General features: G+C 41.8%; 1 protein-coding gene and 1 non-coding gene across 2 annotated transcripts; both read right to left on the bottom strand.

Moving 5' to 3' along the window:
- Nucleotides 1–21,929: 21,929 nt before the first annotated feature.
- On the bottom strand, nucleotides 21,930–54,484 carry LRRC63 (leucine rich repeat containing 63). Its single transcript, XM_070380281.1, has 11 exons — nucleotides 54,220–54,484; nucleotides 53,348–53,585; nucleotides 48,570–48,785; nucleotides 41,514–42,185; nucleotides 40,511–40,579; nucleotides 36,505–36,665; nucleotides 31,745–31,843; nucleotides 29,126–29,262; nucleotides 24,464–24,547; nucleotides 23,271–23,510; nucleotides 21,930–22,722 (listed from the first exon to the last, which is right to left on the bottom strand). Exons 2-11 carry the CDS (start codon nucleotides 53,430–53,432, stop codon nucleotides 22,665–22,667), a joined length of 1,821 nt encoding a protein of 606 aa, XP_070236382.1. The 5' UTR covers nucleotides 53,433–53,585; nucleotides 54,220–54,484; the 3' UTR covers nucleotides 21,930–22,664.
- Nucleotides 32,186–32,330, bottom strand: LOC138990313 (small nucleolar RNA SNORA48). The gene has a single exon (XR_011466424.1). It is a non-coding gene; the product is annotated as a small nucleolar RNA SNORA48 (small nucleolar RNA).
- Nucleotides 54,485–67,413: the final 12,929 nt, after the last annotated feature.

Genomic DNA, 67,413 nt, shown 5'->3' with positions numbered 1-67,413 from the left:
TTTCCTCCTCCAGGGGATCTTTCCAACCCAGGGATTGAACCTGAGTCTCTTGGGTCTCATGCATTGGCAGGCAGATTCTTTACCACTGAGCCACCTGAGAGGCCCTTGTTGTCACATAGATTGCTCTTCAATAGGATTTACTCCTTGCCTGGTTTGCCCATGTGATTCTTCCTCGATTGCCGGAAGGAAGATGAAGACCTGGCATTTCTCATCAGACCATGGTCCACTGTGGGGCACCGAGATGCAGAACCCGGATCCCAGTGATTAACTTTGTGCCTTTGTATTCTTCACTTGGAAAATCCCAGTAACATATGCTTTACAGTCCGATGCTCTGCAGGTAGGGAGTTATACCAAGGCACATGGGGTGAGGAGGGCGAGCCATCCCAAAGATGTTCTGCTGTGTTGACTTGGGTGAGAATCATTGGCTGAAACTACGGACCAAATCCCACATCTGTGCTTCCTACCCAAGTGACTCTGACCACACTACATCCATGACCTGAGTTGTTTGGAAATAAGGGGATGGTAACAGTGTGTAGTTGATATGAGGATCTGACATGAAAACAAATCACCCAGCAGAGGGCTGACTGACCCCAGGCGGGAGCGTGGAGGCAGGAACCCAGCTGGATGAGGGTCGTGGTGGACCTGGGGTTTGAGGCCCCTGGAGGGCCTGGCAGAGGCCTAACATGATGCAGAGAAGAGCTCAGGACTGGCTTCAGCTCTGTGATTAATCTCTGGGATCCCTCTGCATTGGAGAACTGCCCCTTCGTGTGTGAGGAAGCGGGGAAGTGTGTTTCTCAGTTTAGGCTGAGGTTTTCCAGCTGTGTTTGCACTCTGCCTCCCACGGCACCACTCATGAATACACTGCTTGAGTTTCTGGTGAAGTGAAAAAGAGAACTCTGCTTCTCCTTCCCAAACCAGTTGGGGAATTATTTCAATAGAGAGGTCCTTAAATGTTTGTTTTGAGGAAACATCTCACAAGGATGTTGACAATGAGGCGTTGCAGTGCTCCCCCACATTCCGCTTTGGAGAAGACCTTGAGAAGTCTCGTGATGGAGGCTTCCTGATGTGGCATCTGGCTGGCCTGAAACCCACTGCACCATGGTGACTGGGACTGAAGTTCCCAACTCTCTCCTGACACGCTCACAACGTGCCCCTCGGTGAGAAGAGGAAGCCGGTTGCAAGGAGTCTGGGATGCGTGGAGTCACCAGCCCCGCCGTCTGGGGCCCTGGGCCTGTAAAGCCTTCCTGCCACACCCAGGCAGGGACAGAAAAGCTTCTAACTGCTCACTGGGAAGCGGTCCCTTCTCCACCTGCCTGAAGTGAAGTGAAGGGTCCAACTCTTTGTGACCCTATGGACTGTAGCCTGCCAGGCTCCTCTGTCCATGGGATTCTCCAGCAAGAATACTGGAGTGGTAACCCTTCCCTCCCTCAGTGGATCTTCCCAACCCAGGGATCGAACCCAGGTCTCCCACACTGCAGGTGGATTCTTTACCAGCTGAGCCACCAGAGAAGCCCAAGAATACTGGAATGGGTGCCCTTCTCCAGGGGATCTTCCAGACCCAGGAATTGAACTGGGGTCTGCTGCATTGCAGGAGAAGTCTTTACCAGCTGAGCCACCTCCCTTCCCCCACTCTGTTGTTCTCGCCTGCAGTCTCATTCACTTACATAAGTTTCAATATTAAAGGGAACTGCTGTATAGCACCGGGAGCTCAGTTCCATGCTCTGCGGTGACCTAGAGGAGTAGGGGCACGTAGGAGGGAGGGGGTTCTCAGAGGGAGGGGATATGTGTATACATCCAGCTGATTCACTTCATTGTGCAACAGAAACTAACACCACATTGTAAAGTAACTATACCCCAATTAAAAAAAAAAAAAATGAAGCCATTCCATTGGCCACTTGTTGAGTGGGTGCTGTTGCCAGGCAGATAAAGGTGACTTTGGGAAAGGGCTGGACTCCAGACTCCAGTTACCCGGATCTGAACTCCTTCCCCTGAACTCTGTTCATTACGGGCCCAAGGAAGGATCAAACAAGAGTACCTTGTCTTCCCACTAAAAGGGGGAGACCCTGGGGATAGCTTTTCAATCAAAAGTCAACAGAAGATGGCTTATTAGTGGCTGGTGGACAATCTTCATTATATCAAGGGAATGGACAATGGCTCCCATTAACCATGGGCCTATAAAACACAAAAGGAAAGATGTGTTTACAGCTTGCAGCATGTCCACCAATATCTGCTCTTCTCCTAGGTACACCGTCCTAGCCTCGTGCGTCTGGTTGAGCCAATGCAGCCAAAGAGGGACCAGTGAAGTTCAAGTAGAGGTAATGCCACTACTTCCGGTCTGGCCTTGAAACATCCTGCCTTTCCTTCCACTCCTCTGTGCCCTGAGACCCATCTCTGACATTTAGCCTGAGAGGAGAGGGCTAATCTGGATCTGGAGTGTTTGTTTTCATACATGTGGATTGGTGATAGCTGTGAGGGACCCAGGCCGTGGGCAACTGGATAAGGATGTAAGAGGAACAGGTCAGACTGTGGGGGAAGGGTGGCTGTGGCCCCCAGCCTTCCCTGAGTTTAGTCCAGTTCCTTTAACAAGGTTCTCTGGTGTTCCAGCTAGACCCCCTGTCCCAAGGATCTCAGCCTCACATGGACACAAGCTGAACTCACCTACTTATGACTATGCCCTTAATCTTCCCAACTTTACTAAATTATGCTAACAGGTGAACGTGTCCTCCCAGTTCTGTACCACCTTCAGAACTGGGGGCAGGTGAGGACTTCAAATGATAATTCTTTCTACCCATGGCTTTGTCTGTGTTAACAGCACTAGAGCCTTGGATGTCTGGAGAAAGGAAGAAAAGGAATACTTATTGTGCATCTGTTATGTAGTAGAAGTAGGGGCTTCCCAGGTGGCTCAGCGGTACAGAATCCACCTGCCAATGCAGGAGACACAGGAGACATGGGTTCGATTCCTGGTTTGGAAGATCACGGAGTAGGAAATGGCAACCCACTCCAGTATTCATGCCTGGAGAATCCCTTGGACAAAGGAGCCTGGTGAGCTACAGTCCATGGGGTTGCGAAGAGTCAGACATGCTGCACAACTGAGCACACACTGCAGTAGAGACTGAGATTTTCTATTTTAAAATGAATGGCCAGAAATTCTCTCTGGCGAAATGACTTTGATTCTGGGCCATAAATAACAAAAAGTAGACAGGCGTGCAAATGTCTGTGGCCTGAGCTTTCCAGGAAGAATGGCAAATGCCAAGGTCCAAATATGCCTGCTCTGTCCCCAAACCAGATCATGACTGGAGCAGCCTAGGCAGTGGTTAGAGAGCAGTCAGGAGCTAAATCTCCTAAGGCTGCAGAGGCCATGGGAACAAGTCCAGATTTAAATCTGTATGAACCTGGAGCCCATTGGAGGATATATGAAGGGGAATAGCATGCTCTTTGTTGTTCAGTTGCTAAATCATGTCCGACTCTTTGTGACCCCGTGGACTATAGCACACCAGGCCTCCCTGTCCCTCACCATCTCCCAGAGTTTGCCCAAGTTCATACCTATTGAGTCGGTGATGCCCTCCAACCATCTCATCCTCTGTTGTCCCCTTCTCCTCCTGCCTTCAGTCTTTCCCAGCATCAGGATCTTTTCCAGTGAGTCGACTCTTCACATCAGGTGGCCAGAGTATTGGAACTTCAGCTTCAGCATGCTCTGGTCTACATTTAAAAGTGATCACTTCGGAGAAGGGTGTGTTTAGGGGAAGACACAGTGGCTGGGTGATCATTTGGAGACCATCCAGGTTCAGGGAAGGGCTAAACCTGCAGTGGCAGCAGTGGGGTTGAAAGAAGCTGATGGGTCTGTTGTCCAGACATCACTTTAAGACTTCAGAGTATACCTGTGCTCACTCGTGAGAAGAAATGCAGTAACACAATTGTGTCTTTGGCCATGACCACAGCTAGGCAGCGACTCAACACTTAAGGAGAGTGATTGAAATTGATCATCTCCTCTCTCCCTTCTTTGTTTTTATGACTGTTAACATTGTTTTAGGAAACAGAAAAAAGTATCAGCCCATCTCTACAGCAGATGGCAGTCTTGCTTGGAGTTTGAGCCTTAATGATGCATGTGCGTATCAAAGCTACCAAAATCCACAGTACTTCAAGCCTGATTTGGTGTCTCCATGGGAAGAGAAGCAGCTAATCAATAATTATCATTATCTAGAAAATCACCCTTTAGGAAGGTGGTCGATGGGAGTATAAACATGTCATTTTCACTAAGGATAACATGTCACCTTTTTATAAGGAAGAGTTGGTTTTTCCTGCCTTTCCAGTCATTACAAAGCAACACACCGCACCAGGAGTGTTTCCTGGTAAATCTTCACTGTCATTATCTCTTTAAAGGTGGGGCTCCCAGGGCTGTTTTAGAGCTGGGGTGTAGGGTATGGGTGCCAGACAGCACAGAGGTTCAGAGCCTCAGAGCTCTTGGGTTTCAAAGCTGGCTCTTACTAGTCTGTGACCTTGTGCAAGTTATGTAAGGCTTATGTCTCAGTTTCCTCATCTGTAAAATGAACATAACAGCAGCATCTGCCATGTGGGGTTGTTGTAAAGATTAAATGAGTAGTAAGTGTGAAATATGGGCTTCCCTGGTGGTAAAGAATCTGCCTCCCAGTGCAGGAAATGTGGGGTTCAATGTTCAATCCCTGATCCAGGAAGATCCCCTGGAGAAGGAAATGGCAACCCACTCCAGTATTCTTGCCTGGAGAATCCCATGGACAGAGGAGCCTGGCAGGCTACAGTCTATGGGGTCTCGAGAGAGTCAGACACAGCTTAGCAACTGAACAACAGCAAGTGTAAAGCATGTAAAACAGTACTGGCCGCGTGGAGGTGACAGCATGAAGCGAGTGACGGTGAATGTTGTCAATACAGCGTATATGCATTTCAGGGGTGGGAACAGCTTTGCAGTGCACCGAACTGCTCATCACCCCAAGCCAGGGACAGCTGACCACAGAAACTTCCTCTCCTCAAGGAGAATCTAGGTGGTAGAAACCTCAAGTTGGAGTGGACGGAGAGGCATGAGGTGTGTCTCTGCTTTTAGAATGGACTACACACCGAACTCGTGGAGAGGCAGTGCTCAGTTGCTCAGTTGTGTCTGAACTCTTTGCAGCCCCATGGACGGTAGTCCACCTGGCTCCTCTGTCCATGGAATTTTGTCCATGGAATTCAGGCAAGAATTCTGGAGTGGGTTGCCACTTCTACTCCAGGGAATCTTCCCGACCCAGGGATCAAACCCTCCTCTCCTGCATTAGCAGGTGGATACTTTACCACTAGCGCCACCTGTGGAGAGGCAGAGTAAAACCTAAATTTGTACCTGGTCCAACCTCCCGCTCCTGTGAAGTTCTGGTCTCAGAAAGCACAGTGGCGCCCCCTCTGCCAAAGTCCCCTGACTCCCCTGCCATCTATACCCCAGTCCTAACTGCACATTCAAATCAGCCTCAATAAATGGAAATCTGCCCCCATTCCAAAGGTTCTGCAGGGAAAGAAAGCGTGAGATGCAAACTTTGCCCCAACACTACCACTGCCACAAAATCCATGAGGAGAAGGGACTATGGAGAATTCAGTAAGGAAAAGGACTCTTTCTGAACTTAGCCTTTTTCTTTTGTTTGAAAAACGGAAATTCATTACGGTAGGACTTTGACCATAGGGTCAACCATGAGCTGGTCTGTCCTTCAGTGAGTGTCCAAATGCTCTGGGTCCATAAGCTGCTTCAATAGGAGAGGGAAAGACGTGTCCAGTATTGTGTAGCTGTGAAGCAGCACCAGTGAAAAGATAGCGCTTCACAGAGCTGAGTTAGGGCTGTCCCCTGATCCCATCCCCAGCCCATACTGCCAGCATCACCTAAGAGAAGCTAGGCTAGTCTTGAAGCCCAAAGAACCAGGGTTTACTTGGAGCCTTAGTTTTCACACACATCACTCAAGTTACATGATGGACATAAGCGAGTCACCTCACTTCCCCAGGCCTTCATTTCCTCTCCCATAAACTGAGCATAAACGAACCAAGTCAGTGTTTCCAGAAGTGAATTCCCTGGAACATTAGTCCTTTGAGTTGCTCCATGAAGAAAAGAGTTCTATGGTCTAAAGCAGTAGTTTCAGTCTTGTCCCCTGGAAACAGCTGGCCATGTCTGGAGATAATATTTTTTAATTAAAATTTTTTTTTAATTTATTTTATTTTTTGGCCACACCACACGGCATGTGAAATCTTTGTTCCTCAAACAGGAATCGAACGCACACCCCCTTGCAGTGGAAGAATGTTTTCCTATCCACTGGACTGCCTGGAAAGTCCCTGGAGATAACTTTGGTTATCAGGACTTGGGAATGGGGGCTGTCCTGGCATAGAAGCCAGGGATGAAGCCAGGAATGCTGCTAACTATCTCTCAATGCATAGAACAGTCCCCACAACAAAGAATTATCTGGCCCAGAGTGTTATAAGGTTGAGGAACGAAGATATAATGAGCGTGCTCCCTCGCCCTGTGGTGACCCCACGGAGTGGGTTGCCATTTCCTCCTCCAAAGATATAATGAGAAGCCCTGATCTGATGAGTTTGAGATTTATGGAGCACATCCCATCACTTTCTTTATCCACACATATTAGTGCAATGAAGACAGAAAGTGTTAGTCGCTCAGTCACGTTCAACTCTTTTGCAACCCCATGGACTGTAGCCCGCCAGGGTCCTCCATCCTTTGAATTCTCCAGGCAAGAATACTGGGGAGTGGGTTACCATTTCCTTCTCCAGGGGATCTTCCCGACCCAGGGATCGAACCCAGGTCTCCTGCATTGGCAGGCGGATTCCTTACCATCTGAGCCACCAGGGAAGCCCTTGAAGACACAAGTGTCACCATAATTTTTTTTTCACCCCGTGTTTCATTTGATCACGGAATATTCTGCTTTCCCACCCCCACCATCACATACCCACAACCTTATTATCCTCATGCAGAATGCCCTCCAGATAATGGGCCACTGGGGGAAAGGCTGGCAAGACTATCTCCAACGTGGTTTTCCATTTTCAAAAACATCTGAAGGAATTTTCCTCTGATGAGGCCTCCGAGGCCTCACGCTGAGTCGTGAGGACAGCTCTTGAAATCCCCCTCCGTGAGTTGGGTCCCTCTGTGCCCTGTGTGCTGCGTGACTGGACTGCTGGCTTCAGCCCTGGGTTCCTCGGTTTCCTCTGCTCCAAGAGGAAGTAACATCACCACCACCGGGCAAGGGTGCCTTGTGGTTACCGCAGGGAACAGGTGTTGACATCCGTAGACCAGCACCCTCGCTCAGTGAGCTCTCAGGTCAGCTTCACCCATTATCTTTAAATTTTGTTGATTTCCTCAAGGCGCTGAGATGTCAGATCTGCCCACAAGAGGGCGCGAGGCACACGGTTTTTGCCTCAAAGCGTTTTCAAATCCATTTGGAAGGCCCTGCAGGCAGTTTTGCCAGAATGCACCTCCTCGGTCAGATTTCTCCTGAACGACTGAACCACGGACTTCAGAGCTGGAAGTGTGTGTGTCAGTCACTCACTCATTGTCCGACTCTTTGCGACCCCACGGACTCTCCAGGTTCCTCTGTCCATGGGATTCTCATGGCGAGAATTACTGGAGTGGGTAGCCATTTCCTTTTTCAGGGGATCTTCTCAACCCAGGGATCAAACCCACGTCTCTTGCATGGCAGGCAGATTCTTTACTGCCTGAGCCAGAAGAGACCCTGCAAAGGATGGGATGCGACCATCAGATTTTGCAGTTAACAGCCACAGAAGGCTAACTGAAGCTGGTGAGAGTGAGTGACTTGCAAAACCAACAGAGTGGCAGGGAACCGACTCCAGGAACATTCTCTGTGGAGTTGGATGGCCTGGCAGAAACAGTGTTTCTGGAAGGAAAAAAATAATGCATCAAGTGAGTTAACAGCAATGTGAAGCTGAAATGAAAGGATGCTGCTGGTGCGTGACTGTGTGTGTATGTGAGACAGACGTCGAAAAAAAGAGAGAGGAAAGAAAACACCAGATTCTGTACTGTTCCTTTCCTCTGGACCAGCTTGGTGGTGGTTTAGTCACTCGGTCACGTTTGACTTTTGCGACCTCATGGATTGTAGCCCACCAGGCTCCTCTGTCCATGGGATTCTCCAGGCAGGAATACTGGAGTGGGTTGTTACTTCCTTCTCCAGGGGATCTTCCCAACCCAGGGATCAAACCTGAGTCTCCTGTATCGCATGCAGATTCTTTACCACTGAGCCTTTTGGAGGACTGAAGTATTCAAGACTATATTTGACAGACTGAGCCCACACCCACAGCCCCTTTAAGGGACATCGTTCCACCCACCCCCCTGGGGTTCAGACACCCATATTTTGTCCTTCTCTCTCCTCTCCAGCCACACCTGACCCTAGGTGTCCAACCCTTCAACTGGCTGGACCTGTGGTTCATTGCCTGGTGGGGTGGTTGAACTGGGTCCCTTGTTCCCTGAGATGTAAGTTATCAAAAGATAGAGGTGATGAGGGGTGGGAGTTCCAGGTGACAAGTCACAAGGTGGAAAGGGGCAAGGGTGGCCTGAGTGACCACACCAGGCCAGAGGGTGAGGGGAGAGGATGGAGGTGTCCCAGAGCAGTACACACACCCCGAGAAGCCAAAGTGCTGTGAGAGGGGATGAAACCGCACGCCAGGGGAGGGCTAAAGGAGAGGGAGGGTTACTGCAACATTCTGTCCTCTGTGTTTTTTCAAAGCAAATTGTTTGGGTCTTTAGGCTGCCCTGATAGGTTAGTGGTAAAGAATCCGCCTGCAATGCAGGAGACACAGGAGACGGGGGTTCGATCCCTGGGTTGGGAAGATCCCCTGGAGGAGGAAATGGCAACCCACTCCAGGATTCTTGCCTGGAGAATCCCATGGACAGAGGAACCTCGTAGGCTACAGTCCACGGGGCTGCAAAGAGTCGGACACAACTGAGGGACTGAGCACACACAAACTAGTTTCCTACAATTAAGTTGCTTAGTGAAGATGAAGTTTTGAAGGCACTGTCAGATTGGAAATCTTATGACAAAAGCGACTCTGACGGTGTGTTTATAGAGTGAAATCATATTGCAGGGGAGCCTGTGGGTGTGTGCGGGCTCAGGGGGCACAGCCTTCCTCCCCTCCCCCTCCTCCCCCTCCCTCCCCTCCCCCACCCCTTCCTCTTTCCTCTTTCTCTTCCTCTTTCTCCTTTACTTTCTCTTTCTCTCCCTACTTCTCCTTCTCCTCCTTGGCTCTAATACCTTAATTTTTAAAATCTTTCATATTTTGAAATAGTTTCCACATTACAGAAAGTTGCATTCTGCTGCCCACCTGCCCTGACAGCTTCAGGGCTGACTCCCTTTTGTCTTTCAAATTTGAGCTCAAACATCCCCACTTTCTGGCTCCCCAGGTGGCGCTAACGATAAGGAACCCCCTTGCCAGTGCAGGTGACAGGCGTGTAAGAGACTCGGGGTTGATCCCGGGCTTGGGAAGATCCCTGGAGGACGGCAAGGCAACCCATTCCAGTATTCTTGTCCGGAGAATCCCATGGACAGGGGAGCCTGGTGGGCTCCGAGTTGCAGAGTCACTGGACACGCAAAGGACATGACTGAAGCGACTGAGCACAGCACAGCACATCACCACTTTGAGACAGCTCGTCACTCTTAACTTCTTGTTAAGGGAATTTATATAAGGATACACAGGGCAATCGGGGAGGGTGAAGGGATCCAGTGTTGCCTAACTGAGTCAAGGAGTTGGCAGGTTTTGCACAAGGACACTCCTGCTAAAAGTGGGGGTTGGAGGGCTGTGACGAAAGACCTGGAGCAGCGAGCTCTGGCAATAAATACAATATTAGGAAAATGTGGGCCACTTGCTTGAAGAAGTTGTGAGACTATTAATTGTATCTGTGGGCACATGGGGGGAAAAGTCACCATGAAGGATAAAAACTCTGTTTGTGGTGGACATGCACCACGAACAGGCATCATGTCTCAATGTATCCTGCTTGCATGGGTTGTGAAACTGGAGTCAAGAAGCGACCCTGCAAACCAGCCCAGAGCCACCGAAAGCTCTAGCATGCACGCACGTGTGCGTCCTCAGTTGTGTCTGACTCTTTGTGACCCCATGGACTGTAGCTCGCCAGGCTCCTCTGTCCTCGGAATTCTCCAGGCAGGAATACTGGAGTGGGTTACCAATTCCTTCTCCAGGGAAAGTGCTAGAGCTGTGGCCAAAACAAATGTAAGATTTTCTTAACCCAGGGCTCACTGGGACTCCCACTGAAAAGAAACCCTTAGTAAAGGTGAGTGCAGTTAAAAAATAGTCTACTCAAAAGAGGAAATTAGGGACTTCCCTTGTGGTCCAGCGGCTAAGACTCCACACTCTCAGAGCAGGGGCCCAGGTCTGATTGCTGGACAGGGAACTAGACCCCACATGCCACAACTGAGGGTTCTCACGATGCAACTAAAAACAAAATATCCTGTGTACCACGGCTAAGACCTGGTACAGCCAAATAAATAAACAGTTATTTTATTTTATTTTTTGATGTTTATTTATTTATTTTTAATTTTATTTTATTTTTAAACTTTACAATATTGTATTAGTTTTGCCAAATATCGAAATGAATCCGCCACAGGTATACCTGTGTTCCCCATCCTGAACCCTCCTCCCTCCTCCCTCCCCATACCCTCCCTCTGGGTCGTCCCAGTGCACCAGCCCCAAGCATCCAGTATCGTGCATCGAACCTGGACTGGCATCTCGTTTCATACATGATATTATACATGTTTCACTGCTATTCTCCCAAATCTCCCCACCCTCTCCCTCTCCCACAGAGTCCATAAGACTGGTCTATACATCAGTGTCTCTTTTGCTGTCTCATACACAGGGTTATTGTTACCATCTTTCTAAATTCCATATATATGCGTTAGTATACTGTATTGGTGTTTTTCTTTCTGGCTTACTTCACTCTGTACAATAGGTTCCAGTTTCATCCATCTCATTAGAACTGATTCAAATGTATTCTTTTTAATGGCTGAGTAATACTCCATTGTGTATATGTACCACTGCTTTCTTATCCATTCATCTGCTGATGGGCATCTAGGTTGCTTCCATGTCCTAGCTATTATAAACAGTGCTGCGATGAACATTGGGGTACACGTGTCTCTTTCCCTTCTGGTTTCCTCAGTGTGTATGCCCAGAAGTGGGATTGCTGGATCATAAGGCAGTTCTATTTCCAGTTTTTTAAGGAATCTCCACACTGTTCTCCATAGTGGCTGTACTAGTTTGCATTCCCACCAACAGTGTAAGAGGGTTCCCTTTTTTCCACACCCTCTCCAGCATTTATTGCTCGTAGACTTTTGGATCGCAGCCATTCTGACTGGCGTGAAATGGTACCTCATAGTGGTTTTGATTTGCATTTCTCTGATAATGAGTGATGTTGAGCATCTTTTCATGTGTTTGTTAGCCATCTGTATGTCTTCTTTGGAGAAATGTCTATTTAGTTCTTTGGCCCATTTTTTGATTGGGTCATTTATTTTTCTGGAGTTGAGCTGTAGGAGTTGCTTGTATATTTTTGAGATTAATTGTTTGTCCGTTGCTTCATTTGCTATTATTTTCTCCCATTCTGAAGGCTGCCTTTTCACCTTGCTAATAGTTTCCTTTGTTGTGCGAAGCTTTTAAGTTTAATTAGGTCCCATTTGTTTATTTTTGCTTTTATTTCCAATATTCTGGGAGGTGGGTCATAGAGGATGCTGCTGTGATGTATGTCGGAGAGTGTTTTGCCTGTGTTCTCCTCTAGGAGTTTTATAGTTTCTGGTCTTACGTTGAGATCTTTAATCCATTTTGAGTTTATTTTTGTGTATGGTGTTAGAAAGTGTTCTAGTTTCATTCTTTTACAAGTGGTTGACCAGTTTTCCCAGCACCACTTGTTAAAGAGATTGTCTTTAATCCATTGCATATTCTTGCCTCCTTTGTCAAAGATAAGGTGTCCATATGTGCGTGGATTTATCTCTGGGCTTTCTATTTTGTTCCATTGATCAATATTTCTGTCTTTGTGTTTTGGCTGTGCTGGGTCTTCCTTGCTGCAGGGGCTACTCTCTAGTTGCGGTGCTGGCTTCTCACCGTGGTGGCTTCTCTCCTGGTGGAGCACAGGCTCCAGGGCACAGGGCTTCAGAAGTTGTGGCTTGTGGGCTCAGCAGTTGCGGCTCCCAGGGTCCAGAGCACAGGCTCAACGGTGGTGGCGCATGGGCTTAGTTGCTCTGTGGTATGTGGGGTATTTCCAGACCAGAGATCGAACCCGTGTCTCCTGCATTGGCAGGTGGATTCTCTACTGCTGAGTCACCAGGGGAGCCCTATTCCTGCTTTCTTAAAGCAGTCTTTACATTATCTTTTGGAAGACAGAGCTTTTTGCAGGACACACCTCATAGTATTATCTGGGGGTAGAATATGCTCTAACAAAACCAGCCAAAGCAGAAAGCCAGCTTCTTTTTGGAGTGTAGCTTCTCTCCTGCTGCTTCTCAATTGCTTTGAGCTACTTTGGTTAGAAAACAATGGCTTCATTTGGGAGTCATCCCACTTGGGAATTCAAATGTCCTCTAAAATGGCTGATAAGCTGATTTTTTTTTTTTCTTTTGCCTGATTGTACTTTTTAGTTAGAGTGGCCCTCTCGTGCTGCATCAGACACTGTTTGCCAGGAAAGGGTTGAGAGGGTGTCAACTCTGAGGTTCCGCGGTGCCTGGCAGGGGTGGCAGACGGTTTGTGATCTCTGCCCCTTGCAACACCCAACATCCTGTTTGATGCAACCCTTTGATGCAGAGTGAAAGGCAGCAAGCGCCTCTATTTGACCCACTTCCTTATTCTCGAGGACAGGTATTGGGATTGCATGTGTGATAACTGGGTATTCATTATGTCGCATTAAATTCTTAGCACGTGGAGATACCACAACATGACCATTGGCAGTGATGGGTTTTTATTAAAAAAGGAGAAAAGGCAGAGTGAGGCTCCACCTAGTTTTGACACAGAACTTGCCCACTTGCTTCCATTCACATGGATCTGTCGCCCTCAGCTTCTCCGGTGACACCGATGCTGGTGGGGATCCACTGGCTGTTGAGAAGAGGAACAAACTTTTTTCTGGTTCTTCAGTGTACAGGAGCTGCTTCTGTTTCTGGAACAGCTCTGGAAATGTGGGATACTTTAAGCTTCCCCCTTTTCTAATTTTTTTTAAAGAATAAAACAACTAAATCTGGCTCCAGGTAAAATAGTGAAGCATTTAATTCCTTTCCTTAGGATTTGTACCGTGTTTGCTCCCCCAAATAGAAAGACTACAAAAGTAAACTAGTAGAAAACGGGAGATTTCTAAGAGAGAGTTAAAATAATCACGACAAAGCACCCATTTACCCTGCCAAGTGATTCTATATTTTAAAGTACAATCCTCAGTGTTTTGATGAGTATGTGGTAGAAAAGATGATGTTGACTGCTGGTGTGTTCATGAGTAGGGGCATGAATTTTCCAGAAAGCAGAGTGACTTTCTGTATTAAGAGCCTTCAGCAAGTTTATACATATACATACATACATATATATATATATATATGAAATGATACTATTCAGAATATATCCTTTTTAAACTCATCCTTTCAGTTTCCTTGTGTCTAAAATAGAGATATTAACAGGGACTATTTCACAGAGTGATTTGAGAATTAACTTCTGGAAAACTAGCACACAAATGTGTGCTTGACAATTGCTAGGCATAATTACTGATGAAAAACTAAGCATCTTTTCAGATAAAAATTATTACAATATGGTGGCCTGAAAATTTGGAGTATTGTTACTCTATGTTCTAGAGCAAACCTAAATACCACTTTAGGATGAGATCTCTGGTCTACTCCCTGCCCATTCACTTCTGGAAATAGATCTCTTTAAATGTCTCAAAGTTATGTAAACTGGAACTTTCAATTTAATTCAGACATATTGCCATAAAAAGGGGTGAGGATTTCTTCGACATGAAACTATACACGTAAGCTTTATGGGTTGCTTTTAGGGTAATCTTCGTGTTCTGAGGGAGCATTCGAGCGAACACTGAGTGCCTGAAACTGTGTGTTTCATGTGAGCTGATGAAGCTTTCTAAGCGGCAGGTTTGTAGGATCAGGCTCTGGATCTCTTTGAAGGTTTTCAAAGGTCTTTGAAGACCAGCCTTCTTGGCCCCCAAGGAAAGGCGGTTCAGATTAGCCTTGGCTGGTAATGATGGGGCTGTGGTTAGGATGAGCAAGTCAAGGCCTGTTGTGAAAGAAAAGAGAATTCGGCTGTTTTGGAAGGTAGTAAAGTGAGTGTTCAACAGGAACTCACAGAAAATAGGGAAGAGAGCACTGCAAGCAGTGTTTCCGGGATGGAGAGCTAGTCACCTGGCACTTGAGAAAGAGGGAATGGTCAGAATGGGGAAGGGCTGCCTGAAAGCGAGAGGAGGGTAGACTAATCGACCTGTCCCGGGTCCTTCTTAGGGCACTTCTTATGCATCTAGAAGCCTCCTTGAATGGTGTCTTCAATCACGGATCCTCAAGCCTTCTTCACACGCTTGGAGACTTCTGTCCCCTCCACCTCAGAGCTGGGTATAGAGTAAACCTGGGCTTCACCTGCCCTCTGCTTTGTCAACTGAAAGATTAGATCCTCAGGCTGGGATGGTGCTTAATGGTATCCCCATTACCATTATAAGGTGCATTGTCGTTCAGTTGCTAAGTCGTGTCTGATTCTTTGTGACCGCATGGACTGTAGCACGCCAGGCTCCTCTGTCCTCCTAGAGGAGGACTCTCTCCCAGAGTTTGCTCAAGTTCAAGTCCATATATAAGGTAATATGGTTTTCCTATTTTTTTAAAAACCTATTTGTCTTTTACACAGGATGTGCTCTCTGCTTGCGTCCACTGGGAACTACAAATAGCTGTAATTCCATTTGCACTGTAAAAAGCGGGTCGAAGAGACAGATCCAGTGGTTACGATAACAAACAGCCTCTGTTATTATAATGGAATGAAAGCAGCTGCAATCTAAATTCAGGGTTGTTTGAGGGGTCTTTGAGAAGTTGCCAAAAGGACTACTAGAGATCATTTGGGGTCTCTTTCTCAGTGGTCTTGCCAAGTGGAAAGGGAAAATGAAATTGAAAAGTTCCGGTTAAGGCAATTCTGCCTATGATACATGATGTTACAAAAAAGTGCCCTTGTCTGCATGCTGTTTCAAGGACTGTCTATTATTGTGCTTTTGGGGCCAAGAGAATCTTCAGTTAAGGTCAACTGAAAATCTGGTGTCTGAGCATTTATCTCCCAATTAGATAATGGCTTTTTGTAACTGTCTCTGCATCTGCCCTAGGCCTTATGGAGACTATTGATCTGTGTGCTGGGCCAAGTTTTGCATTGCTATAAATTACTCGGGTAATTCTTACTTTTTAGTGCCTCACTCCTTAAATTAAAAGTTTATGACCGAAGCAAGAGTAACTCAGGGATCAAAAAATGCAATTAGTGTACATCTTTTTTTAGTACAAAAAAAAACCTTTTACTAAAACCTATATGGATTGAACTAAAAAAAGGAAGAAAATCAAGCTGATGATTATCTGTACAGTTTTAAATTAGCCCATGGTTCTTACTGAACTTTTTAAAATTATGTTAAGTGGCCTGAGTTCCTGAAAAATATGCCAGTTGTCCCCATAAAGTTCCAACTGTGGCTTCTGCAGAATTTCCTAATGTCAACTTTCTGTCTTTGAAACAGTAAAAATTTAATTGGTTCAGCTTTTCCAAGTGATCAACATATTCAGGCTTCCCAGGTGGCTCTAGTGGTAAAGAGACAGGCTGCCAATGTGGAAGCGTTAAGAGACGCAGGTTCAATCCCCGGGTTGGGAAGATCCCCTGGAGGAGAGCATGGCAACCCACTCCAGTGTTCTTGCCTGGAGAATCCCAGGGACGGGGGAGCCTGGTGGGCTGCCATCTGTGGGGTCGCACAGAGTCGGACACGACTGAAGTGACTTAGCAGCAGCAGCAGCAGCAGCAGCAGGAGTGAGTTAGCATGCATACAAACATATTCAGCAATTGTTAAGGAGGGTCAAACAACATTTCAAAACTAATGAGACATTTTGAGGAGACTTATCCTTATTCTTTTGATGAAAGTGAAAGAAGAGAGTGAAAAAGTTGGCTTAAAGCTCAACATTCAGAAAACGAAGATCATGGCATCTGGTCCCATCACTTCATGGGAAATAGATGGGGAAACAGTGGAAACAGTGTCAGACTTTATTTTTTTGGGCTCCAAAATCACTGCAGATGGTGACTGCAGCCATGAAATTAAAAGATGCTTACTCCTTGGAAGAAAAGTTACTACCAACCTAGATAGCATATGGAAAAGCAGAGACATGACTTTGCCAACAAAGGTCCGTCTAGTCAAGGCTGTGGTTTTTCCAGTAGTCATGTATGGATGTGAGAGTTGGACTGTGAAGAAAGCTGAGCACCGAAGAATTGATGCTTTTGAACTGTGGTGTTGGAGAAGACTCTTGAGAGTCCCTTGGACTGCAAGGAGATCCAACCAGTCCATTCTGAAGGAGATCAGCCCTGGGATTTCTTTGGAAGGAATGATGCTAAAGCTGAAACTCCAGTACTTTGGCCACCTCATGCGAAGAGTTGACTCCTTGGAAAAGACCCTGATGCTGGGAGGGATTGGGGGCAGGAGGAGAAGGGGATGACAGAGGATGAGATGGCTGGATGGCATCACTGACTCCATGGATGTGAGTTTGAGTGAACTCCGGGAGTTGGTGATGGACAGGGAGGCCTGGTGTGCTGCGATTCATGGGGTCGCAAAGAGTCGGACACAACTGAGCGACTGAACTGAACTGAACTAAACTGATCCTTATTCTTCTCACACTCTGGGTGCCAGGAAATATCCTTTCCAATTGTAGAAGCAGCTGGGGTGGAAATCCTCTCAGAAGGGACCCTGCACCCATGCAGTGTCCGTGGGCCATGAGGGCCCAATGGTGAGGGCGCTGCAGCTGCTTTTTTGAGCAAGTGGGAACCAGCGAAGGTGGAAGTAGTGGCCACGGATTAACTTGACCCTTTTTCTGCACATACAACCCTTTATATCCACATCTAAGGACTGGTTTTTTTTAACTTTTTACTATTCACTCATTTATTCATCTGTGCCAGTTGCAGTGTGCAGGATTTTTAGTTGCGGCATGTGAACTCTTAGTTGCAGCATGTGAGATCTAGTTCCCTGACCAGGGGTCGAACCTACCTAGGTCCCCTGCATTGGGAGTGAGGAATCTTAGCCACTTCCACCACCAGAAAAGTCTCTAGAGCTTTGCAGATGAAGCACATGGTGCTCATTATCTAGTAGGTGCTCAATAAATCACTGATGACTTGAACCAGCTGAAAAAAATTAGTTTGAAAGTCTTATTTAAATAATAGTGAATGTGACTATTATTTGTTTTCTTCCTCCCTTACCAAAAAAAAAAAACACTAATCTTCAGGTCTCACTGGAAGTATGAGCAAGACCTGTTGAATCCTTTGACCACCTACATATATATGTTCCCCAGCCACCATTTTCTGGTCAAATATATAGCAATTCTTATTGGTGGGAAAATAGAGATTTCCAAAACATGTTAGAAAAAGTGGTTAGGTAGTAAAAATGGGCTGGCACTCTTGATTTGTGGAGGTATGGATTTCTGAGCGGAGAAGGCAATGGCACCCCACTCCAGTACTCTTGCCTGGAAAATCCCATGGACAGAGGAGCCTGGAAGGCAGCAGTCCATGGGGTTGCCAAGAGTCGGACATGACTGAGCGACTTCACTTTGACTTTTCACTTTCATGCATTGGAGAGGGAAATGGCAACCCACTCCAGTGTTTTTGCCTGGAGAATCCCAGGGACAGGGGAGCCTGGTGGGCTGCTGTCTATGGGGTCGCGCAGAGTCTGACACGACTGAAGTGACTCAGCAGCAGCAGCAGCAGGATTTCTGAGATTAATTGCACTGGGAACATTTGCACTGCTGGCCTAGCCAAAGGAATCCTATTTAAAGATTAGAAGTGCTTAACTAAGCACATCTTGGAGAAAATAGAAAGAAGAATCAATTTTCTGTCATTAATCTTTATATCATCTCCCCCTACTCAATGTAATGAAAACAACAAATAAAAATAATCAGAGATCCTCAACTGACATTCAGTCAACTGGAAGCATCACTGTGTCAAGAATTTTAAAAAAGAAGTTGGAAAATATGTTTAAAATCTGTTTAAAAAAACAAACCATAGGACTCCCCTGGTGGTCCGGTGGCTGACTTTTCCTCCCAGGTGGCACTAATGGTAAAGAATCCCCCTGCCAGCGAAGGAGGTGCGAGAGACTCGGATTCCATCTCTGGGTCAGGAAGATCCCCTGAAGTAAGGAGTAGCAGCCCGCTCCAGTATTCTGGTCTGGAAAATTCCATGGACAAGGAGGCTGGTGGGCTACCTTCCATGGGGTTGCAGAGTCAGACACAACGGAGCATGCATGCGTGAAGTGCGAGCAGTCCATTGCAGGCAGCAGGAGCTCCATCCCTGGTTGGGGAGCAAAGATCCCGCATAACTTGTGACCAGAAAACCAAACATAAATAGCAGAAGCAATAGTCTGACAAATTCAACAAAGACTTTAAAAGTGACTTAAATGAAAAAAAAAAATCTTGAAAAAACAAAAACCCAAAACATAACTCTCTTGAAGGCAGATATGGAACAGAAGTGAGGACTGGGCTGGGGCTGAGGAGCCACATACTGATGTTAAAAGTAAGAGCTACCCTTTTCTGAGCCCCAACTCTTGCCAGGTCCCATATTAGGGATCTTAGCAGTCCTATATCGAGTGGAGGAGCTTTGGGCCTCTCACCTTTTCCTGGCCTTTTTTGAAGGATGGACTCTGAATCTCGGCTTTGGGACAGGAGAGAATTGACTCCTTTCCCCGCACCAGCCCTGCTGCATAGCAGCTGCCCAAGTGGTGGTGTCTGCTGGCTAGAACAACTCTGCACACATATGTGGCTTTCCAACCAAGCATCAGCCCTCGCTGCCAGAAAGTGGGAGGAGAGAGAGGTTGGGGAGGGATGGATCATTACCAGAGGAGGGTGGTTGGGCTGTGGAGCGCCTGCTCACCACAGGACACTTGTCTGCCCTTTGTGAGCAAGCCAGAAGGGATCTGGCCCCCGAGCCTGCAGGCAGCAGAGCCCTGGGGGTGGGGGACCACCTGGAATGCTCATTGAAACTGCCCCAGCCAGGGCTGGAGAAAGCCCCGGAAGGTGAAGCTTCCCCACCCCAACCTCTGCTATCTCAGTGACAGTGAGTGACCCAATGGAGAACCTTCAGATGTCATTCATGGAGTGTTGTAAGAAGGGCAGTATATGTAAGTCAGATTATCAAGAGTCCAGGCTCAGGGTGTAGGATGACAGGTGTATGAAAAAACCCAAAGCACTGCCTCTATGGGCAGGTTATGGTTAAACTGGTTAAACAGTGACATCAGTGAGTGACCTCTGACCAGGAGATGTCACACACTCCTTAAATTCTAAGCAGCAGACTTCCCTGGTGGTTCAGTGGTGAAGAGTCCGCCTGCCAATGCAGGAGCCATGGGTTCGATCTCTGATCTGGGAAGATCCCCATGCTGTGGAGCAACTAAGCCCGTGTGCCATATAGTTGTATATATTAAAATAATTTCATCTCATCAGGTTTCATTAGAAATAACATTTTAGTTTTAATTGCACTTTAAAGTTATGCCATACATGAAACAATTCTATGCCTTTCTAAAATTGTTTGTTATATCAAAATGCCCTTTTACCTTCCTCTTCAGTTCAGTTCAGTCGCTCAGTCGTGTCCGACTCTTTGAGACCCCATGAATTGCAGCACGCCAGGCCTCCCTGTCCATCACCAACTCCCGGAATCCTCAAGTTCTACTGTATGCATATGTTGCTTTGCAATGTAATTTTGTACTTTATTTTCTTGCCGGACCATTACTGAAAGCCTAATGAATGCTGACACGGGCCTATGGATTCAGGCTTTACGAGATGGTGGTCAAGATAATTGAAAGATGGTACCAATTTTCTAAGAGCCTGGGTAATGAATTCAAACAACTAAATATAGTATTGGAATTAATCCTTTATTCCCCAAAGCAATCCGCAATTAAGACAGTTGGCACTGGACAAATTTCCATAGAAATGCACAAATATTGAGAACCTGGCTGCATGACTTTGAATCCATATAGGCTCAAGCCCCACCAATGACTAAGACCAATTGTAAGATGAATCCTTTTTGCAAAGGATTTTAACATTTTTCTTTTTAGACTAAACATGCTCTGAAAGAAATTTTCTAGATCTTTTTCGAAATCCTCAAATACTTTTTTACTAATCCTTCTCAAAAAAATATTCTGAGAAGATTCCCTAACAATCACAAACGTTCATAAGGAGCTAGGATTACAAAGAGGATTCATGTGAGAAGACATCTCCACACAGAAACTGTGCTCTTAAAGACATGAATGATTGTATATGTCAACTTTAATGGTTTTTAAAGTGGGATTCATACATCACTGTAGGATTCATCAATTCAGGATTTAGAGATATTCTTTTTTCAGGAACATGATCGAAAACAATGTTGCTTTCCTTTACTTTCCTATAGCAGGAAGAGGAACAGACATAAAATATAACAGGAAGCTGTGTTACTCCAAAAACATCGTAGGATCGGATGATGCGAAAGCCTTCACCGAACATTGGACCATGACACCACTCGCATTGTGATGTGCTGCAATGAAGGAAACATGACTGTCTACTAGAGGAAAGACATTTTGCTTGAGGCTATGTCAGACTCAAAGCAGTATGAAACATGGCCTTTCCCATTATTGATCTTGCCCTCTCTCTGAGGATTTGACATACACAAGTGAAAAATTAAATGCTAAAAAAAATCTGTACAAAATAATCCTAATTTTCTAGAATAGGAAAGTATAGCTTTAGAGTAAGAAAACACCCTAAGGACAATTCCCACAAAATGTGTATAAAATAATCCTAATTTTCTAAAACAGGAAAGTATAGCTGCTCCTATATGTGACCACAGGGAATTTTTCTGTATTTTCCAAATTTTTTGTAATACATACATATCTTATTTATCACTCAAAATAAATATATATGTTGTTTTAAAGACAAAGGGACTATTATAACCTAGTGTAGGATTAGTAGCCACACGTATATATTCCGTGTCTGTGAGGTGCATATATATTCCACAGTCCATGGAGTCACAGAGTCAGACATGACTGAGCACACACGCACGCAGGCATATTTCTAAAGGCTCACAGTTCAGTTCAGTTGCTCAGTCGTGTCCAACTCTTTGCGACCCCATGAATCACAGCACACCAGGCCTCCCTGTCCATCACAAACTCCTGGAGTGCACTCAGACTCATATCCATCGAGTCAGTGATGCCATCCAGCCATCTCATCCTCTGTCATCCCCTTCTCCTCCTGCCCCCAATCCCTCCCAGCATCAGAGTCTTTTCCAAGGAGTCAACTCTTCGCATGAGGTGGCCAAAGTACTGGAGTTACAGCTTTAGCATCATTCCTTCCAAAGAAATCCCAGGGCTGATCTCCTTCAGAATGGACTGGTTGGATCTCCCTGCAGTCCAAGGGACTCCCAAGAGTCTTCTCCAACACCACAGTTCAAAAGCATCAATTCTTCGGTGCTCAGCCTTCTTCACAGTCCAACTCTCATATCCATACATGACCACAGGAAAAACCACAGTCTTGACTAGATGGACCTTTGTTAGCAAAGTAATGTCTCTGCTTTTGAATATGCTGTCCAGGTTGGTCATAACTTTCCTTCCAAGGAGTAAGCGTCTTTTAATTTCATGGCTGCAGTCACCATCTGCAGTGATTTTGGAGCCCCAAAAAATAAAGTCTGACACTGTTTCCCCATCTATTTCCCATGAAGTGATGGGACCAGATGCCATGATCTTCGTTTTCTGAATGTTGAGCTTTAAGCCAACTTTTTCACTCTCCACTTTGACTTTCATCAAGAGGCTTTTGAGTTCCTCTTCACTTTCTGCCATAAGGGTGGTTTCTTCTGCATATCTGAGGTTATTGATATTTCTCCCGTCAATCTTGATTCCAGCTTGTGCTTCTTCCAGTCCAGTGTTTCTCATGATGTACTCTGCATATAAGTTAAATAAGCAGGGTGACAATATACAGCCTTGATGTACTCCTTTTCCTATTTGGAACCAGTCTGTTGTTCCATGTCCAGTTCTAACTATTGCTTCCTGACCTGCATACAGATTTCTCAAGAAGCAGGTCAGGTGGTCTGGGATTCCCATCTCTTTCAGAATTTTCCACAGTTTATTGTGATCCACACAGTCAAAGGCTTTGACATAGTCAATGAAGCAGAAATAGATGTTTTTCTGGAACTCTCTTGCTTTTTCCATGATCCAGCAGATGTTGGCAATTTGATCTCTGGTTCCTCTGCCTTTTCTAAAACAAGCTTGAACATCAGGAAGTTCACAGTTCACGTATTGCTGAAGCCTGGCTTGGAGAATTTTGAGCATTACTTTACTAGCGTATGAGATGAGTGCAATTGTGCGGTAGTTTAAGCATTCTTTGGCATTGCCTTTCTTTGGGATTGGAATGAAAACTGACCTTTTCCTGATAGGTCAGTTAAAAAAAGACACCGGCTCATTAGTACTTTTAACAGTAGCACATGAACGGACTATTCACAGAAGTAGAAATTTGAACGTCCAAGAACCTCCAAAAAAATAAAATTTCATTAGTAATTGGGGAATACAAAACAAAATAACAAAGGAATGTGTTCAGTCGTGTCTGAGTCTTGTGACCCCACGGACTGTAGCCCACCAGGCTCCTCTGTCCATGGAATTTTCCAGACAAGGATATGGAGCAGGTTGCCATTTCCTCCTCCAGGGGATCTTCCCAACCCAGGGATTTGAACCCAAGTCTCCTGCATTGGCAGGTGGATTCTTTACTATTGAGTCACCAGGAAAGCCTCGTGGTTCACAGAAAAGACTTAACTAAAACTGTATAGAAGTTGCCAGCTCCATCTCCGCAATCCGTCCTTCACCTTAGATTTAAGTAATAGCTTGAGAGTATTAGAAGATCGGCTGAATATATTATTATGCCAGAAAAGCCAGAGGAACAATCTAAAGAATTGCATGTGTGGTGTGGTGTGGTGTGAGGTGTGTGTGTTGTAACTATAAAACTATCATCTGGCCCTATAATAAACTGTATTTTAAAAGCTTAAAAGTGTGTCTTGTAAAAAGGACTTCAGAATTTGCTCACCATTTTAGTAACTTCTGGATTTCCTCTGGGATCACATTATAATATTTATGTAGATTATTCTTTAGAAAGAACAAAGCTGCAATTTGAGTAAGATGTTGTGGATCATTCATAGAGTTCTCTTTCCAAAAAATAGGATTAGTGAAATTATTCTCAAATAGGATTTTTTTCAGGTTAAGCTTTAAAATTCCATGTGGAAAGCTAGTCAGTTCGTTTCCATCAACCATCAATTTTTCAAGTGATCTGCAAACAAAGGAAACCATATTTTAAAAGGAAAAAGTGGACATCTGTCCCCGTGTGCCCCAAAATTGGTATAAAACTTAGTAGTAATAAAATATGAGTGTCAAGTATTTCCTTAAAATCCAGAGATTTAACTTAAAAAGCAACCAACTGATATATTACGCAAATTAGCGCATTTGTGTAAAGGGTAGCGTTAAAGCACATGTTTTGTGCAACAAGTCATCACTGTGGAAAAAGAAAGAATCACAAACATAGCAGAGTGAATGTTATACTACATAACGTATAATATAATAGGGATACAAAGAAAATTTATTTTCATAGACAAATTAAACATCAACACATGCATTTTGTTTCATTCAGGGGAGAAGTCTCAACTATTAGTTGAGGCAGCAATGGGGGGGGGAGACAGACCATTGTGTTAGGTGAAGCTTTTTATAAAATATTAAGGAAAAAATGTGTTTATGAATTTTAGGGAAGGAAAGATAGCCAGTAATAGACTTGGAAAATTCAGTGGAGTTCCAAAATTAACAAGGGAGAAAAAAAAAAGAGAGAACAAATAGCATCTTGAAAAAAAAAATCTCCAAAAAAAAAGAAAGAGATATGAAAAGGAGAAAGTGAAGAGACAGTAAATACAATGTTAAACAGAAGGCAAAAAATTAAATATATCAGCCATAACAAATATGAACAGGCTGAATTCTTCTATGAAAATATGAAAATTGTTACACAGGAAATTAAATAATTGGTCAAAATATTAGAAAAGCAGAAATAAAATGATCAAATTTTACTAAAGATAATAATGCTCCTTAGAAATCAACTAAAATCTAGTAAAAGGCATTCAGAGATAAGATAATATTTACATAGTTTGATTTTAAATGAATGTAAAGAAGTAAATAACTGTATTTTGCTCTATCCTTAAGGGGCATATGTCTTGTGGGTACTTACTACTTGCAAAGTACCTGAGTTTCTGGATATCATTTGGAATAAAAGCAATACTATTGTAGGAAATATCAAGTTCCTCAAGATAACGCAAGCAAAATAGCCTTTAATAGAAAGAGAAAATGAATTGTAAAAATGTTTATATGCTTATCATTACTGGATATAAATCATTTCATTCCTCAGTAGGTGGAAGTACAGAGATAAATCATATATTTTTAAGATCTTGAAACTTATACAAATAGGCTTTTGTTTGCATTATAGATGGTATAATTACAATAATTTTCCTAAAATAATTCATCTATCCCTTAAGACTGATTAGAAATGTTTGGAGTGGATAAAGCCCCACCTAGAAAAAAAACCACCTGAGAAATTCCTTGTGCTCAGCGGTGTCTGACTCTCTGAGACCCCATGGACTGTAGCCCGCCGGGCTCCTCTGTCCATAGGGTTCTTCAGGCAAGAATACTGGAGTGGGTTGCCATTTCCAAGGGATCTTCCTGACCAGGGATCAGATGTCCTGTCCCCGGCATCTCCTGCATTGGCAAGCAGATTCTTTACCACTGTGCCACCTGAGAATATGCTGAGAAATTCTTAACAATATTTTAAAATATATATTTTATTGGTTGCTGTATTAGTTTCTAGGACTGACGGAACAAATTCTCACAGTCTGGGTGGGCTTAAAACAACAGAAATTTATTCTCTCACAGTACAGGAGGCCAGAAGTCCAAAATCACGGTATCAGCAGAGTGGGTTCCTCTGGAGGCTCTGAGGAAGAAGCTGTCCCTTGCCCCTCTCCTAGCTTCTGGGGGCTGCCAGCAGTCCTTGGTGTTCCTTGGTTTGTGAGGCATAACTCCAGTCTCCATCTCTGTCTTCATGTGGCCTTCTTATGAGGACACCATTTATTGGATTTAGAGCCCCCTCAAATCCCACCCTAATCAAGTATGACTTCTTGTTAACCAGTTCCATCTGCAAAGATCCTATTTCCATATAAGGTCTCATTCTAAGGTTCTGCACGGAGATGAACTTTTGAGGGACACCTTCCAACCCAGTGCAGTCTCATTAAGACTTTCCTAGGGAAATATCCTTGATTTTTCCTTCCATTAAGCGAAGTATGGTGCTCAGTTGCTTCAATCGTTTTCGACTCTTGAAACCCCACAGACTGTAACCCACCAGGCTCCTCTGTCCGTGGGATTTCCCAGGCAAGAATATGGGAGTGGGTTGCCATTTTCTTCTCCAATTAAGTGAAGTACTTAAAAGTAAGAACCAAAGAATACGAAGACTAAGGCAGAGAGCCCTGTCTGGAGGAGGGAAGTGGGAGTTGCTTCTTGAAGACTGGAATGGAAAGGCTGAGTATGACATTCACCAAAATCCCTAGTAATTATCCCCTCTTTGTGAATGCTCTTATCAAATACCTTCCTGTTTTCCATAAAGATGAAAAGTTACTTGCATGATTATTAACTAAAGCACCATGAACAGAATATTTCATAACTTCCTACTATTTTTGTGTGGATTGTAATGGTCCTCATGATCTGTCCCCAGGCTACTTGTCCAGTTCACCCTATATTCACATATAGGCCAGGATTTGTTTGCTAAAATTCCCTGAATTAGCCCAGTTCTCACATATCTCCAGTTCCCCAAAATTTGACCCTTTGATAAATAGCTTCCTTTTTTTAAGTCTTGACTTGGAAGTCAACTCTTCCAAGGAACTCTTCCTGAATTTTTCAGAATAGGTGAGCAGCCTCTTCTGTGCTTCTCTGTTTACCTCTATCAGAGAATTTGTCACGCTATATGACAAATGTCTGTCTCCTAAACAGTGACATTCTGGAGGCCAAGGATTCAATTTTACATTTCAATGTATCTAACGCTTTGCATGCTGCCAAGCACATCAAAAGTATTTAGGAAATCACAACTGAACGAAAGGCATGGTGGTTATTGTTCAGTTGTGACCCCACAGACTGCAGACACCAATCACTGTCTCCCAGAGTTTGCTCAAGCTCATGTCCATTGAGTCAGTGATGCCATCCAACCGTCTCATCCTCTGTCACCTCCTTCTCCTCCTGCCGTCAATCTTTCACAGCATCAGGGTCTTTTCCAATGAGTCGACTCTTCACATCAGGTGGCCAATGTATCAGAGCTTCCGCATCAGTCCATTCAATGAATATTCTGGATTGACTTCCTTTAGGATTGACTGGTTGGATCTCCTTGCAGTCCAAGGGACTCTCAAGAGTCTTCTCCAGCATCATAGTTCGAAAGGTGTGGTGATCCTGGTTAATTTTAAATCATTTGCTCTGAGAAATGAATGAGATCAAATAGAAAAGCAAAAAAAAAAAAAAAAAAAAGGATAAACAAACCTTTTCAGTTTAATGTTCATCTTAGACTTTTTCACCTCTGGAAAGAAAATATTAACACTGTCTGTTCCAATTTTTTATTTATTTAAAATTATGTTATTTCACTTTTTTACCTCAGGAAGTTTCTAGAATCATTTTGTCTTCCTTTATTTCTTTAGTACAGGCAAACTAGTCTGATTCCAGGCTTTCATCTTTGATAATATATTCTTGTTGATTGTGATGTTTAATTGGGCTTGTAGGCAGCACTGAGAAAGCTAAGAAACTTTATAGGCTCTAGAGATGAAATTTATCTCATTTATATAGGATTTTAGAGAGCGATCTGTTTTAGAGAGCAATCTGTTTTAGAGAGCAATCTGTTTAAAAATCCTCAGTTTGGTCTGACAATCTATACCCTACTAGTAAAAAATCTATCACAATTTTTAGGATGTATAGAATGTTTTACATTTATTTCATTGTTTTATTTATCAGCACATCACTGAGCAATGAGCTATTTAAACCAGACCCCTGGTGATGGCTCTGAAGATCGTGCCAGCATTAATAATTGCATGTAATAACATCACACTACCATGAAATACAACTTATTTATTGAGAGCCTATCATATGTTCATGGCAATTTAGGATGATCTTAGTGCTCACTGGACCACTGCATTACTATTAATATTATTTACAGATTTTTAAAAATGGAAGCTATAAGAATATTAATAGTTTATCCAAGTTAGTATGAAATCAAACATACCACTCAGTTCTTCAGATATATTGGCATAAAGTAATTCAATCCCTATCTTTAGTCAATGGCAATATGGGAAAATAAATTTGTTCATTTTCAGAATCAGCTCTTACTTCAGGTATGAAGTAAGTATGTTCACAAGCATGTTCTTAGGTTCTTTATTTCAAACAGCTTCTCTCTCCCAAAGAACATGCTGGCTAATCAAATCAAACTGTATCAGAAAAGCAAGGCAAAAATTTCAGTCTGTCAGTTAAAAGTGGTAATTTTCTATGTCATTTTTCTCCTGTTATTCACTGAGAAAAAAATTAAGATTTTTTTTTTAACCTTTGTTACAGTCACGCCTGCATAACTTCAGAGGGTGAGTTGTGTGTACATATGTGTGTATGTACACACAGAAACAATTATAGACATGTGTGTACACACAGATTAATATACTTCAGTTACTTATCTCTGTCCACTGAGAGTGTCTACAAGCAATATCATTCCAGTAGCAACTGGACTATCCAGCACCCAGCTCTTGCTTTTGAAATACCATCCTCCAATTAAAAAGGAAATAGGATTTCCTAAGAGAAATGGCTGATTCTCATATCAAGGCAGGGCAAGGCACTACAATTTATGTTATTGTGGAGATATAGAGGAGTTGAACAAAAATAAAACCCATAATGCAATATCTTTACTCCCTTAGAATTGATTCTTTCTTTTTTAATACATTTTATGTGTGTTTAATACATTTTATATGTATACAAGTATTTTTACACAGTAATGATATAATTTTTACATACTTTTTAATTTTTTAAATGACCGAATAGTTTTACAATGTATGAATATAGATCTTGTTGGATTGTTAATTGCAAACAATGCCAGATGAACAATTTTATAAACAAATTTTGATGTACATTCTTAATTACTATAAGAACCCTCTTTTGCAAAACATTATTCAACTCTTTAGGAGTCCCTGTGCTCTTAACTTGTTGCCCTTAACTTACATTCAGTTTGTTAAAATCTATCTAGAAGAAATACCTTGTTTTGGCATTTGGTTAGGGTTTTGGTTCAAAACTTTCGTTAGGAGTTAAACAGTTACCAGTCCATATGTGGAAAAAAAAAAATCCATCTCTTTTATATCCATATGTCAACATTCTTACTGGAGTTTAAAGGATCTGAGATATCATACAGGTAGATTCTTAGTTTATAGATTAGGAAATTGAGGTCTAGAATGGTTAAGTGATTTTCTCCAGATCAAATAGAAAATTCTCAATTATAAGGCTAGAATTCTTAATTCCAAGTTCAGAGTTCTTTCCACATCCAAAGAGGCTCCCCAGGGATAGGTATAAAGTTCTCACCTGAGCTTCTTTAGATGACTTCATCCATACTCAGACAACGCATGTCTAGATGTGCATTTACCACCCCCACATTAATTGCCATCAATGTAGCTTATAGGTTTTTGGTTTTTTTTTAACAAGATAAAAAGAATCAAGTCAGCTAATGGGAGCAGAAGAAGAATTATCAAATGGCTCAAAAGTAGCTAGCTGCTTTCAAAAGGGAGATTGATCCTTTTCTAAATTATAAATTCTTTATTTTCTCTGTTTATAATCTCAGACTATCAAGCTTACCCGGGTGGAAGAGTGGTAATCAAATTAAAGGCAACATTCAAAGATTTAAGGAGCTTAAGTTGTTGAATTGTAGACGGGATTTCTTTGATAGGATTATTTCTCAGATTCAGTATTTGTAAATGTTTGAGACAATATATCTAAGGAATAGAAAAGAGAAATAAACATGAGTAGGACAATAAACCCTTTGAACTAAAGCAGAAAAATCAGTAGCTTACACTCATTTTTCTCAATATATCACATATCTCAATAGGTACCTTTGCTAAGTCTTCAAAATAACTAACCCTCATTCATATCTATGATCTGGTAAGATAGTGTAGCTACTATACTTATATATCCTTGACTTAAGGATGTTCCTTTTCTAAATGGGGAAATCATCCTGTTTAATCAATCTCGTGGTTTTGTAAGAAGCAACTATGCAAAGAATGAGGAATGTAAGAGATACCTGTGTGATATATCTTCTCCTATACTTTCATTTTTAACCTCTTTGTTTCTTTCACTCTATCTCCTTTAGACAGAATATCACTGGGGCTTGTTTTTTTAAATCCAGTCTGACACACTGTAGTTTTTGACTGGGGTGTTTGAATGTACTCACATTTAATGTTACTATTGACATGGTTGGGTTTACATCACAGTTTAACTCACAGTGTTCTATATGTCTTGTCATTTTTGCTCCTCCTCTGCTGTCTTTGTCTGCATCAACTGAATATTTTATAGTACAGCATTTTAATTACTTTAATGATTTTTTCCCACTATATTCTCCCCAGTTACTAGTGATTGCTCTAAGGCTTGTAATATCCACCTTGACTTATCAGAATCTACTTCAGATTTACACTAACTGAATTCCAGTGAGATATGGAAATGTTACTAAATAGCCCTATTCCCTCTTCCTTTTTTTGTACTATAATTGTTATACATACTACATTCGTATATGTTACAGACCTGCATTATTTAATTAGCACTGTATGTGATTTTGTGGCTAAGAGAAGAAAGGAGACCAAGTAAATATTTATACGGTTTGTTACATTTACCATTTTTGCTTTTACTTTTTCTATCCTAAACTATTGCAGTAGGCTCTGTCCTCTGCCAGCATCTACCACCTTGAATTTTCCATGAAACTCGTAATAAATCCAGTTACCACATTTATGCCAGCCTCTGGTCTTCTATTCATTTCTTTTACACTAAGCATCATTTAACTTGGCATCATTTGCCTGCCCCTAGTAAAGCACTTCCAAGTCTGGATATTGCCATTTTCAATGGAATATTTTATCTATAGCTATACAGCACGGATTTGCCTTTTAATGGCAAGTTCTACTTATTTCTATCACTTTAAAAATGAGCACTTTATATTTTACAACAGAAAATCTCCCATACAGTTATATGTTTTAGTGGTTAAAGTAGTCTTTGACAGATCCATATGTCTCACATATAACTGTTTAGAAGAAAGGTTAAAATTAACATGAAGAACTAAGATCCCTACACTCCTCAGGAATTCTTGTCAATTTGTCTTAGTCAAATTAAGCAAACTAGTGTGACATACTCAAAAAGAAAAAATAACTCGTCTAGCAAAAATAAAAACACAGTTGTTGTTGAGTCGCTAAGTCCTGGCCAACTCTGCGACTCCATGGACTGCAGCAAGCCAGGTCTCCCTGTCCTTCACGGCCTCCCGGAGTTTGCTCACACTCATGTCCATTGAGTCGGTGATGCTGCCTAACCATCTCATCCATGGGACACAGTGAAGAGTTCTGACAAAATGTGGTCTCCTGGAGGAGGGAATGGCAGACCACTCCAGTATTCTTGCCATGAGAACCCCATGAACAGGATGAAAAGGCAAAACACAATATTATAGAGAAATTATGAAAATGTGTGTTTTCAATACTGCATATTTGAAACAGAAAGCAAGTCAGTGTGCTGGAAATCAATTCGCTTTAAAAGTCAATATTCTGGAAACCAATTCACAAAACAACAAAACACCCCATGACCAATTAAACAATGACTAAAGACACAGAAAACATAATCTGTCCTGAGCTTCCCCGGTGTCTCAGATGGTGAAGAATCTGCCAGCAATGCAGGAGACCTGAATTTGATCCCTGGATTGGGAAGACCCCCTGGAGAAAGGAATGGCTATAACTGTCCTCATTAGTCATAATGACTTATTTATATAAAATGACACTGAATTACCTCTTCCCATATCTGATTATCCTTGATATGTTTTACTGAGCAGAATATCCTATTTCAGCCTACGATAATTAATACTTGTTACAACATCATATTACCTGGTCACTAAAGATTGTCTTTAAAACTTCCAATTAACATAGATAAGGTATATCTTAGATTTTATTCAGAATCAGGAAAAAAATAATTTTACATGCATTGTTTAATTATGAGAACATATTTGAGAACCAGACTGTAACACAATCTTTTGAGGATTGTGTCATTCGGACAGCCTAAGAAAAATGTACTATACTTCTGGTACTTTTGAAAGTAAGTCTTTTGGGATGCAATCCAAAATACATTTACTCTACAGTAACTCCAGGGTACCATAATTGTCTATTTTAAACTAATAATTATTATAAATAGTAAGAAATTATGACAATCTATACAATAATAAAATGGACTTACTTCTGTGGGGAAGTAACAGATGTTATTATATGATAAATTAAGATATATCAACTGGAAAGCCAAAGGTGTTAGATCTGGACAATTTAGGAGAAAAAAGCCCTAGAAGAAAGTGACAAGAGAAAAAGTTATTTACCATGCACAAAATATTTTATACAAGAGTTTAAAAAGATGAGCACATAATCTAAATGACAATGTTTGATATAATAGCAAGCCTAGAATAATCTTCCATTCATTTACTTTAGCCTTTCATGATAATAATTTCTTAAATATGTAAATAAACAAAATAGGAAAACTACCAAGTATTTATGCATGTAATAAATACAGTGTCATATGTGTGACAGGCATTATTTCAACTGATAACAAGCAAACTCTTATTCACTGTCCACTACATGCTGAAATAAATACATATATTTTATATTTAATTCTCTCTTTTTTTTTTTTTTATGTGCCCCAGGCATGAAATAGCTCTGGCCACCAATCCAGGCATCAAGCTAGGATGAACAAAGGACTAGACATCTGCTTTGCCCCTGACTGATATAAGAGCAACACCACCAACCAGGTGCCTCTTTGCCCGTTGCCAGGGAGTTATTTAATTCTCTTTACCCTCTATTTTTCATGTCTCTACTTCTATTTCTCTGTTATCTTTTTATTAATCTAACATCTATCTAAGATTTTTAACTGCCTAAATATGCTAGTTTCTGACTTAGGAAGATGTATCCCTTAATTTGGACTAAAATTTTTCCATTTTATCACAGTTGTATTTATTGGGAAAATACTGTTCTTATTATTTCATTATTTTCTATTTTAATGTCTGAGAAAATGTGATTTCTCCTTAAGTTTTGAATTTGGTGTTCAGAGTTTCTTTTTTTCTTAATCATATCATGGATTTAGCAATTTTATTAATTAATTAACAAAGTGTATTGATCCATAGTTTTCTTGTGGTGTCTTCATCTTCCTATGATATCTGGGTTATACTGATAGCATAAAATGTGTTCTGGATTGTGATATTTTTACTTAGTAAAAAATACATTTGGTCATCTGAAAGACCAAAATATATTTCTTATATATAGTTCGACTTCGTCCATGGTTCCTGGCTACCAGCTCCCGGAACCCTTGGAATTTCCTAGACAATAAGAGCAATGTGAACATTTTTTGCCATAATAGTTATTTCCTTATCTTCAGTTCCTGAAGTTGCTTCAGAGCCATAAAAGCAAAATGGGTGTCTTGTTATTCATAACAAACCCCTTTATAGCACAACTGTCCTTATGTAAATGCAGTAAATTTTGAAAAGCTCCTAAGAATGGAGACTGGTTATCAGAGGAACCCACCATGTGATTAGAAGGTTAGAACTTTCAATCCCCTCACCTCTGAAGAGGGGGATGATTAAAGACTAAGCTCAATCACCAATGGTCAAAAATTTAATCAATTATACCCATAAATGAAGCCTCCGTAAAACCAGAAGAACAGAGTGTGGAACATTCCAGGCTGGTGAACACATGGAGATCTGGGAAGAGCAGCACCTGAAGAGAGTGTGGAACCTCTGAACCCTTTCTTCATATCTTCCCCAATGTATCTCTTCATCTGGCTGTTGATTCATATCCTTTAATATCCTTTGTAATAAACCAGTAATCAAGTAAGTAAATCGCTTTTCTGAGTTCTGTGAGCCACTCTAGGAAATTAATGGAAGCCAAGAAGTGGGTTGTGAGAATTTCTGATTTACGGCCTGTCAGTCACAAGTATGGGGCTTCCCAGTGGCACTAGTGGTAAAGAATCTGCCTGCCGATCAGGAGACGTAAGAGCTGAGGGTTCAGTCCCTGGGTTGGGAAGATCCCCTTGAGGAGGAAATGGCAAATCACTCCGGTATTATTGCCTGGAAAATCCCATGGACAGGGGAGTCTGGTAGGCTACAGTTCATGGGGTCGCATAAAGTCCAACACGACTGAAGCGATTTAGCATGGACATGGTCAGAAGTATAGGTAACACCTTATGATTGGCATCCTGAGTTGGAGGGGGTCCTTGGAACCTCCAATCTGTAGATGGTTGGTCAGAATCGCAGGTCAACATCCTGGGCTTGTGATTGGTGTCCGAAGTGGAGGGCGGTCTTGTGGGACTGAGCACTTTCCCTGTGGAACCCAATGTTATCTCTGGATAGACACTGTCAGAATTGAGTTGAATTGTAGAACACTCAGCTGGTGTTCAAGAATTGTTTTGTGGCATGGAATTCCCCTATTCAGCAGTGGAATTGGATTGTGTCCCTATCTCTTTTATTTTCTGGAAGTTTTAGGGAAGTATAGATGTTCATTTTCCTTTAAACAATTAGCAAAATCTACCCATGAAGCCATTCAGTCCTGCATTCTTCTTTGTTTGGTAGTTTTGATTATTTATTAAATCTATTTACTTTTTAGGGGTCTGCTCAGATTTCTAGTTGTTGTTGAGTCAGTTTTGTTAATTTGTGATTTTCTAGAAAATGTTTCATTTCATCCAGGATATTTAATTTGCAGGCATATAACTGTTCCTACTGTTCTCTTATAATCCCATTTACTTCTGTGTTTACTTATAATCCCATTTACTGAAGCCAGTAGTAACTTTTCCATTTGCATTCCTGATTTTATTTATTTGTCCCTTCTGCCTTTCTTTTTAAGTCTAGCTAAAGGTCAACTTTGTTGATCTTTTCAAAGAACTAACTTTTGGTTTCTTTGATTCTCTTGCTTTCCTTTCCTATTTCATTTATCTCCATTCTAATCTTTGTTATTCCCTTCTGCTAATTTTGGGTTTAGTTTGCTCTTTTATTCAAGTTCCTTAAAGTACAAAGTTAGGTTATTGATTTGAGATCTTTCTTTTCCACATATCTATTCCCCACACATACCAGTGTATCTCCCAACATCAATATCTCACATACCAGTATGTTTTGTTATAATCAATGGACTAATGTTGCTATTGCTCAGTAGCTAAGTCATGTCCAACTCTTTGTAACCCTATGGACTGCAGCATGCCAGGCTTTCCTTTCCTTCACTATCTCCGGAATTTTGCTCAAACTCATGTCCATTGAGTCGGTGATGCCATCCAACCATCTCATCCTCTGTCGTCCCCTTCTCCTCCTGCCCTCAATCTTTCCCAGCATCAGGGTCTTTTCCAATGAATCAGCTCTTTGCGTCAGGTAGCCAAAGTATGAGAGCTTCAGCATCAGTCCTTCTAGTGAATACTCAGGGTTGATTTCTTTTAGGGCTGACTGGTTTGATCTCTTTGCAGTCCAAGGGACTTTCAAGAGTCTTCTCCAGCATCACAGTTTGAAAGCATCCATTCTTCAGCTCTCAGCTTTCTTTATGGTCCACCTTTCAAATCCATATATGACTACTGGAAAAATCATAGGTTTGACTATACAAATCTTTGGCAGTAAAGTGATGTCTCTTCTTTTAATACACTATATGGGCTAGTCACAGCTTATTTTTCAAGGGCAAGTGTCTTTTAATTTTGTGGCTGCAGTCACAGTCTACAGTGATTTTGGAGAAACCAAGAAAATGAAATCTGTCACTGTTTCCACTTCTTCCCCTTCTATTTGCCACGAAGTGATGGGACCAGATGCCATGGTCTTTGTTTTTTGAATGTTAAGTTTCAAGCCAGTTTTTTCACTCTCCTTTTTCACCCTCATCAAGAGGCTGTTTATTTCCTCTTCACCCTCTGCTATTAGGGTGGTATCATTTGCAGATTGTTGCTATTTCTCTTGGCAATCTTGATTCCAGCTTGTGATTCATCCAGTCCAGCAATGTGCATGTTGTACTCTGCATAGTAGTTAAATAAGCAAGGTGACAATATACAAGGAGCCTTAATGTACTCCTTTCCCAATTTTGAACTAGTTCCTGGTTCTAACTAACCATTGCTTCTTGTGCTGCATACAGGTTTCTCAGGAGGCAGGTTAGGTGGTCTGGTATTCCCATCTCTTGAAGAATTTTCCAGTTTGTTGTGATCCACACGGTCAAAGGCTTTAGCGTAGTCAATGAAGCAGAAGTTTTTTCTTGGAATTCTCTTGCTTTTTCTATGATCCAACAGTTTGATCTCTGGTTCCTCAACTTTTTCTAAATCTAGCTTGTTCATCTGGAAGTTCTCGGTTTACGTACTGTTGAAGCCTAGCTTGAAGAATTTTGAACATTACTAACATTAGCACATCATTATCAACCTAAATCCAAAATTTATGTCAGAGTCCAAACTTTGTGTCATAGATTCTATGGGTCTTGACAGGTGTATAATGAAATGTGTCCATTATGATAATATTAAATCATACAGGATAATTTCACTTCCCTAAAAAACCCCTTTGCTCCTGCTGTTCATGCTTCCCTCCCTCCCCCCAAAACCATTACAAGCACTGACAGCGTTACTGTCACCATGGTTTTGCCTTTCTAGAATTTTGCTGTTGTTGCTATTCCTCGTTCACTCCATTACTACCTCCTTGGCATTCAATTAATTTTTTGTAATCTGTCATGTTGATTCCTTTCTCATGCTCTTTTGTGTATATTTTATAGACAGCTTTTTAGGAATGGTTACCATAAAAATTAAATTGGCATCCTAAGTTTAAATCATCTAGTTTGGATTGATACCAAGTTAACTTCCAGAGAACACAAAACTGTTCTTACTATACAACTCCGTTGCCCCAACCACTTCATGTTATTCCTTCAATACCATGGAGAGTAACCTAAGTTAGGAAACCTAAAGAAAAAATACCTGACAATACAACAGGAAATTGCCATTAAAAGTATCCAGCATACCTTAAGATTAAGTGCATTTCTTCCATGGATTTGACAGTTTATTATGGCCAGGTTGGTCATGGCTACTATTGTTTCATAGCGTGTTGCCACAACAGTCTTGAAACCTTCACCTTGTATGACAGGTGCCACGGTGGGTTCTATTTTTTTAGATTTAATGCTACCTAAATAAACAAAACAAAACAAAATGTGAAACATAAATGCGTCATCACTTAGAATGAAACTTAAAAGGTATTTTTGTATTGTAACAATTGTTGCTATTGTTGTTTAGTCACTAAATCATGTCAGACTTGTTTGTGATCTCCAGGCTCCCCTGTCCATGGGATTTCCCAGGCAAAAATATGGAAAGGGTTGCCATTTCCTTCTCCAGAGGATCTTCCCAACCCAGGGACCGCAGGCATCTCCTGCATCTCTTGCATTACAGGTAGATTCTTTAACACTGAGCCACCATGGAAGCTTCTACGACAGCAGTGAAAAGTGAAGGTGTTAGTCACTCAGTTGTGTCTGACTCTTAGGAACCCCATGGACTGTAGCCTGCAGATCCCTCAGTCCATGGAGTTCTCCAGGCAAGCACATGGAACAAGTAGCCATTCCCTTTTCCAGGGGATCTTCTTGACCCAGGGATCAAACCTGGGTCTCCTAGATTCTTTACCATCTGAGCCACCAGAAAAGCCCAGTAAGTCAACAGAAGTAGGTTACCTAGATACATCCTTTGGAAGAGATTCCTTTTAATCTTCAAACCTCATGTTAGAAATTCCCTACAACCTTCATCCACCCAACCTCAGTTGGTTCTACTGGCCAAACTTTTTAATATTAGATAGCGCAGTTGTCTTTCAAAAAGAAAACCATAAGCTAATAGATTTCTACCTCAATAATTTAGATTCCATCAGACTTTTGTACTATATATAAAAATATCTGATTTTACAATGAATTACAGAAACAACTTCTTGCTTCACAAAATGAAGAAAGGGCATCATATAAACATATCTCAGATAGAGATCACATCCCAAGGAGCAATCTTGCTTTTTTCCTTAGTATCACCTTGACACATGATTCCAATACCCTATGTAACTCGGTTTGAAGACCTCACACAGGGAAAGGAAAATAAAAACCTAAACAACTCAGGAGTAGCCACACAGCAACCACCTGCATTTACTTTATCATGATCCTTGTGGGTTTCACCTTTCCTCAAGAATGGTCTACTCAAGGGATTTCCCTGGCGGTCCAGTGTTTAAGACTCTGAACTTCAAATTCAGGGGGTGAGGGAGTGGTGGTTCAGTCCCTGGCTGGAAAACTAAGATCCCACATGCAGCTTGGCCAAAAATAAATAAATAGAACTATCTTTTTTTTTAAGTCTTATTTAAGCAGACAGCCAGGAGTGGCAGGAAGATATTTTGAAATATATTTTACATTCCCAGCCATTCTTGCTGTATTACTTGTGCCAACAAATGTTATCATCTCAGCAGCTCTTATATTATGCTTCAGTGAAAAGAAATGGGGCATGCTAGACCAGAGACAACAATGTTCAGTTGTTAATTTCTAAAATAGACCCACTTCAGATCAACAGATGTGAAAGTTAGCCACAGAATGAAGACGTATGATGTGATACAGAGATTCCTTGTCTTGTGGGAGGGACTAGAGCAACAGGAATGGAAAATGAGTGAAGACATAAGTCTGCGGCCTGCTTTCTGTCCACCCACACTCATAGCTAAGCTTACACAGTTGGTTTTTGATTGAAAGGTAGGGAGATGGAGGCGGCAGAGGTGGTTAGAAATTCCCTGACAGATCTCTGAAGGATCTGAGGATGCTAAAACTCACCTGGAACTTTCAAAGAGGGAAACATCAGAGAGGAATAAACTCTGTAAGTTAGAGACGCTAACCTGATTTGTTCAGGCCTATGATATCGAGGGGCTTCTCAGTGGTTCAGTGGTAAAGAATTTGCCTGCAATGCAGGAGATGCAGGAGATGAGGGTTCAATTCCTGGGTCAGAAAGATCCCCTGGAGAAGGGAATAGCAACCCGCTCCAGTATTCTTGCCTGCAGAATCCCATAGATAGGAGCCTGGTGGGCTACAGTCCATGAGGTTGCAAAGAGTCGGACACGGCTTAGCGACTAAGCACACACACCCACGTGACATGGAGGACACCCAGAAGGTAATTTATGTCACAGACAGGGACAGGAGTGGCTAGAAGGCTAGTGTGCGCAGACAGCCCTGTGGTTGCTACAGTTAATGATATCACACACAAATATTTGAAACTACATCTGAACGTTGCTGAGAGAGTAAAGTTTAAAATTTTCATCACAAGAAAAAATTGTGAAGTGATGGGTATTAACTAAATTTATTGTGGTAATCATTTTACCATGTATTCATGTATCAAATCAGTGTGCTGTTCCCTTTAAATGTATACAGAGTTACATGTGAATTATATCTCAATACAACTGAGGAAAAAAGAAAGTTTTATGGTTGGAGTGTTCTTCTGTGTAAAGTGTGAGATTGAAAAGTGTTAGCCACTCAGTTGTGTCTGACTCTCTGAGATCTCAAGGACTACAGCCCGCCAGGCTCCACCGTCCATGGGATTTCCCAGGCAAGAATACTGGGCTGGGGAGCCATGCCCTTCTCCAGGGGATCTTCCCAACCCAAGGATCGAACCTGGGTCTCCTGCATTACAGATTCTCTACTATCTGAGCCACCATCTCCTACTAAACCCATCCATTGAATCACTAATTTGTTATATTATGCTTCCTGTTCTAAAATTTTATGTGATTATTTTTAAAAACAAAAATTTTTGTTCTCTGATAAAATTCTCCAACTATTTTTGTTCAACATAGTAATCACAATTATTTTAAAATCCTCGTTTGAAAATTCTAGTATCTGAACATGCGATTCTCATCCTATTACCTATTTCTTTCTACTGGTTTTCAGACATTTTATCCTGTTTCTAGGATGTTGAAAAAAATTGTGATTTTACAATTTAAAGCTGGACATTCTGGATAACAACTTTAAAGGGTCTGGACAATATCATCTGTCTCTAGGTTTTCTTTGACTGGACAGGAAGTATCACTGTGATTTATCAAGGATTGGTTTTGAGTTTTGTAGGGGATAACCTATTTTAGTTTTGTCCTTTCTCCTCAAACACCATTCTTATTGCCAAGGCATGGGTCCTCTGGGTCTTCAGCTGAAAGCTTACCAAAGCCCTTGCACTTCAACAGAGCTTGAAAACTTTAAGAATTGTCTCCTGTGCAACTGGTAAAATTCATGCTCACTTAGCGTCTCAGCCGATGTTTCCTGCTGTGTTCCTTAGTGCGTTGTCCAGCGCAAGCCCAGTTTAGAGACACCCAACACCCTTAACACCTGTGGGTCCGTTTCTACTGCTTACTCTTTCTGCCAGTTCCCATTCATTTTGTCTTTCTTTGTGTACCTGAAAACTGTGAACTGTTAACTACACACTATTTGTGAAATTGCTTATAGAAATAATGTGAGGTGTAGGATGAAGTAATCTTTCTTTAAACACGATTTTTCATTTGTTTCTGCTCAGTAACTAAGGTCAAAGCATTTAAAACAGTGCTGGCACATGGCAAGGAGCTGTCATGATGCCGTATCAGTCTTCCCCACTCAGATTAAGAATACTCTAGCTTTTATGATCCCAACATCAGTACAAAGTTGGGTTTATAGTCAGCACTTTAAACACAGTAGCTGGGGACTTCTGTAGCAGTCCAGTGGTACAGACTGTGTTCCAAATACAGGGGGCCCAGATTCCATCCCTGGTCAGGGGACTAGATTCCGCATGCTGTAACTGAAGATCCTGCATGCTGCACCCAAGACCCGCACAGCCAAATAAATTAAAAAAAAAAAAAAAAGTTGCTGAGTAAATAGTTTAAGGACTGATAATGAGGTGTGACATATATGTGAATCACACACATATACACAAATGCACAAAATCACAAATACTTCCATGGCGAGAGAATCATACATATAATTTTTTAAAGAACAATATAAACCTTCTATTTACCTTCATGTAGGCTCAGCACGCTTTGCTTTGGGACAGTTTCTATATGTTCATGTTCTGTTACACGGCTTTCTAGAAAAAAAATTAAAATAGGACCATGGTTAGATGTGCATGAAATTTCATGTTGAGGATGTTAGGACATTATTATAATTGTTCATCTTTTAATGAATTGAGGTTACCCATGGAAAAAATGCACCCAGGAAGGCATCCATCTGCACTGGCATTCTGCTTCTAGAGTTCATCAAAACCACCTTACAGAGGCCCATTCATTCCTACTGCTCCTTTTTATGAGCTTCTGTCCATCTAGTCAAGGCTATGGTTTTTCCTGTGGTCATGTATGGATGTGAGAGCTGGACTGTGAAGAAGGCTGAGCACCAAAGAATTGATGCTTTTGAACTGTGGTGTTGGAGAAGACTCTTGTGAGTCCCTTGGACTGCAAGGAGATCCAATCAGTCCATTCTGAAGGAGATCAGCCCTGGGATTTCTTTGGAGGGAATGATGCTGAAGTTGAAACTCCAGTACTTTGGCCACCTCATGTGAAGAGTTGACTCATTGGAAAAGACTCTGATGCTGGGAGGGATTGGGGGCAGGAGGAGAAGGGGACGACAGAGGATGAGATGGCTGGATGGCATCACAGACTCGATGGACGTGAGTCTGAGTGAACTCCGGGAGTTGGTGATGGACAGGAAGGCCTGGCGTGCTGTGACTCATGGGGTCGAAAAGAGTCGGACACGACTGAGCGACTGAACTAAACTGATCCTTTGAAAGGCTTGATCTGGTTCCCATCACCACCATCGAGGGTGGAGCTTCCAGTCTGTCCTCGCCAGACCGGCAAGGTCAGGATTCCTGTCACTGCATTTCTGCCCCATCTATTAAACATACAGGCGAAAAGGAATCCCATCATTCTATCCTGCAAACCCAAGCGGGAACCACCATGTGCTGGGATGCACCTCTGCCTTGCTCTACTTGACCCCGTTATTACAGACCATCTCCAGACTGGATTTACCTATCACAGACTGTCTTAGAGGTTTCCTCGGTAAAACTGGTGACGGTATGAGCATGGGACCTGGGAAATCAGTAATATTGAGTGTCACCGTTCGGCTGCGTACACGGTCAGACCACTGACGGGCTTTCACAGGCGTCCTCGGTACAGGGATCGGCACTGTTGCGCTTAAACGAAACAGGGGCTGCTTAAAAGTATAGATGTTGCTCTCTTGTAAAAAGTGGTCGGAGTGAACCTCCTTGAGCTTGGGACTAGGCGCTGAAGGAGTGGCACTTGGAACTCTGGAGAACTCCGAAGAGAGAATCAGAATGTCTTTTAAAATGCTGGCGTAAATGTTTTGTATTTTTAATGGCCCTTCTGATTTCTCTGGACCTTCCATTTTGCTTATTTCTTTCCCAAAAACCCGAGCTGAAGCTGAACGACACCTGGGGAAAAATATGGAACCAGTAGCAGTCTCTGGAATGTGCCAATAGACTTGCTTAGAAGATTTTCTAGTTGTTGAAATAGTCATCACTCTTTGTTGTACATGATGATCAAGGAAGAGGTTTTGAATACTGACAGGGGTTTGTGCTCGATCCCTTGGAACGACAGGAAAACTAGTTTTATCTCTTTCAAATGAAGTGGTTTTTTCTTGAACGAAGTGTACATGTGGTAGGCTAGTTTCACCAGTCCCGACTAAACCAGAAAAAGAAAAAAGAAAGCAGAATTAGATTATGTTTATCAAGGTGTCAGGAGCAAAACTATTAATGTATTAGCATTCATAGCTTTTTTAATCCACTCACCCTCCCTCACCTTCTTAAGATGTTTCTGTAATACTCACTCAATTATCAGGACTTTTGTTTAGCTAACAGGGATAAAGTTTGAGTGAATAACTGGAGAACTAAAAAGGCTAAACTGTGTTAGAGTATGGAGCTATTCTTAGAAGAATAGAATGGATGGAGAACAGCATGACATAAAGGGAGATTTTTGAACAGTTGCCACTAAAATCTCTGGCAATATAGAAGGTTAAAATGGCTTGAAGTTGGGTTGTTTATTATTTATCATTATCTCTTCCTCATCTGAAACTTCTTTGAGGAAGGATTTACATTTCTTTTCAAAGCCAGATGTCAGACCAAGGAGTCTTTTGAGCATGATAGCATTCTGATGCTGGCTAAAGGTACCACAAGTTCATCCGGGTTACAACCAGAAGTATTCTTTTCTCTCTTAGGTCCAGGAAATGCAATGTGCCTGCATTCTTAGGGACTTCGCTACCTCCTTTCTCTTTCTGATGTGATGGAATGTTAAATGACATTTTTGTCTATCGTCTCAGTTGAGCACAATAAATGATGAGCACTTCAGTATTCTAATGAGGAGACAGTAGATTCGTTAAGGCAAGATTTGGCCAAAGAGATGGCCAAAGCAAGACCAACTCTCACCTGTTGTTCGTACATTAGAGATGGCAAGAGCCTGATCTGTATTTGTAGAGAGAATTTTCTCTGAATAGAGCTCTTGGAGTGTTTTGTGTTTCCCTGATCTTCCTCTCCTTATGGTGGGTGGAAGAAGGATTTATCCCCACTTCCAACCAAGTTAGGGTCTAAATCATCTATAGAGAACAGGAGTGTATGCCACAAGGAGAAAATAATATCTCACCACTCCCTACCATGGTTTCCCCACCCTCATACACCTACAGAGTAACAAAAATGATTCGCCCTTCCAGTGCTGTGTCCCAACTGCAGGAAGACAAGAGAATCCTTAAAGCTACTTGACCTCTACCTCCTGGCATTTGGCTGGGGGGGGGGGAGCAGTGCAGAGACTCAGGACTGACGGTCACATTCACTCTTAACTCCTTAACTCTTCCTCCCCCATAGCCCCCACCGATGAAAATACCAGAAATTATGAGTGAGGCAAGAGAAGCAAAAGAACAAGGTATTTCTCTGGGCTTGTCTAAAAATTAGCAGACCTAGTCTGAGTTGGGTGAAAGGGCAAGGTTTAACTGCATGCTAGATGAAAGTATCGATTTAGATTGGACTTGTGGTTTAATAGGACTTCCCTGGTGGCTCAGACGGTAAAGCATCTGTCTACAATGAGGGAGACCCAAGTTCGATCCCTGGGTCGGGAAGATCCCCTGGAGAAGGAAATGGCAATCCACTCCAGTACTACTGCCTGGAAAATCCCATGGACAGAGGAGCCTGGTAGGCTACAGTCCATGGGGTCACAAAGAGTCGGACACGACTGAGCGACTTGACTTCACTGTGGTTTAGTATCTAAAAATGAGACAAGGCTAATAGATGAAAGTGACTAGAAAAGCCTTGGGAGAGAGATGTCCCATCTGATAAAGGGCTTGCATCCAAATAAAGAGCTCTTAAATTCAACAAATAAGAAAACACGCTAGGACTTTGCTAGTGGTCCAGTGTCTAGGACTCTGGGCTCTCAAGGTAGGGGGATCAGGTCTGATCAGTGGTCGGGAGCTACATCCTGCACTCAGCAACTTGCAAACAAATGAATAAATACTTTTTTTTAAAGCCAATGAACATAGATACTCCAGAATTCTTTTGATTAGTATTAGTATGAGTATCTTTCTCTGTCCTTAAGATATACCCATTTGAATGCAGAGTTCCAAAGAATAGCAAGGAGAGATAAGAAAGCCTTCCTCAGTGATCAATGCAAAGAAATAGAGGAAAACAATAGAATGGGCAAGACTAGAGATCTCTTCAAGAAAATTAGAGATACCAAGGGAACATTTCATGCAAAGACGGATTCAGTAAAGGACAGAAATGGTATGGACCTAACAGAAGCAGAAGATATTAAGAAGAGGTGGCAAGAATACACAGAAGAACTGTACAAAAAAGATCTTCACCACCCAGATAATCACAATGGTGTGATCAATCACCTAGAGCGAGACATCCTAGAATGTGAAGTCAAGTGGGCTTTGGGAAGCATCACTACGAACAAAGCTAGTGGAGGTGATGGAATTCCAGTTGACCTATTTCAAATCCTAAAGGATGATGCTGTGAAAGTGCTGCACACAATATGTCAGCAAATTTGGAAAACTCAGCAGTGGCCACAAGACTGGAAAAGGTCAGTTTTCATTTCAATCCCAAAGAATGCTCAAACTTCTGCAGAATTGCACTCATCTCACACGCTAGTAATGCTCAAAATTCTCCAAGCCAGACTTCAACAGTACTTGAACCATGAACTTCCAGATGTTCATGCTGGTTTTAGAAAAGGCAGGGGAATCAGAGATCATATTGCCAACATCCGCTGGATCATCAAAAAGCAAGAGAGTTCCAGAAAAACATCTATTTCTGCTTCATTGACTATGCCAAAGCCTTGGACTGTGTGGATCACAATAAACTGTGGAAAATTCTGAAAGAGATGGGAATCCCAGACCACCTGACCTGCCTCTTGAGAAACCAGTATGCAGGTCAGGAAGCAACAGTTAGAACTGGACATGGAACAACAGACTGGTTCCAAATAGGAAAAGGAGTACGTCAAGGCTGTATATTGTCACCCTGCTTATTTAACTTCTAAGCAGAGTACATCAAGAGAAATGCTGGGCTGGATAAGCACAAGCTGGGATCAAGATTGCCGGGAGAAATATCAGTAATCTCAGATATGCAGAAGAAACCACTCTTATGGCAGAAAGTGAAGAAGAACTAAAGAGCCTCTTGATGAAAGTGAAAGAGGAGAGTGAAAAAGTTGGCTTAAAGCTCAACATTCAGAAAACGAAGATCATGGCATCTGGTCCCATCAGTTCCATTCAGTTGCTCAGTCGTGTCGGACTTTTTGCCACCCCATGAACTGCAGCATGCCAGGCCTCCCTGTCCATCACCAACTCCTGGAGTTCATCCAAACTCATGTCCATTGAGTTGGTGATGACATCCAACCATCTCATCCTCTGTTGTCCCCTTCTCCTCCCACCTTCAATCTTTCCCAGCATCAGGGTCTTTTCAAATGAGTCAACTCTTCGCATCAGGTGGCCAAAGTACTGGAGTTTCAGCTTCAACATCAGTCCTTCCAATGAACATCCAGGATTGATCTCCTTTAGGGTGGACTGGTTGGATCTCCTTGCAGTCCAAGGGACTCTCAAGAGTCTTCTCCAACACCACAATTCAAAAGCATCAATTCTTTGATGCTCAGCTTTCTTTATAGTTCAACTCTCACATCCATACATGACCACTGGAAAAACCATAGCCTTGACTAGATGGACCTTTGTTGACAAAGTAATGTGTCTGCTTTTTAATATGCTGTCTAGGTTGGTTGTAACTTTCCAAGGAGTAAGCATCTTTTAATTTAATGGCTGCAATCATCATCTACAGTGATTTTGGAGCCCCCCAAAATAAAGTCTGCCACTGTTTCCACCGTTTCCCCATCTATTTCCCATGAAGTGATGGGGCCAGATGCCATGATCTTCGTTTTCTGAATGTTGAGCTTTAAGCCAACTTTTTCACTCTCCTCTTTCACTTTCATCAAGAGGCTCTTTAGTTCTTCACTTTCTGCCATAAGGGTGGTTTCTTCTGCATGTCTGAGGTCACTGATATTTCTGCCAGCAATCTTGATTCCAGCTTGTGCTTCTTCCAGCCCAGCGTTTCTCATGATGTACTCTGCATATAAGTTAAATAAGCATGGCGACAACATACAGCCTTGACGTACTCCTTTTCCTATTTGGAACCAGTCTGTTGTTCCATGTCCAGTTTTAACTGTTGCTTCCTGACCTGCATACTGGTTTCTCAAGAGGCAGGTCAGGTGGTCTGGGATTCCCATCTCTTTCAGAATTTTCCACAGTTTATTGTGATCCACACAGTCCAAGGCTTTGGCATAGTCAATGAAGCAGAAATAGATGTTTTTCTGGAACTCTCTTGCTTTTTTGATGATCCAGCGGATGTTGGCAATTTGATCTCTGGTTCCTCTGCCTTTTATAAAACCAGCGTGAACATCTGGAAGTTCACGGTTCACATATTGCTGAAGCCTGGCTTGGAGAATTTTGAGCATTACTTTTCTAGAGTATGAGATGAGTGCAATTATGTGGTAGTTTGAGCATTCTTTGGCATTGCCTTTCTTTGGGATTGGAATGAAAACTGACCTTTTCCAGTTTTGTGGCCACTGCTGCATTTTCCAAATTTGCTGACATATTGAGTGCAGCACTTTTACAGCATCATCCTTTAGGATTTGAAATAGGTCAACTGGAATTCCATCACCTCCACTAGCCTTGTTTGTAGTGATGCTTCCTGAGGCTCACTTGACTTCACATTCCAGATGTCTGGCTCTAGGTGAGTGATCACACCATCATGATTATCTGGGTTGTGAAGACCTTTTTTGTATAGTTCTTCTGTGTATTCTTGCCACCTCTTCTTAATATCTTCTGCTTCTGTTAGGTCTATACCATTTCTGTCCTTTATTGAGCCCACCTTTGCGTGAAATGTTCCCTTGGTATCTCTAATTTTCTTGAAGAGATCTCTAGTCTGTCCCATTCTATTGTTTTCCTCTATTTCTCTGCACTGATCACTGAGGAAAGCTTTCTTATCTCTCCTTGCTATTCTTTGTAACTCTGCATTCAAATGGGTATACCTTTCCTTTTCTCCTTTGCTTTTGGCTTCTCTTCTTTTCACAGCTATTTGTAAGGCCTCCTTGGACAGCCATTTTGCGTTTTTGCATTTCTTTTTCTTCGGGATGGTCTTTATCCCTGTCTCTTATACAATGTCATGAATCTCCATCCATAGTTCATCAGGCACTCTGTCTATCAGATCTAGTCCCTTAAATCTATTTCTCACTTCCACTGTATAGTCATAAGAGATTTGATTTAGGTCATACCTGAATGGTCTAGTGGTTTTCCCCACTTTCTTCAATTTAAGTCTGAATTTGCCAATAAGGAGTTCATGATCTGAGCCAAAGTCAGCTCCTGATCTTGTTTTTGCTGACTGTATAGAGCTTCTCCATCTTCGTCTGCAAAGAATATAATCAATCTGATTTCGGTGTCGGCCATCTGGTGATGTCCATGTGTAGAGTCTTCTCTTGTGTTGTTGGAAGGGGTGTTTGCTATGACCAGTGCATTCTCTTGGTGAAACTCTATCAGCCTTTGCCCTGCTTCATTCTGTATACCAAGGCCAAATTTGCCTGTTACTCCAGGTGTTTCTTGACTACCTATTTTTGTACTCCAGTCCCCCATAGTGAAAAGGACTTCTTTTTGGGTGTTAGTTCTAAAAGGTCTTGTAGGTTTTCATATAATTGTTCAATTTCAGCTTCTTCAGAGTTACTGTTTGGGGCATAGACTTGGATTATCTTGATATTGAATGGTTTGCCTTGGAAATGAATAGAGATGGTTCTGTCGTTTTTGAGATTGCATCCAAGTACTGCATTTCGGACTCTTTTGTTGACCATGATGGCTACTCCATTTCTTCTAAGGGATTCCTGCCCACAGTCGTAGATATAATGGTCATCTGAGTTAAATTCACCCATTCCAGTCCATTTCAGTTCGCTGATTCCTAGAAGGTCGACATTCACTCTTGCCATCTCCTGTTTTACCATTTCCAATTTGCCTTAATTCATGGACCTAATATTCCAGGTTCCTATGCAATATTGCTCTTTACAGCATCGGACCTTGCTTCTATCACCAGTCACATCCACAACTGGGTATTGTTTTTGCTTTGGCTCCATCCCTTCATTCTTTCTGGAGTTATTTCTCCACTGATCTCCAGTAGCATATTAAGCACCTACCAACCTGGGGAGTTCCTCTTTCAGTGTCCTATCTATTTGCTTTTTCATACTGTTCACAGGGTTCTCAAGGCACGAATACTGAAGTGGTTTGCCATTCCCTTCTCCAGTGGACCACATTCTGTCAGACCTCTCCACCATGATCTGCCCATCTTGGGTGGCCCCACACGGCATGGCTTAGTTTCATTGAGTTAGACAAGGCTGTGGTCCATGTGATCAGATTGGCTAGTTGTCTGTGATTGTGGTTTCAGTCTGTCTGCCCTCTGATACCCACTCTCAGTGCCTACCCTCTTACTTGGGTTTCTCTTACCTTGGACATGGGGTATCTCTTCACGGCTGCTCCAGCAAAGTGCAGCTGCTGCTCCTTACCTTGGATGTGGGGCATCTCCTCACGGCTGCTGCTCCTGACCTTGGACGTGGGGTATCTCCTCTCGGCCATCACTCCTGACCTTGGACGTGGGATAACTCCTCTTGGCCACTGCTCCTGACCTCGGACATGGGGTAGCTCCTCTTGGTTGCTCCTGATTTTGGATGTGGGGTAGCTTCTCTTGGCCACTCCTGTGCCGCGCATCCGCTGCTCTATCACTTCATGGCAAATAGATGGGGAAACAGTGGAAACAGTGGCAGACTTTATTTTGGGGGGCTCCAAAATCACTGCAGAGGGTGACTGCAGCCATGAAATTAAAAGACACTTATTTCTTGGAAGAAAAGTTATAACTAACCTAGACAGCATATTAAAAAGCAGAGACATTACATTGCCAACAAAGATCCATCTAGTCAAGGCTATGGTTTTTCCAGTGGTCATGTATGGATGTGAGAGTTGGACTATAAAGAAAGCTGAGCACTGAAGAATTGATGCTTTTCAATTGTGGTGTTGGAGAAGACTCTTGAGAGTCCCTTGGACTGCAAGGAGATCCAACCAGTCCATCCTAAAGGAAATCAGTCCTGAATATTCATTGGAAGGACTGATGTTGAAGCTGAAACTCCAATATTTTGGCTACCTGATGCGAAGAGCTGACTCATTTGAAAAGACCCTGATGCTGGGAAAGATTGAAGGTGGGAGGAGAAGGGGACGACAGAGGATGAAATGGTTGGATGGCATCACTGACTTAATGGACATGAGTCTGAGTAAACTCCAGGAGTTGGTGAGGGACAGAGAGGCCTGGCGTGCTGCAGTCCATGGGGTCACAAAGAGTCGGACACGACTGAGCGACTGAACTGCCTGACTCATTTTTATATTTAAAGGGAGTTTCTTGCAGACAATATGTAATTAGCTCTTGTCTCTTACCTACTGTGACAGTTTCTACCATTTAACTGGCATACTTAGACCATTCACATTTTAACAAATGATTGACATTGCTGACTTAACACCGGCCACATTTGTAAAGTTTTCTATTTGTTGCAGCTGTTTTACTTTGCCATCGCTTTGAAAATCTTCCGTTCTTCTATCTTTTCTGGTTTTAGTTGAGAATTTTATGAGTCAGTTTCTGTCCTTCGGTTTTATTCCTCTGTCAGCATATCAATTACACTTATAAAATTATTTTAAATGCTTGCCCTAGAGTTTGCAATAGATATTTACAATGAATCTAAGTCTACTTTCAACAAACACTACACTGCTTATTGGCGATGGTCAGTATCTTTTTAACAGTGTAGTCCCAATTCTTCCCTCCCTTCCATATAAAATTGCTGTCATCCATTCCATTTATCCCTGTACTATACTCACCCAATACATTGTTATTATTATTGCTTAGAATAGTTACCTATTAGATTGAGTGAGATCACTTTTCCGACACTGTTCTTTTTTTAGGCAGACCTGAGTTTTTTATCTTGATCAAACAGTGTGTAACACCTTCTCTTACTAACCAATTTAAATCATTTTCTTCTTTCAAAGTATACCTTAAACCTTATATTGGATGGCTAAAATTCAGGGTTTTTTATGTAAGATATTACCAAGCCAATACAATCCACCTTTCTTGATTAACACAACCCATACTTTTTGTTCTCATTAATTAATTCAACAAACATTTAACACCTCCTCAGACAGTAAAGAATCCACCTACAATGCAGGAAACCCGGGTTCGATCCCTGGGTTAGGAAAATACCCTGGAAAAGGGAATGGTTACCCACTCCAATATTCTTGCCTGGAGAATCCCATGGACAGAGGAACCTGGTGGGCTATAGTCCACGGGGTTGCAAAGAGTTGGACACGACTGAGAGACAAACACTTTTTCACCTTTTTACATGTGCTAGCTGTACACATAGTGCTGAGAGTACAATTACACAGCAGAAATCTTACTCCCATCAAAGGTCTTGCAATTTAATATAGAAAATAGGCTTCCCAGGTGGCGCAGTGGTAAAGAATCTGCCTGCAATGCAGCAGACTCAGGTTCGATCGCTGGGTCAGGAAGGTCCCCTGAAGAAGGAAATGGCAACTCACTCCAGTATTCTTGACTGGAAAATACCATGGATAGAGGAGCCTGGAGGGATACAGTCCATGGGGTCAGAAAATAGTTGGTTCTGACTATTTAGTCAGACACAATAATAGTAGGACACGATTTAGTGACTAAACAACCAGTCTTCTTGCCTGGGAAATCCCATGGACAGAGGAGGCTGGTGGGCTATGGCCCATGGGGTTGCAAAAAGTCAGACACAACTGAGCAACAGATACTACTAGGCAGAAACAGTTAAACTAGAGAATTAGAGGTCAGCAGAGGGTAGGTCGGGGATACTCTGGGACCATAAAGGAAAGTACTCTGACTGGATGCAAAGAGAAGAGGTGCTTAGGGAAATCTGCTCAATGAAGATGATATCTGTCTTCTCAGTTCAGACTTCCCTATTTTTGGATACATTTCCCCATGATTTCTATTTTATTTTTTCTCTTAGAATGTTAAAATTCTACTTTTCCAATAGACTATTCTGCCGTCAAAAACTACACCTCTATAATTAAATATATAATTTATTTATAATTAAATATATTTCACTTCACTTTTACTAATTTCTCAAGTCTTAGCTCATACCCCATTGCTGCCCCAGGGTTTCTCACATTTATGAACTACTGCTGTCTGTACCATTAATTGGACATAAATTCTATGCTGCTTTGTATTGTTATTTTAGGTTCTCGTTGCATGCATATCAATACACACAATAGAGTTTAACTAAAGGTCTTGAAAAGTCCTGAAAGACAGGGACCAGATTCATGTCATTAATTCTCTACAGCATTTAGTGTTGTATGCCAATTGTACATATTTATTTCAATTTTATTTCGATATTTGACTACTCATTTTTATAAATCGTACTTCAGACATTTTAGGTATTCATTCATTCATTCATTCAACAAGTATTTTGAACACCTATTACATACAAAGTACTCTGCCAAGAGCCTTTGGGGACATAAGATTAATAACAGTCAAGGTCATTAACTATCCGAGTTGCCAAAGCAAGATGATCCATCCCTGTACTCCCCCTACCCACCCCCCTCCCCACCATAAAAAGAATTATCCAGCTCAAAATGGCAATAGTGAGAAACTCTGTGCTAGATGATGAACTTCAACAGAAAAACAAATGGAAAACTACAGCCAAAGAACTGGTAGTGAGAAGTATATCTATATAACTGTGGGTATTACTATTATAGAACAGATTGTAAATGCAGAAATATAAAACACTGTAGAAATATATAGAAATGATATACCAAAAGTAGGTGGGAAATGTAGGAAAGAAAATTGTATATAACATAGGTGTATTGATTCACACATCTTTTATGGCCATGCATCAATAGGATTTAGCACTGTACATCAAGTTATAGACTAAGCATATTTTAATATGCTTATAAATGTTGACACTAAAATAATTAATATAATCAACTAAAATCAGGTGATAGAAGAGAATGAAAGGGGGAAGAAAAGGATGTATGCTAATTTTATCATTGCTTATCAGTAAGGAGTCAATATATACCATATAGAGAAATAGAGGATTAAGAGTATTATATAAAGTTATAATCATAAGTGGCTCTCCTTTACTTCATAGCATTTATCACAGGGTAATTTTACATTTAATTATATGATTGTTGGATCTCACCAAAGGGTAACTAATAAAGAGAATTGGCAGAGTTTGTTTTACTCACTATTATATCTCCAGTTCTTAGCACTGTGCTTATAAATACAGTCAATTCTCATGATTCAGGGCAGTTCTGTTCTCTAGTCTCAGTAAGCACTGAATTATCCAACACTGAGCTATTATTTCTTGGGGAAATACAGGGTCAGGTTCCTGCAAGCCTCTGATCTCAACATTATCAGCAACCAATCAATACACACAACCTTGTTTTAAGTATGCTCCTATTTAAAGACACTTTAGATTGTTGATTCATCAACACTGAACTTTCAGGCAACAAGACTGTAACTCAGGCTTGAAGGAAGGTTATCTAAAGCATATGTTCTCTCTGGAAGGCACATCATAGCCTTCTTGGGGGCTATTTTAGACAATTAAATCACCAACCAAAAGTACAGAATTCAGAAATTATGGCACTATTTAGACCGGAAAGGTGGCAGCTGTTTATGGGAGCTAAAACAAGAAGGCAGAGCAGTATCCTGTTCCCACCACTGTTGGGAATATGTATGCTTTCACTGCCTTGGCTGTATCCAAGAATTACCATATACGCCCTCTTGCTGCACACAGTCTCACTATTATAAAAGGAGAGAGAAAGAGCTCCATATACTGCTCCAAAGTGTTCTTCATGGTATATTTTGAAGTTAAAAAGACAAAACATAGTACAATGTTCTGGGTTGGGGATTACAAATGGATTCTAGCAGTTAGGTAAATTCACTCCTACAGAATCCACAAAAAATGAGAATCAACTGTATTTGTAATTTGAATTAGATGTTACCATATTACACAAAAATCTGTAAGTTGTAGTCATTAGTGAGTATCTTTATATTTATTTATTTGGCTGCTGCAACATGTGGGGTCTAGATCTAGTTCCCTGACCAGGCATCAAACCCTGGGGGCCCTGCATTATCAACTTGGAGTCTTCGCCACTAGACCACCAGGGAAGTCCCCAGTGAGTGTCTTTACTGTGATGCTGAACTGTGCAGGTTGAGAAAATTCTATGAAAAACCAAAAAAGCTAATAACATATCTGATTAATACACATACCTGCATGGACTTTCTTCTGACATAAAGACAGCTTAGGGAGATTTGGAGGTAAAGGTCTTCGAAGAAGTTGTGGGTGTTTTTGCATTTTAATAATAAGCACTATTTGTCACAGCTATGGGTGAAGAACTTAAAAGTTTTTGAATATGTTTCAATTGTTGCTGAAAAATTCATTCGAATCCAGATTAAATCCTAATGAAAATCATTCCGTGCTAATACTATACTGAGTCCAAGCAGAATTCTGTAAAAGAAAAAGAGGGTAAGAAAAACAATTCCTTAAGTCTTATAGAAAGAATCTAGATAAAATTTTGGCTTATAATTAACACAAAATTTAAAAATACATAGACTATTACCAATCAGGACCATCTTAAAATTTCAAATGTTAACCAAAAATTCAATCTGGCAGTGTTACTTCAGCTAGTAAATACTGCTTTTCCAGAATGGTAGAAATGACACTCATTTTCTCTCCTACGTCCAAAATGTTATCAATTTATAAACTGGGGAAGAGTTTTTCGTCAAAAAAGGTGAGGAAGTCCCTCCATGGCCTCTGAAAATCCACAATATCTAACTCTTCACCAAAAAGTTGTTTTCTTTCTGTAATAATGACTTATTTTAAATTCAGTCACTACAGTTGGCCCGTAACTATTTAACCCCCAAATAAAATGCCTTCAATATAATGAGATTTTCTACAATCCCAGTCCCTATTAGTACTGTTTAGAAATGATGCCTGAAGATCGAACCAAATATTGTGTGCTTCGTCGTATCAAAGAGCCTAGTACATGGCTATTCCGTTGTCAGTCTAGACGGGTACGCTCCGGAGCACAAATGGCCTGCTTTATACCCCTCCAAAGATGACTTGGCACGCAAGCACTCACGATCTGTTTCCTGGTAGTACGTCCCACTTGATGCTGGTAATTTCCCGTTCTTATTTTTGGAAGAGGTGCCTGGAAAAGTTGGACCCCGATGCTATCCTTTAGGGCAATCAGCTGCTTTTCAAAACAATCAGCTTTTCCTTTTTTAATCTCCTCTTCTTGGGAACGGAGGCAGATTAAGGTGAAGTGAGGTCGCAGGTCTTCCGGCGGGATGCTGTCCCGAAAGAAAGCACTCACCCAGGTCACCTTCACCCGCCGGCCAGGTGGGGCCAAGCGGGCAAGTCTCCTAGCAACCAGAAGCCAATACCCACGTCCCTTCTGCCGGGCGCGCAGGCGCAGGAGGGAGGGCGGGGCCGGGCGGGGCGCGCACCCGCCCGCGGAGCCCCGCTCAGCTGGTCCCGCCCCAGCGGGCGGCGCTCGCGGAGCCCTCTAGCCTTCGTCGGCCGCTGTGCGCGACTGCAGGAGAAGCCCGCTCCACGTGCACCTGCTGTACGGAACCCCGTGGTGACGATCGTTATTACTGCTTTTATTCTTAATGACAGTGACCACTATCATGTATTTACTTTTCTCACTTGCAAGATGCTTAACTCGGGTATCTAGGGTCCGGGCTGGTGTTCTTTCGTCCTGCACTTCTGCGCAGCCTTAGTCGCCTGGCTGATTTTGCAGGGCTCCAGAATAGCGAGCATTCTGTTTCTGTTCTTTTAATGCAACCTGTTTTGTCTTCCTGATCCTTTAAAGTTCTTCGCTGAAGAGGAAACTTGTAGAAAGAAATAGGGCATAAAGGATCGAGCGGGCTTTGAAAGAAACCCATTTCTCACTGCCCTCGTTATTTATCCTGATTCATTTCGTGATTTGTGTCCTGGGTCGTGGTGTTGATGAACCTGCATGTCCAGTAATTGATACATCGTGTGTGTTTGCATGAATGTGCATACGTCTCTTTGGAGATTTGAGGGAAAAAGTGTGAGAGAGAAAATTCATTAGGCAGATGTGTGAATCCCAACTCAGAAAGTAAAGTAGATGGAGTTTCCTTCCAGTCTTGTGTTTTGTTGTGCTTTATTTTACAAGTGTAGGAACTTTAGTAACAGCTGTTGGAAGATGAGACTTGTGTGTAAATCTTTGTAACTTTAGGGATCTTTCAAGATTTTCTCCCTAACTACTCTTCCTTTTTCTCCGTAGGAACAAGCATACATTTTTAAATAGTCAATTTTAAAAAGTGGAAAAGTCAAAAAAGTATTTAATCAGATTCTGGGAAATATTCTGCACCTTCTTTTCCTTTGCATGTGGTTTCTTTTAATTTTAAAATAGCTATGTCCCGATTACACTGCTGCCCCAGACCATGAACTTATTCCATTTTTGTCTGTATCCACTGCATAGATGAATTAGCTTCTCAGCAAGATGAGAGAGTTGACAATACGCAAATCTGATTTGCTAGATTTTATCTCAAGTAATATGTGTTGTGCATATTTTGTAAGTGTGAAAGATGTTTATATTTTTACCCATAAAAAAGGTTTATGTTCCAATAGATAGAGCCGGGTTCCTATCCTCTTGGGGCTTCCCTGGTGGTTCAGATAGTAAAGAATCTGCCTGCAATGCAGGAGATATGGGTTCCATCCCTGGGTCAGGAAGATCCCCTGGAGAAGAGAATGGCTACCCACTCCAGTATTCTTGCCTGGAGAATCCCATGGGCAGACGAGCTGTCGGGCTAGAGTCCATGGGGTGGCAAAGAGTTGGACTTGACTGAGAGACTTAACACTTGCACTTTTACCCCCTCTGTCCTCATAAAAGTTGTTTGAACTGCAAGAACTACTGAGATTAAGTTTTACCCACCAGTGCTTGGCCTTTGAAATTTATGCTTAGGATTGCATAGTCAAAAATCAAAGCGATATGCTTATCAATAGTTTTTTAAAAAATGCTTTGTCACACATGGAATCAGGCATCAGGCTTCATTGCCTGCAGATTTCTTCTAGCAAATACCAGGCAGAAACTAGGGCTGATTAATATGTAACCTCCAGAGGTGTGAATATTTTGTCTTCCACTGCTTCCTACTTCTGTTATTTAGCATGCAATGTTTAGGCAAATGAGATTGTGATTATGAAAATTAAATTCATGGTTTGGTGTTATATGTGTGTATATATACACACACACATATATATCAGTTTTTCTAACACAAATTATATGCTTTATCTATGGAAATGATATACAAGTGCACGCCAGATTTAGAAAGTACACATTACATTCAATTTGGGTTCTTTTATTATTTTTACTTAATTTATTAATTTAAAAAATTTTTTGGAGAGTATTGCTACCTCAATCTCATTTTCTCCTTGTTTTTGTTTAAATAATCATGTCTCTTTAAATAATACAACTCCCTCTTTGATTTTAAAGGCTTCCTTTACCTAATGTACAGTATAGGCAGCCTTTTGATTGTCCCATTAGCTTTGCAATTTGGCAGAACTGTGCGATGAAGCTTGACAAACTGAACCGCAACACTTTTAACAGATTGTGTTCAGGAGGCCACGGTAATGGTGAGTGCCAAGGTTGTGTACATCCTGCATTTTTTAAAAAGTGTTGCTAAAAATGAGATAAAAGCCTTATGCACAAGCAACCTTGTACACCCTGCAGGTAGTGCTATTGATTTTTCTAATGAGTGGGGGATACTTGGGGGATCTCAGATTTGCTATTGGTGAAAAGACTCAGTTTTGTTGGAATCGTGTAGAAACTGTTGGTAGAAATTTTCTCTGTTTTCTATATAAGGCTCTGTTAATTTGTTTTCCTTTTTAAAAGGATTGGAGGTTTCTGGAATAGTTTGGTCAGCGTAAATTTAATTTAGCATTTTACTTTATGGAAATAACGGCAGTGATTTTTATGTTTATGCTCGTATTAATTCTTAGAAGTTCTTTTAAAAAATGAATAGTTAATTTTGAGAGCACATTGGGTAAACCGTTAAGTCTCCAAGGTAAGCCAAGGCACAAAAATGCTTTTGAAAAGGAGGTATTTTCTTGACCTGAGTTTTTTATATATATACTAAAAAATGTCTTTACTCTTTTTATCAGTCACAGTGGCTTAAACATATACTTTTGTTTCATGTTCTTTCATTCTGCTTCATACAGAACAATTTTGTATTTTCTTAAATGTTAATAAAGATATTTTAAAGTAGCTTCTTTTTTTTAAACCTCTCCTATCTCACGGTAAAGAGTCTGCTTGCAATGCAGGAGACCTGGGTTCAATTCCTGGATGGGGAAGATCCCCTAAAGAAGGAAATGGCAACCTACTCCAGTATTCTTTTCCAGAAAATCCCATGGACGGAGGAGCCTGGTGGGTGCAGTCCATGGGGTTGCAAAGCGTTGGACACGACTGAACGACTAACACACACTAACACAAACACGTCTTGTTGCACAAGCAAAAACTTCATTTCTGTTCTTAATTTTTAACCAGTTATTTATTTATTTAGTTAGTTATTTATTTCTTGTTGTCTTTCAGGATGATAGTCCTGGGATTTTTTTTTTCCAAAAAAATTATTAATAAGGGAAGGTCATACAACCTGCCAGAGAAGGCACTGGCACCCCACTCCAGTACTTTTGCCTAGAAAATCCCATGGACGGAGGAGCCTGGTGGGCTGCAGACCATGGGGTCGCTAGAGTTGGACACGACTGAGCGACTTCATTTCACTTTTCAGTTTCATGAATTGGAGAAGGAAATGGCAACCCACTCCAGTGTTCTTGCCTGGAGAATCCCAGGGACGGGAAGCTTGGCGGGCTGCCCTCTATGGGGTCGCACAGAGTTGGACACGACTGAAGCGACGCAGCAGCAGCAGCAGCATACAACCTGCATCACAGAATAAAAAAAAAAAATCCCAAACGTAATGAAAGAACAATGTCTATCTGTTTTAAAAGCACATTCATGAATTCAGCCATTCATTCCAGAATGATTTATTGGAAATTATGCGTAAAGCTCTTTTCTAGGTGCTCAACTTTAAACTTTAAGAAAACAACAGGTGATTCACTGGGAAGCTTTATAATTTTAGACATTAAAATGACATTTTAAATCTTTTCAAAGGCTTTATTTATATATAGTTATGACAACTTGAAGTTTTTAAATTTTCAAACATTTTTTATTACGTTGGTCAGGTAGAATAATGTTATTTAGTCACACTACCTGGAATACTCAGAAAGACTTCCGTATTTCCTTAGTTTCAGTGATTGTTTTAGGTTATCTGTGACCTGCTGATATTGTGCGTGCGTGCACGTGTTGCACGCATGCTCAGTCGTGCCTGACTCTTTGCAGCCCCGTGGACTGTAGCCCGCCAGGCTCCTCTGTCCATGGGATTCTCCAGGCAAGAAAATTGGAGTGGGTTGCCATTTCCTTCTCCAGGGGATATTCCTGACCCAGGGAGCGAACCTGTGTCTTCTATTGTTCCGGTATTGGCATGCAGATTCTTTACCACTGAGCTACCTGGCAAGCCCTTTAGATGATATTAGGCATCTGTATATGTTGTATGATTGTGTCCTTCACCAGAAAAAGGTAAATAATATTTGTTTCCTTAACATTAAGTTGACTAAGCATTGTCTTTCATTCTGTGAGTGATGAAATGTTGATGGTGGTTACTTACCATGTGGAAGGGACTCGTCTAAGTGTTGATTTTATGTTGTATATTACCCCAGAGTTCTCATGTTAATTGAAAATTGTGTTATCTGCATCAAGTCTCAACCAAAAGCAGCATAGCTCAGCTCTGCTGTGTTCAGATCCCTGGCCACCGCTTGATAACTCTATGCCCTTGATCCAGCTACTCAACCCCTCTAACCTCCTGTGGTTTCTTCACCTATAAAATTGGGGTAAAATGGTACCTGACTCAGCGTATTGTGAGGATTTAAAGAGAGAACTGGGTCAAGGGACTTAAGTTCTTGCAGGGTAGAATTGAGTTCTCATTAGATGCTAGTGATTAAAAACAAATGGCTCAGATTTCCCGTCTGTGTTGTCCCTGCTTTATGTGATTATAGTTGATGTTAACTGAAGTTATTTGGAGGGTTCAAGGGTGACTCCTGGGCAGTTATCCATAAAATATCACACTTGGTGTGCTAACATCTCTGATACGTTGGTGAAAGAGGCATGCAGTTCTCAGGTCGTTAACCAATGCTCCGGGCAGGGCCCTCTGTTCTGTCATTGGTCTGTATGCCCCTCTGGGCTGTGGAGCAACCGTGGGACAGCTCGTGCCTGACAATGTCCTGGTGCAGGGCGTGCCTTGACCCGTGTCGTTCAGGTGAGGAGTCCGTGAGTCGCCATCCACATGGATGGAACTGGACCTAATCCATGATGGATGTCAACCAGTGACCCAGAGATGAAAGCTGCCTTGTTCTCCGTGTCCTCCAGCCCAGCTGGCGAGCCAGACAAAAGTGAAAAAGCCCAAAAGAGCTGCAGAGTGACCCTCTTTGGAATTGCTAGAGGGAAAGATGTTCTGAAAGCATATATTTTTCTGTTTTTTTTTTTTTTTCTAATGTGCGCTCCGGACTTTGGGAGAACAATCTACTGATTCCTTGGGACCTTCTAGGGTTTTGTACCAAACTTCAAAGGCACATGCAGTTCCCATGAGGTGTAGAAGTTCCTTGCTCTTGGTTCAGTCCTCAAAAAAAGACGTCTAGCATTTAGATCCGTAGGTGAGCAGAAATGCTTTGTAATGAACTTACTCTTCATTCTAAGGCAAGTAGCAATTTATGATCATAAACAGTAAATATGGTGGATTCGTTTTTCAAACCTATCGTTCTGTTTTATGCCCTTGGTCCTAAGTGTTGTTGATTAGTTGCTAAGTTGTATCGGACTCGTGATCCCATGGGTTGCAGCCCAGCAGGCTGCTACGTCCATGGAATTCTCCAGGCAAGAATACTGGAGTGGGTTGCCATTTCCTTCTCCAGGGGGTCTTCCTGACCCAGGGGTCGTACTCACATCTCTTGCATTGGCAGGATTCTTTACCACTGAGCCACCAGTGAAGCCATATTATGCCGTCTGTCCTAAGTTGCGTGGCTTAAATTGTGTGCGGGGACCGTGGGTAGGCAAGAGCACCGGTTGCCTGGACCTGTTGTGGTGCTTGATATGCTCTGTGTTGGTGAAGAACTTTTCACTTGTTACACCACAACTGGTCACACAGAACCATCCCTTTTATTTCAGTATCATACAGCAAGTTTGCTTTTGACAGTTCAAGATTTACAACAGTCTCAATCACCCCACCTTTATGCTTTCTTTTAAAGATTTTTTTTTTTTTGATGTGGACCGTTTTTAAAGTCTCTGTTGAATTTGTTATACTATTGCTTCTATGCTTTGGTTTGTTGGCGGTAAGGTACATGGGATCTTCGCTCCTGGAAGTTTTGATGTCGAACGTTGTATCAGGATTGAAATCCATGAGTCCCAGGACGTTGCTCTTTTCCTCACCCTGTTCCTTCGTTTCCTCCACCCTGCCAGTTATTCCAGGTGAACCAATACCCTCCAATGGGAGAGATATGGAGTCCAGCTCTGCTCAGGGGCTTTAGGGAAGACAGATTATGGGGCTTTATTCTTCCCTCCACTGCAATTCCAAGCAAAGAAACTACCCTTTTAATCTGTTTGACATGCTTTAGAGAAGAGGTTCCGTAACTACAAGAGATTTTCAGCCAACCACCAAATAGCATGAGAGTAAGTCTGTGCTCCTGCTTCTCGTTAGAGGGTACCTTGTCCTGAGTCATGGAGACCTTGCATGCCATTTCTGGTGGGGTACTTCCCTTGCACCCAGGAACCCCGCACCCCCATCACTCCCCAAACCACCTGTATCAGACCCATCCGGAGATACTTTTAGTCACTTCTTCTTCCAACAACATCTAAGGAAACCAGACCATCCCCTTCTTCCCAAACCCAGACTCCCTACATTGCAAACGACTGCTTCCAGAGAGGATTTGTACCTTTGCATATCACTTTGCCCAAGTGATCCCTTTGGGGAGGAGAAAAAAACATCTCCTCACTTTCGGTCTCTGCTTCTTCTCAGCACATAGTTGTGAGGCACTTGATGTCCCCAGTGAAGGGAGATGGGGTCAGTGAGGAGCTAAGGTGAGCCACCACAGTGATTGAAAGTGGAACCACGCGTGTAACAAATCCGGCTTGCCACCATTTGCATAGTAGGAATTATTTCGTTAGGAACAAGAAGGACCGGTTTTGCTAATCTCGTCCTGTGAGCTGTAAGAAGAGATTACAGCTCTTAATGAATTAGAGCAGCTGTAATTTTTAGACCCACACCTGAGGACTAGACTTGGTCCAAAGTGTTTTTAATACATGCATTTTGGGAATTCCATGGTGATCCAGTGGTTAAAACTCTACACTTTCACTGCGGGGGATAGAAGTTCAATCCCTGGTCATGGAACTAAGATCCCACAAGGCATGTAGTCTGGCAAAAAAAAAAAAAAATTATTTTATTTATTTATTATTTTCAAGAGGAAAAAGTCATTTTCAGAGAGAAGTGTTTTCTATAACATGTGGAAGTATTAGAACACTGAATGCTTCAAGAACTTGCTCTAGTTGTGAAAGGTATGTCTATGAAGAGGTTAGAATTTTTCTGAGTTAACCATTTGTGGCTGGAGGATGAGGCAGCCTCAGAGGGAAGGACTTTGGTTAAATGCAAGTGAGGACTGTGTCTCCTGCTTGACCTCTAGGACTCCCCCAGATGACCTCTGCCCTTCAGGAACATCTGCACAGAGATGAACAGGCACCTCTCTGCCAGGTGCCTCATAGTACCTCTCTTAGAAAGGACAGGCTTTTGAAGGGGTCTGGGTGAAGCACAGGAAGTTGGAAGTACCACAGCCCCAATCAGAGATAAGATCAAGATCCTGTCTCCTAAAACAGTAAATTGCCCTTTATAGGGTTTTATACATTGTTTTTTAAACAATGGGTATGTTTGTTGAATGTGCGATGGTGAAATAAGAAATACCTTTACTGAGTCACTCTAGGACAGCTCCATCCTCAGTCTCCATAGGAAGAGCCATTAGAACTGTTGGGATGGTTGTCATCTGTGTTATCCATCTAGAAATTTTCTAAAACTGAACTGGGACTCAGGGGACTATTCCTGCCTCCCATGGTCTTCTTCTGAGAACCTGTTTCCTCACCTCTAAGCCTCCTTCCATATTCATGCTCTGAGGTTCTATGACTAATTTACATTCATGAGCTGTTATTGATCAATTAATCAATAGGTGTGTGTGTGCATGGTCAGTCACTTCAGTTGTGTCCAACTCTTTTGACGCTATGGACTGTAGCCCACCAGGCTCCTCTGTCCATGGGATTCTCCAGGCAAGAATACTGGAGTGGGTTGCCATGCCCTCCTCCAAGGGATCTTCCTGACCCAGAGATTGAACCTGAGTGTCCTGTGTCTTCTTCATCACAGGAGAATTATTCACTGCTGAGCCTCCAGGGAATCCCCAATTAGCATGTGTAGCTAAATAATTATTGAATATGTTAATACTTTCCAGCATTGACCAGTATTTTCCAATATTCAATTCAGTTATACCAACATTGGTATATTTCCATATACTAGTCTTAGAGTAAGAATGTCTATAAATCTATTTGATTTTCAGGTATTAGACTGGGTAATGTTATTTGCCATTAAATAACATCTGTTAAGCTTTGGTGGATGGAAGCACTTGAGTTTGATATGTCTGTGATTTAATGAACAAAATATGTGCCTGCTTGATGGATTTTGATCAGCGGCTCTTCCAACTTTCATATTTTTAATTGAATGTTTTAATTACAAACTGATTAATGCTTATTGGGAAAAAATAATACAGAAGGATAGAAAATAAATGTCTTCTCTGGCTTCTCCCCAATCCTAAATGTTTGGTGTGTATAATAATCTAGAATTTATATATATATATATGATGTATATAATATATAACTTTTATGTGAAGAGATTATATTATCTATAGTATTTGGTAACTTAATTTTTTCACCTGATATTTTATCTCAGCCATCTTATGGGACAGTACAGACCTACTTTACTTTTTCCAATCCCAGCCTTTGATTTTTCAGGCTCAGGAGTCATGAAATTAATGTATGTTTATTGTCGAAAAATCAATTATACAGATTTAAAAAGAGAGAGGAAAAATTTCCTGTAATTCTTTCAAATAGCGATAACTACTGTTAACAGTTTGATATGATGTAGATAATTAACAGTATTTTATATACATGTACACACACACATATATATATTTAAATTTTAAAATATTCTGCCCCATTGCTATTTTATAACCTTACTGTTCTCTCAAAAATGTGAGAATTTTTTTCCATATTACATATTCCCTATTTGTCTTCTAGAAGTCTTGATTTAAGCACCCACCAGTTGTATGTAAGAATATTTATTTTCCTTCAGTCTAACTGATCCTGGGAATTCATCAATTTGTTAATCTTTGCTACGCTAATAGGTGGGAAGTAATATCTTATTTTAATTAGCATATGATTGTTAATGAGCTTAAACATCTTTTTCTCTGTTTATTACTGTTTTCTATTATAAATGACTTCTTCTAGTGTCTTGCCTACGTTTATATTTTAGTATTTATTGTTCCCCCTGATGATTTTGAAGGGATCTTTGTGTGTGTGTGTGTGTGTGTGTGTATACCTAATGTACCCAGTTTATCTACCTCAGCTATTTAAGATGAGATATTATGTATATTTGGGCCCCAAAGCCAAACAAGCATGGTTTGAGTACCATCTCCACCATTTACTAGCTGTATAACTTTGATCAAGTTTCTCAACGATCTGGCTGTTAATGTTCACATCTGTAAAACTGAGACAGTAATGGTGCCTCCCCTACGTGGAGTTATTGTGAGAATTAAATGAGAATGTCCTCAAAACTGACACCCATTCTCCAGAACTAGAAAATCTACACCTTAGCCAATGAAGTGTCAAGGAAGTGGACCATTAGGCTGGGCAAGAAGTACATGAATATTGCAAAGTAGTCTCTCATGGACTTATTTTTTAAGGATGCAAGGAAATGATTCATCAAGATGATATGCCAAGATCAGACTGTCTGTACCAAACAACATAACTTCTAAATGCATGAAAAAAAAATCGACCAAGTTACAAGGAGATGTTATTGATAAATTCACTTCTAAAATGGGGATCTTTTAAAAACACATTTCTCAGTAACTAAGAGCTTGAGCAAACAAAAGATTACTAAGGATATAGAAGAATTGAACAACCCAACTGATGTTTGATCAGACAGGCATTTATAGATAACTGTATCCAGTAATCAGAAAACACACAGTGTCTTCAGTACACAAGAAACATTGACCAAGATTGATGCCTCAGTTCAGTTCAGTTCAGTCACTCAGTTGTGTCCGACTCTTTTCAATCCCATGAATTGCAGCATGCCAGGCCTCCCTGTCCATCACCAACTCCCGGAGTTCACTCAAATTCATGTCCATCAAGTCAGTGATGCCATCCAGCCACCTCATCCTCTGTCGTCCCCTTCTCCTCCTGCACCCAATCCCTCCCAGCATCAGGGTCTTTTCCAATGAGTCAACTCTTCGCATGAGGTGGCCAAAGTATTGGAGTTTCAGCTTTAGCATCAGTCCTTCCAATGAACACCCAGGACTGATCTCCTTTAGAATGGACTGGTTGGGTCTCCTTGCAGTCCAAGGGACTCTCAAGAGTCTTCTCCAACACCACAGTTCAAAAGCATCAATTCTTTGGCACTCAGCTTTCTTCACAGTCCAACTCTCACATCCATACATGACTGCTGGAAAAACCATAGCCTTGACTAGATGGACCTTTGTTGGCAAAGTTATATCTCTGCTTTTCAATATACTATCTAGGTTGGTCATAACTTTCCTTCCAAGGAGTAAGCATCTTTTAATTTCATGGCTGCAATCACCATCTCTGCTGCTGCTGCTGCTGCTGCTGCTAAGTAGCATCAGTCGTGTCCAACTCTGTGCGACCCCATAGACGGCAGCCCAACAGGCTCCCCCGTCCCTGGGATTCTCCAGGCAAGAATACTGGAGTGGGTTGCCATTTCCTTCTCCAATCCATGAAAGTGAAAAGTGAAAGTGAAGTAGCTCAGTCATGTCCAACACTTAGCGACCCTATGGACTGTAGGCTCCTCCATCCATGGGATTCTCCAGGCAAGAGTACTGGAGTGGGGTGCCATTGCCTTCTCCGACCATCCCTACTTGGCCATAAAGAAAATCTCAGCAAGTTCTAAAGGAATATTTTGCAAGTGTCTTAGTCTTTTCTAGCTGCTATAGCAAAAATACCACAGACTGGGTGCCTAGTAAACATCTATTTCTCATAGTTCTGGGAGCGGGAAAATCTAAGATCTAGGCACCAGCAGATTCGGTGTCTGACGAAGCCCATTTTCTGTTCCATAAGTGACTGTCTTCTTGTGCCTTTACATGATGGCATGATGGAAGAGACAAGGGCACTCTCCAGGTTTCTTTTATAAGGGCACTAATCCCATTCATGAGGGTTCCACCCAGAGACCTCACCTCCAGAACCATCACCCTGGAGATTAGGTTTCAACATACAAGTTTTGAAGGGACATGGAAATTCAATTTATGATGGAGTTCTCCTAGTTTGGCTAGAGAGAAGTTGGGTAGGTAAGGCTGAAAATGTAAGTCTGGGAGAGACTTAAATATTAGGATCCTGACAGGCAGTAGGGAGTGACTAAAAGACTTGGAGCTGGGAATCCATGGTATCGGCATTAAGAAACGCATCTGGAATTGAGGCCAGCTTCCTCCCATAATTTTCAAGAGCTAATGAGAAAGAACCAGCTCCAAGTAAATCATGAGTTCATGTAAAGTGAAGGCCAAGCGATGCCATTGAAGGCTGCAGTAGGTCAAAGAAAGTGAAGCGGGAAAAATGAGAACACAGAAGACAATGTGAGTGGTGAACACAAAAGGGCCGCACCACAGGGGAGCGGCACCACGTTCATGAGGCGATTTGATTCCAGAAAATCACCACTAGCCTCATTAAAATGCTTAATTTGATTTGGTTCTTATTGTTTTGAATTTCATTTTAACCTGATTTTGGATTTATATTTTAGGAATCTAATGGCATACGCAGTTTATGCCAAGTTTTATGTTTGCTTTTTAATAAAGATAAAGACAACTCGCAAAGTTTGGGATCATTTTTTCCAGATTTTTATTCATGTTAGGGAAATTCTGGTCTAGTTGCTGCCATTCATTTTACAGTTATGTAGAATGAAGTGCAGAATGGTGACTAATAATAATGCTGCTGCTGCTGCGTCGATTCAGTCGTGTCCGACTCTGTGCGACCCCATGGACTGCAGCCTACCAGGCTCCTCCGTCCATGGGATTTTCTAGGCAAAAGTACTGGAGTGGGGTGCCATTGCCTTCTCTAGACTAATAATAATAGTAACCATAATGAAGATTGTTAGCTATGACTTTGTTCGGTGCATATGCTGTGTATTGTTCATTTTGCTAAATTCGCTCTGTGCATCTCTTCGTGTAGCTTGTAACTAGGCTAGGTTGTGAGTGCTGTTTACTGCTCCTGTTGTGATGAAGAAACAGACTTAGAGGAATTGAGAAGTTTGTCCAAAGGCACAAAGACAATAACCCTAGTAACTAGGTTAGGAACCTAAGCTTGTGTAACTCCAGAGCATGCGCTCTTAATCACCTTGCTCTGCAGACTTCATCGGCCACACAGGTTGAAACTCAGTCAAAGTTAGATCTGGGCTCTCTTGACTTGTAGTCTGGTATGTTTTTCATCTCGCCCCTGGCCATTTCTTTGAGAGTATACAGCTGAAGCCACATAGTAGCTCAAGATCCTATCTCAAGAAAAATGTGTAATAAGGCACATCTACTTTATCAGAAGTTCAGGATATTTCATCGTATTTTCAGTTTCATTTGGGAGAACCTTGACTTTTCGCTTCCCTGGGGACTCAGCTGGTAAAGAATCCACCTGCAATGTGGCAGACCTGGGTTCGATCCCTGGGTTGGGAAGATCCCCTGGAGAAGGGAAAGGCTACCCATTCCAGTATTCTGGCCTGAAGAATTCCATGGACTGTATAGTCCATGGAGTCACAGAGAGCGGGGCATGACTGAGCAGCTTTCACTTTCACTTGATTTTTCATGGAGCCCCTGGAATGTTTTAATTAGGTATTTGGCACAATCTTTTTTTTTTTTTTCCTATGACCTGTAGTACAAATCAGGTGTTCAAATTTGGGACCTGATATTG

Source organism: Bos mutus, chromosome 12, assembly GCF_027580195.1.
Source record: "Bos mutus isolate GX-2022 chromosome 12, NWIPB_WYAK_1.1, whole genome shotgun sequence".
In the NCBI taxonomy this organism is placed as follows: Eukaryota; Metazoa; Chordata; class Mammalia; order Artiodactyla; family Bovidae; genus Bos; species Bos mutus.
This window is presented reverse-complemented; position numbering and strand designations above follow the sequence as displayed.

What these genes read in the sequence shown, in the direction of transcription:
- LRRC63 (XM_070380281.1), bottom strand. Translation starts at nt 53,432, where the DNA reads ATGCAAAAACACCCACAACTTCTTCGAAGACCTTTACCTCCAAATCTC. An exon ending in CGTGCTGAGCCTACATGAAG is followed by an intron (nt 36,666 to 40,510) that starts GTAAATAGAAGG and finishes TTGTTTATTTAG; the next exon opens with GTAGCATTAAATCTAAAAAA. An exon ending in AATGATATCCAGAAACTCAG is followed by an intron (nt 23,511 to 24,463) that starts GTACTTTGCAAG and finishes CTTTGTTTGCAG; the next exon opens with ATCACTTGAAAAATTGATGG.